This window comes from Thalia democratica, chromosome 6 (assembly GCF_965202585.1).
Source record: "Thalia democratica chromosome 6, ktThaDemo2.hap1.1, whole genome shotgun sequence".
Taxonomy (NCBI): Eukaryota; Metazoa; Chordata; class Thaliacea; order Salpida; family Salpidae; genus Thalia; species Thalia democratica.
In genome coordinates, this window is record NC_139170.1 from 20851842 (window position 1) to 20923930 (window position 72089).

At 28.1% G+C, this 72089-nt stretch overlaps 2 protein-coding genes across 2 annotated transcripts; one reads left to right on the plus strand and one right to left on the minus strand.

Annotated features, from left to right (window-relative positions):
• The first annotated feature begins 9088 nt into the window (after positions 1 to 9088).
• Positions 9089 to 10441, plus strand: LOC145838889 (protein FAM200C-like). The gene has a single exon (XM_082946510.1). It carries the CDS (start codon positions 9089 to 9091, stop codon positions 10439 to 10441), a length of 1353 nt encoding a protein of 450 aa, XP_082802636.1.
• Positions 10442 to 23611: 13170 nt separating this feature from the next.
• On the minus strand, positions 23612 to 33646 carry LOC145839606 (synaptobrevin homolog YKT6-like). Its single transcript, XM_082947230.1, has 6 exons — positions 33526 to 33646; positions 30746 to 30929; positions 30605 to 30663; positions 25824 to 25935; positions 24240 to 24341; positions 23612 to 24112 (listed from the first exon to the last, which is right to left on the minus strand). The coding sequence occupies exons 1-6, from the start codon at positions 33627 to 33629 to the stop codon at positions 24074 to 24076; spliced, it is 600 nt and encodes a 199-aa protein (XP_082803356.1). The 5' UTR covers positions 33630 to 33646; the 3' UTR covers positions 23612 to 24073.
• Between the last annotated feature and the right edge of the window lie 38443 nt (positions 33647 to 72089).

Consider the following 72089-nt stretch of genomic DNA (forward strand, 5'->3'; position numbering starts at 1 on the left):
TGTTTGCAGTTCTTTATAACTAAGGAACATTTGTTTAATTTTACAGATTTAAAGAACTATGAATTTTAATATTTAAAATACACAACTAAGAATTTGAGGAATAGTTTTTAACTAACATAATTCTTAAAACGGGAACGGGTCACTTTTGCACGAAGACACTTTTGCATAAAGGGTCACTTTTGCACGAGGGGACACTTTTGCACGGCGACTCTTTTGCACGAGCGTGACTTTAGCACGAGGTGACACTTTTGCATCTAAAGTCACTTTTGCACGAAGGGTCATTTTTGCTCAAGATTAAAAATACACAACAAATAAAAATTTTGAAAAAATCCAAAAATAATAAGAAAAAAAATTAAAAAGATAAGTCAATAGAATAAAAAAGTTACCGACCGAGGGTAAGGGTTAGTGGTAACAGTGATAGTAAAAAGAAAAAATACAAAAAATAAAAACTAGAAAAAATAAAATTAACTAAACTTATAAAAAAACCAAAAAGGAAAAGAAATAAATAATCCACCGAGGGTAAGGGTTAAGCGTACAGTAACAGAAAAAATATATAAACCTAATAAAAATTATTAATCAAAATAACAAGAAAATAAAGAAAATTATAAAAAATAAAAATAAAAAACAAAAAATAATTAAATTAAATTTTCACCGACCGAAGGTATGGATTAGGAGTAATATTGATACCAAAAAAAATAATTAAAGTTAATAAAACAAAAATTAGAATATTTTTTGCAAAAGTGTTATGTGCAAAAAAGACGCCGTGCAAAGGTGTGCCCTCGTGATAAAGTGACGCTCGTGCAAAAGAGTCGCCGTGCAAAAGTGTCCTCGTGCAAAAGTGTCACCTCGTGCAAAAGTGACACCCACTCTCTTCAAACACAACTCTTCTATACAATAAATAGTAATTGCTCGACTTTAATTGTTTGACAAATTAAGACTTAAATTAAGTAACGATTTTAACTTTATAAACTTTTTTATTTGAAAATGTTTGATTAATTATCAAGTTTAAAGTTAGCAACTATAGCTATTTGCAAACTTTTTTATTATTATTTAATGAGTTTTTTCAATCATTTTTTTCATAATATTTTTTGAAGATAATAATTTTTTTTGGTCAACTTTTTTTCTATAACTATTTAAAGAGTGTATGACTATTTAACATAAGTTTATTGTTATAAAAATATTAAACAATAATAGCTTAGTTGCTAAGTTTGGTCAAGATTAGACACGTCAGAAAGAAAATATTTGATCACATAAAAAAAAAGTGTTTTTAACCTAAAACTTTTGAAATTATCAATGCTTTTAAAAGTCGTTCAGAGTTAAGTTTGTAGTACTAAATGTTTGTTTATAAACCCTTATTAATATCGTAATGCTTTGGTCAAAAGCAATGTATGGTTTGTGTTTTATACAATAACAGTTTGTATGCACATATAGGTATTCTTAAATTAAATATTTCTATTATTACTTACAGATTAATAGTTCTTTCAAAACCTATCACATGCAACAGAATAAAAAAACGAAACTCATCAATTTTTGGGTGGCTCATCAATTTATTGTCTTCAGTAGCTTTTGCCTTTCTTCCGTGCGTACTTACAAAAGCTTACAACAGCGGTTATGACAAAATGCCATCAGTGCCAGTTTGCATATGTACCATGCACCACCACAATGGTTCAATTATAAAGTTTTCAGATGAGCCAATAAGCTTGCTAATGATTGCAGACACTGCTGATTATTGCATTATTTGGGTTGTTGTGTTGCTTTGTTGTATTGGTTAGTAGATTAGATATTAACTTATCAACTGATAGTTTTTGATAATATTTTTCTTTTCATTTATTAAAAAGTATGTCCGTTTTTTAAGTTTAGGAGGTAAAAGCGTTTTATGTCGTTGCAAAAATATATTTATAATTTTTGACAATAATGATGTTTCAAAAACGAAAAAACTTAAAATTAAAAAAACGATAAAAGTTAATTTTCATTATTTAGTTTTTACTTCGCTTAATAAATACCTTAAGAGCCTTTTTTTATTTGACTTGATTCTTAAAACAGTCTGAAGATTTTTTTTAATATGTTGTATTTGTTATAAGGTATATGCTTTATTATGTATTATTATGTAATGCATAATTTTTCAAACCTTTTAAACTTTAGCTTACTTTCTTATGGCGTAAGTAGTAGTTGGAAAGGTATTTAATACATTTTTTAAATAATCTAAATTTGATATTAAAAAATTAAAGTTTGTAATTAAATAATGTAGAATTTTAGACCTACAAGTTTTTGTAAGCAGCTACAATTAGATAATTTATGAAGAGTTTTACAAAAGAAAATTTATATTTTGTTCAATTTGTAAAACTTGTTTCTAGTTGTTACTTCTAAAACCTTTAATTTACAATGCTAGAATAGCAGTAGACTACTGCTAAAAATCCATTTATGGTAACACACGTATATTTATTTTTTTAAATAAAGAAAAAAAACATTTTGGTTATAATTATATTCAACTATAATATACTTAAAAAGAAGTACAAAGATTCATTTTAAACTACAAGTAGGAATTTTGTCTTTAAAGATATCCCTCTCTATAAAGTTATAAACTTTGATAAAAAAAATGTTTTAAATATCAAATAAACTTTTTACTTAAACCAAATTTTCTAACGTACCTTTAAAATATAATCCTAATTATGTAGCTCAACTGCTACTTAAATGAAAATTTATTCTTTTAAACACATAACTTTCTATACATATTAATGATTATCTAATAATTGTAGAAACTAAAACACTAGCTGATTTAGATAGCCAGTGTGCGGTTCTTTTACTTATTTTTTTTTAAGTGTATGTAACCTAGACTACTTAATACTTAACTAAGTTTTAATAAGTTTTAAGGTAGATGTTTATTTTAATAAAGGTAAGACTTTTTATTTACTAAAAATTCGTAAAACTTTGATGTCATTAAATTTAGCTAATTCATACTTTTATAGGGAAATAAGTACATACAAAGTTAAAAAAAAGTACTACAAAACCTAGAATAGGACCTGTTTAAAAATTAAATCAGTAATTCTATGCAAACTTATAATAAATTAGTTTTATAAAATTGTTTTTTAAACGCAATAGTTCTAATTGTGTTAAGTTAAAACAAGTTTTAACATATTTTTTGATATAACTTATCAAATTTTTAAATTGTGAATTATTTTTGGGATCTAATTTTTTTTATAAATGTTTAACATCATTTTTTTTAAAGGAACAAACAAAAACTACATTGTGTTTTTTCCTTACTATCATGAAACTACTTTAATAAACAATTGTGCATCTTTAAGTCAAATCGATTTTACAATTTTCAAAATAGATTGTTTTGGTCGGTTGTAAAAGTAAATTAAACAGATTAAAACCATTTATTAGTGTTGTAACGATTATGCTTCAAGCTTGTTGTACATATTTGTTTATCTATAAATTATTAAACAATTTTTTAAAGCTTGTTTATATTTTTTAATGCTTTAACTTTATAACGCTGATTTATTTGATTAAAGTAAAGGACGTCTTCAACTAAATACTTAAAACCTTTTTGTTTGATTTCAACAATTTAAACAAATTACAATTTTTATTTTGGACAGCCATGATGAATATAGCAAATAAGACAAAGAGATCTACAAGTGCAAACCTTGGAACGTTTTCCACAGTTGTCAAATGGAATGATCAAACAACAACAAGTTCTACGATGCTAAACTGTTCTAATTCCGATGTTGTTTCATACTTTAATAAAAACTCTGTCGATAAAAAAGGTTTTTTAAGTTTAAACTAGTTAAGTGTTTACAAACATTAAATTAAATATATAATGTCTCAAAACATCAATTTTATGGTAGCTTAATAAAACACATAATCTTTATACTTTTTTCAGTTGAATCTGAAGAAAAAATTAACTTTAGTCAAAGTGCTCGTAGGTCACTTCTAGTAAACAGAACAGACTCTTACAGACTTGCTTGTCCAAGAAGAAAACTTTCTCTTTCCATTGAAAACTCAAACTTGGGAGTTCACAGCAGAAAGCGAACAATAAGTGTTTCTAGTTTACAGCGTTTAAAAAGAAACAGTGACACACTTACGCAGATTTATCGCAAATTTTCTTCAACATCTACACTTTACTCCATTTCCTCAGATGGGCAAAGAGCCACAAAAAAAGCAGAGTGCCATAATAAAAATAGCACTAGCGATGGTTGTAGTAAAAAATCACTTTTTGCCGCCAAAAAGACGCAAAAAGTTAATAAGAAAGCTTTGGCGACATTGACATTGACATTCATCTTATACAGTTCTCTCTTTTTGCCAGTTTTTGCCCTACGCTTGATGATTTTCCAAGCAGACGTATTTAAAGTAATTCGAAATTTTCACGAGTCTGTCGAAATCGCTTCGTTTGTTGCCATGATGATGACTTTTTTCATGCATCCGCTACTTAATGTTGCAGCCGACAAAAACTTGAAAACTCAAATTGCTAAGACTCTTAAGATGCTGAAGACGTCAAAATCTGATAAAAATTCACATAAAAACTTTAACGAAAGTCAACGGCGGCGAAAAATAGCCAGTAAGAACTGAATTGACTTCTATAAAAAAACGTAAAATAGTTTATCTATTTGGTCGTAAAATTGTTTTTTATAATTTTTTCAGAATGTTGTAACTTTCTTTAGATTAAACAATTTAAAGTCTTCAGCTTAAGTAGTTTTGACGAGATTAGTTATACTTTATTTTCACAGTTTATTATAACCAAAGCTATGTTTCAGTCCTATATTAAGATATAAGAGATCATCCTTGTTTTGTTTAAGAGTGAAACATAGATTTGATTATAATAAACTGTGAAAATAAAATATGTTGTTTAGAATAATAAAATTTCATTTATATTTAAGTTTTATATTTTAGTTTTGAAATAAAAGTATAAAATTCAGTATTTTTGTAAAATAGTAGTTTTTATTTTTTTATTTTCGTTTTATTTACATTTTTAACTAATAATATCTAATTTACGGTATTTTAATTTCTCTAGTTGCTAGTATACTTTTTTGTTTTCTACAGAATTGACAATGTTTATTTTTAATAAACGAAAGATCTTTTCGAATAGCTTGTAAAAGACTGAGACAGTGATTTTTTGATGGTTCTAACCATTTTTTATTTTTGTAAAATAAACTTAATTTAAACTTTTCATTAAACCTTTCTTTTTAATGATCGTTTATATTTTTAATAACATCTATCTTTTTGAGTTATGTTTATAGAATATAAATTTGCAGCAATTATAACTAAATAGTTTGAATAAAACAGTCGAATATAATTTTTTTTTAGGTTAAAGAAAACACTGTTTAATATTATTACCTTATAATTAACTTAGTTTCAAAAAATAATTGCACAACGTTTTCAAAACGGTTGAACCTTAGATAAATTTTTGAAAAATATCGTGCATCAAACTTATTTAACAAGTTTATTATTTTATGAAATCCTTTTTTTGAAGTCTTTTTTAAATAAATGTTTTATATATTTCAAACAAAAAAAAAATCATTTTAAAAGCTCGCTTTTCTTACATATAAAAATATAATAGTTTTAAAAGTTTTAGATAAGTAACCAAATTTAAAACAAAATGATAAAATTGTATTGTTTGAAAACTTACACGATAGCACAGTCTTGTTTTTTATGGTACTTTAAACTACGTATCACAGTAAATATAGCAATTTTTGTTTAAATCTTTTTATATGTTTTTAAATAATGTTTTAGAGTATAAACAACAGTTATAGTGTTTTTCTAAGTTGATTGTTCTATATTATTTGGATAATGAGAAAAAAATTTATCTTGTGTTAGTTACTCATTCTAATGTGTATTGGTAAAGCAAAAAAATTAAGAGACGTAATTTAAAAAGAGTATTACAGATTTTTTTTTTTGATATTTTTGTAAAAGATTTTTCTACAAGAGCTTTAAAAATATTTTGTAAAAGCTATGTAAAACAAACATAAAAATAAATGTAAAGGGTACTTGGTGTTTTAATCTGAAACATAAACTTCTTTAACTACATATTGTCAAAGCTAATACTTCTGTTTTTTTTTTCATATATACAGACTAGTTTTTCTTTAAGTATATCATGTTTACGGAATCTTTTTGAAAACAACATAAGTAATCTACCTTATTAACATTTATTTACTTATTTATAAGTTAAAATACACAAAAAAAAACTTTTGCTTGGAACAACTATTTCAGCGTCTAAACTCTTCTTCAGCCTAGTGATTTAATCAATAAAAAGAAAACAAATATGCACAGAACAAAATTAGATATTACGTATAGTAGAATATTTTAAATTCGTTATTACTACTACTTATTGGTTGGTTTTTAATGAATAATTTAGATTTATAGTTCTTAGGTCTTGTATACTTTTAGTCATCTTTTAAACTTTAAAGACTTAGCTTATTTGTAAAAAACCGAAAAATTTTTACTTGTTAAAAAGTCCTCTCTTACCACTCACGGACTCCGAAACAAGTATATGTTTTTCTATTTAAACTCAGTTTTTGTAACTTATCTTTTTATTACTTATCATTTTAATAGTGACTTTTAAAGTTAAATAAAGTTATTTTAATCTAAATTAATAAATGAATAAAAATATACTGCGAACAAAATATCAATAAACTTAAAGTAAATAATACTTTTAAAAGTCATGAAATTAAAAAAAAAAAAAGTTAAAATTAACTCAGTTCTCTTTATAATTTTTATTAGTAGCAATATACTAAGTTTGTTTTATGGAAAATACTTAATTTGGCTAAGGAAATTAGTAAGCTGAAGTTTGCAGATATTCATAATCAGATATTCGCATTTTTGAACACTTGTTCGCTATAAACAAGTTTGCGTAAAAAAATAATGGAGCTTACAATACTTATTCAATTTAAACAAAAAACATCTTAAACTATTCTTCTTGCTTTGTAGATATCATAATTTTAGTCTAGGTTAAATAAAAACAGCAAAAAAAATTTTTTTTTTGACGTCAGAATTTAACTAATTTTTTCTTGTTTATTCTATATAAAACAACTAAGTTTCGTAAAAAACTGATGGAGATTACAATTCTTATCAAACTTAGACAAAAAATATCTTAAATGATTTTTGTTGCTTTTAATATATCACATTTTCGGTTTAGATTGAATAAAATCATCAAAAAAAATATTTTTATTGATCTCAAAGTTCAACTAATTTTTTTTTTTTTATTCTATATAAAACAACTAAGTATCGTAAAAATTAAAGGAGCTTACAATTCTTATTCAACTTAGACAAAAAACATCTTAAAAGATTCTTCTTGCTTTGTAGATATCAATTTTTTAGTTTAGATTAAATAAACACTTCAAAAAAAAAATTTTTGTTGACCTCAAAATTTAACTAATTTTTTCTTGTTTATTCTATATAAAACAAAACTTAGTTGTTTTTTATAGAATAAACAAGAATAAATTAGTTGATCTTTGAGATCAATGAAACTTTTTTTTTTGATGTTTTTATAATCTAAATCAAAAATGTGATATCTACAAAGCAAGAATAATCGTTTAAGATGTTTTTTGTCTAAATTGAATAAGAGTTGTAAGCTCTATTAATTTTCTACGAAAGTTAGTTGTTTTTTATAGAATAAACAAGAAAAAATTAGTTAAATTTTGAGGTCAAAAAAAAACATTTTTGATGTTTTTATTCAATCTTAATGAAAAATGTGATACCTACAAAGCAAGAAGAATCGTTTAAGATGGTTTTTGTCTAAATTAAGTAAGAATTGTAAGCTCCATTTATTTTTTTACGAAAACTTGTTTATAGCGAATAAGTGTTCAAAAATGCGAATATCTGGTTTTGAATATCTGCGAAACTTCAGCCTCCCATAGAAATTTCTCTTTTCAATAAAAGTAAACACTTTAACAAAAGGCAGTATATGTTGTAAAGTGTTTCTGTAGAAAAAAAATGCAGTTAAAGAGTTGACACATATAAATTGACACACTTAAATTATTTGATTACGTTAAAGCCTAAAGCAGGGGTTCCCAACCAGGGGTGCTCGCACCCCTTGGGGGTGCGAGACAGCATTCCAGGGGGTGCGAGATGGCTTTTATTTTTTGTATGACAAATAAGGAGATTTTCACTCTTTGATAAAGTTTATAAAGTTAAAAAGTACATTTTGTTATAAAAAAAAGTTGGCGCTCATTTTCTGAATAAATTAATTTTATTAATACGTCATACAGCAAGAGCGGATTTCTAGAAGTAAATTATTTTAACTAATTTCATTTGATAGCTGTTAGTTTAGAATTAACATTTCAGTAAAGCTTTCTTAGAGTGTTACACCTGTGAACTTTAATCATCTTTAAATATTTTATTTTCTTAACTGCCCATTAATTGTTTAAAACAGTTAATGAGCTAGCATCTCTTTTAATTGAAATACTTAGATAACAATTAGTATCTTCAGCAAGTTTTTTATTAGCTGTTAAGAACAGGTTCTTTTAAGTCTATTACATTTATAATGTAATCTTTTATAAAGATTAGTTGTGCAGAAAGTGGTGCTCAAAGATTTAACATCAATAAATTGTAAAGTTTACAGCTACTACTGTATGTTATACCATTTTAGAAAACATGTCTTTAGCTTTACTGAAACCAATCTTTATAGAACAGCAAAAGTATTCAATGCATCAACTTTATTTCTATTCATACCTTTTTTGAACTTAAACCGTTTACCTTTTTCAATCTACTTTTTTCTATTTATGTTGTAAGCATACAAACTTTTTTTGTATTTGCTTTTATACCTATCTTTTGACAATTTAAGACTAAAATCTTTTAAATTTTAAAAGTTTTAACTCAAACCTTTTTTTATTTTGAAACCTCCTAGCTGCAAATAGTTTTGAAAATAATACATTACATAAGCTTAACTTAGAACAGCTTATTTTTATATTTTAAGAAGTACATATATTCATAACAAAATGTATAAAAAGTTAAGTTTAAGCCTAATATTTATTACTTTTCTAGACGAAGTCATAGGCTGAAGTATTGTTTTAGTATAAATTTTATGACAAAAAATGTCATAGTAATCGACTTTTTTATTTTTTTACAGTACAGTTTATTTAATTAGTACTCAATCATGTCTAAGATAAGGAAGTGGAATGAAAGTTATGTTCAGTTTGGTTTTACTTGCACTGAAACAGTTGAAGGCCTGCAAAAACCGCAATGCATGTTATGTAACATTGTATTTTCGAACTCAAATTTGAAGCCATCTAAATTGCAAGAACATTTTAACAAACGACATGGTGGAGCAGATATTTCAGGTCAAGACTTTGAGTCATTAAAATCTAAAAGGATCCGCTATGAATCACGAGGAACACTTCCAAAGTTCGGTTTTGTATCTGCTGGCAAACCTCTTTTATTGGCTTCTTACCATGTGGCGTATAACGTAGCTAAATCCAAAAAGCCTCATACAATTGCTGAAGAGTTGATAAAGCCATGTGTGTTACAAATGACAGAAGATGTTCTTGGAAAAGAAGCTTCAAAAAAGCTTGAGTTAGTGCCGCTATCTAATAATATTATTCAAAGTCGAATTAAAGATTTAAGTTCGGATGTTTTGGATCAAGTCATAGCTGAAATCAAAGCTAGTTCTTTAAAAATCTCTCTCCAGTTGGACGAATCAACCGATGTTGAAAATTGCAGTCAATTGATTGTACTAGTGAGATATGTGCATGATGGTTCGATAAAAGAAGATTTCTTATTTTGTGAAGATTTCAAGAGAACTACAAAAGCAAAAGACATCTTTCAATGTGTCAAGAATTTTTTTGCGAAACATGACTTAGACATGCAAGTTATTGGTTCTGTATGTACTGACGGTGCCCCTGCTATGTTGGGAAATAAATCTGGTTTTTTTGCTTTGTTAAAACAGGATATTCCGCATTTGCTGGGTACTCACTGTTTTCTTCATCGACATGCCTTGGCATCAAAAACATTGCCCTCGAAATCTAAAAATGTCCTTGATATTTGTGTGAGGACAATCAACTGGATAAGAGGTCGTGCTCTTAATCACCGTCTTTTTAAGTCCTTGTGTCAAGACTATGGTAGTGAACATTCAGTTTTACTTTTCCATACGGAGGTCCGCTGGCTATCACGTGGAAGAGCTTTAACGCGCTTTTTTGAATTGAGGAAAGAAGTAAAAGTTTTTCTTAAGGAACGTAACTATGACCAATTCAAAGAAATGGAGTCAAAAGAGTTTATTCAAATACTAGCTTACTTAAGCGACATTTTCAGCCAGTTGAATGACATGAGTGTTTCCATGCAAGGGAGAAATGAAAATGTTATAAAATGTCGTGAAGTAATAAACGCTTTTAAAAAAAAGTTAAATCTCTGGTGTCGACGAGTTGAAAGAGGAAATTTATCAAACTTTCCATTACTCGAAGAAGTGACTGATGAAGACGAGTGTTTCGTTCCAAGTGTGGTGAAGAAATTATGAACCATTTGGAAATACTATCCAAGTCTTTTGACGGATATTTTAAAGTAGGAGAACTGGAAATTTCTGAAGAATGGATAATAAATCCATATTCTTTTAATTTAAATCACATGTCCGACGATGAATCGTTAAAAGATGAACTTATTGAATTATGCATGAACCGTTTTATCAAAATGCAGTTTGAAAGCAAAACTCTTAAGCAATATTGGTGTTGTTCAATGAATATGTTTCCAAAACTTAGTGAAAAAGCACTAAGTACTCTCATTCCATTCGCAACGACTTACTTGTGTGAGTCTGGAATTAGTACTCTTTTGTCTATAAAAACTAAATCAAGAAACCGTTTGAATGCACAGGCAGACATGCGAATTGCCATCAGCAACAAAATGCCACGTTTTCAGAAAGTTTTGTACAATAAACAGGAACAAAAAAGTCATTAACTTTAGATAAGATTTAAAATTGAGTCCTTAATCTTTTCAAAACAATATTGCATAAATAGTATTTTAATAGTTTGTTAAATACCTTGTGAGGATAATGAGGTGTCATTTAGGACTTTTTATTACATATGTAATATTAGTTTAGTTTTTTGTTAATGTTACTTGAAAAAAAAAAGTTTTTTATAAAGATAGATTAGTGTTTTTTTCGTTTAATTAAAAAGTAATTAATTTTTTTAGTTTGTTTAAAAATGAGCAGGTAGAATTACAAGTGATGAACTCACTTGCTTGACCTTCATAAAACGTTTATCGTTGCGAAGGGAAGAGTGAGTTCTGATGTTTTCTACCTTATAAAAAATAGATAAAACTTGTTCGAATATAGTTTGTTGTGTTTTTAAATTTCCAAGTGTTTTATTTTTCTTAATATAGTACCTTATCATAATAATTAAAGTACAAATTATTAATTCATGAAATCAATGAAATTATAATAAAATTATTAATAAATAATTAAGTATATAGTGTTAGGGGTGCGAGATCAAATTAAGAGATTTTAGGGGTGCGGGGCATCAAAAAGGTTGGGAACCACTCGCCTAAAGTTTAAAAAAAAATATATATCATGTGTTCTTTTTCAAATAAACCATTTTTGTTGTATTTTTAAGCGTACTAGTGACGTATATTGTAAAACTAACTGTAAATTATCAAAGCCTTAAAAAATTCAACATTTTTAAAAACACTAATCATAGCTATAAAATATACTTCGCTTAAACTATTTACTCAACTTAAATTTATAAAGTGATTCATACAAGTTATACATATTCTTTTAAGTACATAGCTATAGTAAATATTAGCATTTTAATCTTTATATTCCTTAAAATCGTTTACTTTTGTTTCTGTTGTAACTTTTTAATAAAAACAAGAAAAAAGCACAGTCTATTATTCAATTAAAATCAATTTTTTAACATTCACAGTATGTTATTTCAAACGTTTAATTAATTATACATGTAAATCTAAAACTAATTATAATCGCTAACTGGTTACATTTTTATACTTCCGGTTGTTCTAAGAACAAAATTTATAATTTGTCTTAAACTAGTGATCTACCGAACTCAGTATCCGGATCAGGTCGGATCTTACTTCGTAAAAAAACATGCGGATGGATCACAAACTAAAATTCTAAATTTACGCAGCTAAAATTTTGATAACTAATGAACGAAACTTTGGTGTTAAGTGAGACAATAATCTATCGTGTATTACTTATAATGTACAAAGTTTTAAACTTTTCATATCTAAAATTTAAATATTATGAGTAAACTAAAAAAATGAAACCAGACAACTTTATAGACGTAAAGTTACTGTATAAAATAGTATCACTTTTGTTATGAAATTTCGATTATTCATAAAAATCAGCAATTTCAATATTTTAATGATTTTGTTGAAAGAATATATTAATAACTATACTTTAACCTATTTGTAAGCTGGCTTATTATCTTTAATACAACAAAAGTAATTTTCAGCGATTTGTAGAAACCATAAGCTTAAAAATTTTAAGTTATTTATTTAGGTTAAGTAATAGTGTTAAAGTCTAAAATTGGCTAAACTGCTAATTAAAACTTGGCAGCATGTGGTATTAGTTCTAATGGTATTTCTATTAAGGTTTTTGTTAAACTGGCCAGTTTTTCGTAAATCTTATAAACTCTTATTAAGTTATGTTTTTTTTTAATATTGGATTTTAGTTTCACCAGAAAAAAAGAAATTATTACCATTTTTTTTATACAATTTTTTGTAGAAATTTTATTTTGTTTCTAAAGATGTAGCTGCAAGCCAAATTTTACCTGCAGACTGTATGTTGTCTATTTATTCTATAACAAAGTTTGGATTGAGCTGAAATTAATAAACTTAATTAATTTTTGATATTGAAAACTACTTTTACATTATTTCTTTTTAGTCTTCAGTCTTTTGTATCATAATTTAGTTTAATACCGACAGCAAACAATCATTTTACAACGAATGTGTTAAAGTTGTTCGTAAGAATTAGTTTTAAAGAAGTATAACTTTTTAAGTATAAAAAGGTCTTGTTGAATACTAGCATGTCAAAAACATGTAATCGATATCTGCCCTGCGTTGTGATAATAGTTAATAAGTTTACAAAATAACTAGTTGTAAACACTGACAAGTTTAAATTTATTAAAGCACTATGACGTTTGCTTAACGACGAATTTTTAATACAAAATGCTATTCTTGTTGTAGCAACGGTCAGTTTATTGATGAACTCTGGCTGATGACATCTCATTGAATTGGAACTTTGTGTGGATTGCAGTTGAGTGTTTAAACTTTTGTAAATTTGTTGCTTTAAAAGAAGTACCAAATTATAGATTAAACTTTGTTGCTTATTAAAGAAATTATTGAATTATTCTTTAGCTTTATCAACTTTTTGTATAATTTTACTTGAGTTAATACGTATTTTTTAAATCACATTTGTTATAAAATATTGTTTTAAATAAAAAAGTTATTTTTATTTATCAAAAAAATCTACAAATTTATTAGTAAACGTTATATTGCCTAAAGTACTTTCAAAATCTTCTTCAGTAGACAATTAGAACTGATTAATTCAAAATTTTCTTGCATATAAAAGTTCAAAAAAGGATATTATTACGTAACTATAAACCAAGTTTTAAGGTAAACTATGTTTTAAAAGTCTGTCTTTCAAAAGTTTTTCAAATAGTAAATCTTATTAGTATCTCTAGTTTAAACTCGCAAAAACTAATTGAAAATAAATAAATATGAAAAAAAAAAAAAAAAAAATCAAAGACAAAGAACTAAAAGAAATTACATTGTTAAACTTTGATGTGTTTGATTTAGTGTTTTATAATATTCTAGAATGTAAAATCAAAATAAAAAAATAAAAATAGTAATTAAAATAGTAATCGAGCTTATTGTTGGTTGAAGTTAAAAAATCAAAAATAAATAGAGTAAATAATCATAATAAATAAGTCGATAAAAGTAGTAAGGCGTGTAACCTTAACTTGTTAAGCTATTTAGAAATGTATAATCAAAAAACTTTATAAATATTAAAACATGTTAAATAATAGTAACCTAGTCAATTATCTGTAAAGTGGTAATATAGTTTTGTTTATATTTATTGTTGCTTCGAGTTTATTGATTCATTTACTTTCTAAAAAATCTAAGTCTGAATAATTTTTAGTGGTGTCTACAAAGATAATTGAAAAAGCTTCTTTTAAATCTTTTTTTGATGTTTTGTGTTTTTTGGCGTAATGTATTTTAAGTGCTGCTCTATCACTAACATCATCTGTGGTTGTACTCTTCCAGATGTGTCTGTGAGAGCACCATCTTTGCGAAAAGGACGTGATTGTCTGGCCGACATAGAACTCTTCGCATTCACTACATTTCGCCGCATATATCCCAAAATTTTTGCAATTTAAGTTTTTTTTCAATTTTATCGTTTTTCTGTTTTTTAACTTTACTAAGCTTGTTTTTTTTACCATTGTATCTTTGCAAAGCAAACATTTACCACAAGGGGATGAAATTCCTTCTTCATTATTAACTTCATGAGCTAATTTCTTGTAGTTAGTTAGTAAAGTTGCAATAGTCTGCGGTCGTTTGTATGTTATCATCACGTTTTGATTCAGTTGTTTTTCTCTTTCTGTTAATTTAAGCAAGTTTGGAAAGATTGTCGTCCAAATGCTTATGTTTTTGTTACTTTCCTTCGTTCTTTTTGATGGTGGTCTGAACCGATCTTTCCATTTTTCTGTTTTTTCCAGCATCTCTACAACTATTTTTATTTAAAACGATCGATAAAGGCAAAAAAATCACAAAGAACTTCACACAACCAAGGGAAGATTTGAGACACTTAAAACTAAAATATTCTTACTGTTATAAAATATTGTTAATTAAACTGTGCTGTGTAATTTATAACCGGTTGTTTTTAATTTAAGCTACTATTTAAGTGATTACTATACCATTAGAATGATTAAGACTAAAAAGGGCTTAAGACAAAAAAATAAGTTAACGGGTCTTGCAGATACTGAGCCATCAGTATCTGCTGACTTCAATGGCGACTCTGACTTGATATCGAACTCACAATCTCCCAGCAATATTCAAGCGACCATAAACAGCGCTCATGAAACAGAAGTAAGCGCGCAGACTAGGGAAAATAATGAAATTGTAGATTTTAATGCTTTAGATGAAGTTGACTTAGACGTTGAGGATTTAGCTCACTTATTAGAGCAAGCTAAGGTTTTAGAGAAAAAAAATAAACTAAAAAATGAACTAAAAGCAATTTATAGAAGATTAGATACCAATAAGACCATAAATGACAGCGGCCTCACCCTTAACAATCACACCTCGCACGCTTTAGGCGAAATGACAACACAAACAAGTTTCAAGAAAAAAACTCTTGAAAATTGTAAGCTTTTTCAAAAAATTGATGCCGTACGCGATCCGGCTGTGGAGTTACGTTTTTTTGCAGACCGGTGTACGGCTTATGGTATAACATCTGAAATGGAGAAGTTTGAAATTCTCCAGAGAATTTGGCCCCGTTCAGATATAATTGACTTCGTTGAAACACATGACGAAGACAGAACGTATAGCAGTCTTGTTAACTTTTTACAAGGCAAAGGTAGCAAATTGCCTCGTATATTAGGTGCAAGTTCATCATGGCCAGAGCCAGTTCAATTCCAGGACTTGTTTTTGGCAGCTAAGCAATGGGCAAAGTCTAAAGAGGAAGACAGAATTAAATACTTTATGCACAGACATGCCCCTAATAATTTAAATAACAAAATTAAGGAATGTTTTGGGCTTGAATATAATGAGTTTATTAGGCGCACGGAATTTATATGCGATATTGAAGAACAGAGGGTCTTTGAAAATGCTAAAAACTTTTCATACGAGCCTCAGCGATTTAAGCACAATATAAGATACTCTTACAAACAAAAATGGCATGAGAACATCCAACAAAAAAGGGAACATTTCCGCAGCTATGAACACAGTCGTAGTCAGGGGTATTTCGGGGAAGGGTATAACAAGCACACGAATTACGAACAAAACGCGCTTTGTCACAAACATGCAAAGTTTGGAGATAGGGCAGACTATTGTGCTGCAGTTGCAACTTGCCCTATGTCCCCGTTACGGCAACAACACGATCAAAAAAACGATTTCCCATCTTCAAAACAATGAGAGGACATGAGGATGGGAACAGAGTTCCTCTTAATAAGCCTGTAGAAGCCGTACCAATTCGTCCCTCTGCCAAACCATGGCAGCCTAAAAAGCCATTACCTGAAACAAACTTTCACTCTCAATTGCGTAATGATATCACGACAAAACCAACTGTAAAAACTAATTGGTCGTTTGCTATTTCAAATAAATCGTCTATAAATCCGAAAACCTTGCCTCAAAGTCTATTATTTGCAAAGGACAATGTTACAAACGTTCTTTTCTTAATTGACTCTGGATGTGAAGTTTCTATATTGCCTAAGAATCTAACAAATGGCATAAACCACTACTTTAAGCCGTTCAGTAGAACTATAAAGGGTATTGGCGACAATGAAATCCACCCCATAGGGAGTGCTTGCGTTGACCTTAAGCTAGGTAATTTAAAAACCATTAAACATAATTTTTGGGTTACTCAAGAGTATAGGAGTTATGGCATTTTAGGTATGGACATTTTAATGTCAAACAAACTGATAATATGCCCTTTCACGTTAGAATTGACGCATCAATTGTCTAACAAAACGACTAAACTGTTTAGGGCCGCTGACTTGCCTGCGTCGGTAGTTGTGTCAATTAATACGGGGGAAGTTAAGGATAGTAATAACATAGCTACGTTAGAGATCAAGTGTGAAGCACTACTGTTGAATTACCCAGAGCTTACAAAAACTCCTGATTATACTGCTCCTAGAAAACACAACCACTTTCTAGAAATTATAGTTGACAATTATAAACCGCGAATGATTAAGGCGCGAAGATGTAATTTAACTTGTCAACAAAAGGTAGATAAAAATTATTCAGACCTAATTGCGAGAGGTGCTGTTGTAAAGGAGGATGCCGACATGTGTGCATCACCAATCACGGTAGTGCCCAAAAAAGATGGTGATTTGCGTATTTGTGTTGATTATACAGTTTTGAATGCCCACACACGCCCATTTTCATACCCGCTACCGCGCATAGATACGCTCTCAGAAAGAATTCCGGGAGGTACCCGTTTTTTCAGCACGTTAGATCTTAAAGAAGCTTACTATAGCTTACCTCTTCATCCAAACTCACGAAAATATGCTGCTATCATAACTAATTCCGGGGTATTCGTCCCTAAGGTGACTTCTTTCGGGTTGCGGAATGCGCCAACACGTTTTCAGCAGTTTATGGAAAGTATCTTGTCCTCTTGTGGGGCTTTCACTTTTGTATATTTAGATGATATTCTTGTGTTTTCAGATTCCGCGGACAGTCACATATCACATTTAAAACAGGTTTTAGAAACATTATCGATAAACGGTTTATTTTTAAATAAAGCAAAATGTTCTTTTGCTAGAACTAAGGTAGATTTTTTAGGTCATACAGTAGGTGTTGACGGGGTTGATGTTATGGAATCTAAGGTAGAAGCTATAAAAAAATTACCCTTACCAAACACGCGCAAAGAGTTAAGATGGGTAATTGGTATGATTAATTACTATCATCGATTCATACCAAACTTGGCCGAAGTAATGGCACCGCTTAATGAAATTTCGGGGGGATCTAAGGCAAGCAATAGGGCAATTATTAAACTTACTGATAGCCAAATCAAAGCTTATCATGACACAATAGCTCTGTTAGTTAAAGCAGCAACAATAAGCTATGAAGACCACACAAAACCCCTAGTTCTCTTCACGGACGCTTCCGACAGCCACGTTGGCGCAGTTATGGAACAAGAAGGGAGAAATGGGGGAATGCAACCGCTTGCATTTTTTTCAAAAAAGCTCCCTCCATTTAAGCAAGTACGTTCTACTTTTTATAAGGAACTTCGCGGGGTGTATTTGTCTCTTAAGCACTTTCAAAGCAGAATATTGGGGAGATCCTTAATAATACGTACTGATAGTAAATCAGTAGAAAGGGCCATTAAAAACGAAATGGGTAATCATTCTCCAGCGGAACAACGTTGGATATGCGCAATCAAGGAATTTAATCCAATAGTAAGGCATATAGATGGCCATGATAATGTAGTAGCAGATAGTTTAAGCCGACCCCCACAGTCGGCAATGCATGTTCGTGCGTATAACCAGGATTCTGACTTTGTTTATACGTCTGAGTCAGAGGCTGAAGACAGCGAGTCTGATTACGGTGATTTAGACGGTGAAGAGGAAATTTTAGGTAGTCCGTTAAATGAAGTGATCGGGGAAAATACGACTAGCTTTAATATGATAAATAGGGAAGTTATTGCGGTCTTGCAATGTAATGAACCGGGGCTAGTAGATACCGCACGTAATATGAAGAAAACGGTCGAATATTTACAACCAGAAAATTTAGCGGTAGTGGTAGACGAAAATAATAAGCGAATCATTCTGCCCGAATCTATGCGCCTAACAGCATTTAATGTGGCCCATGAAAGGTTGCACCTGGGAATTGATAAAACAATCGAGTCTATTGCAAAAGACTATTACTGGCCTACATTGATAAAAGATGTGACTCATTGGGTCAAAAGCTGTGTGGTATGTCAAGCGACCAAAGTAACAAGATATTATCGTCCAAAAATTGGTTTTTTTTCCAGACAATACGGAACGATTCCAGTTCGTTCACATAGATCTTGTCGGTCCTTTAAATGAGTCATCTTGTAATAATAAGTATATTTTAACTGCCAAAGACCGAGCCACAGGGTTTCTTGTAACTATGCAGATCACAGATAAGAAAGCTTTGACTGTCAGGAATGCTTTTTTTCAATGCTGGGTTGGTCCATTCGGGGTCCCTCAAGTAGTTGTTTCTGATAACGGTCGTGAATTTGTTAACACCGTGTTAACCGAAGCGTTCGAGCAGTTAGGATTAGATCATCGTTTGGTATCCCCATACAGCCCTCAATCTAACGGTTTCATTGAGAGGCAACATAAGACTATCAATGTTGCACTTCGCGCGTTATCTGATAAGACAAACTGGGCTTTGCATTTGCCTCTGATAACGACAGCTTTAAACAATACCTTCGTTGAAGGTTCAACTTATACCCCAGCTCAATATGCTCTAGGGACGGCCCAGAATCTCTCGGGGAGAGTAATGTTCGACAAAATTGAGGGTACTGACGTTATCACCACACCCAACACTCTAGAAACTAAAGTATTTTTGAATATGATGGCTAAAATTGGTAGGCAATTTAAGCGCCACAATAATAAATCATACTATGAACCAGGGATTTTCGAATGCGAATGGGTTTGGCTTAGGAGACAAAACAAGCGGAAACTTAGCACACTTTACCATGGTCCATATAAAGTGCTTTCTTGTTCAGAGCAAAGTATGATTATTCAAAAGAATTCTGGGTTGGTAAAGGTTTCTATAAGGAACGTGAAAGCGTATGTTCCCAGAGTTACAACTTGTGAGGAAACTAGAACATACAATTTAAGGGAACGAAAAGTCCCCATAAGTTATGCCGAAGCATCTAGCTCAGATGAATTCTAAGCGTTCATTCGGCGTAAGTATCTTTTTTTTTTACTGTTTTTAAGCGTTTATGTATATTTAGGGGTAGTGAATGGAAAACAACTGGTTATAATTTTATTTTCTTTCTATTTATTTCTTTGGTAACTAGTTTATTTAATGATTTATTAGTAGTTGATTTTTTTTAGTTGTTGCAATTAAAATATTATTTTTGGTTAAAATACCTGTATGAATTTAATACAAGTTTTTCTCTCCTTTTTAATTTTTTTTTTCTTTTTTTTTAAATCTTCAAAATTGGTTAAATTTTTTAATTTGGTACTAAAAAAAAAGCTGACATGTCATGGATTCGTGACATTTTTGAAATCACCAGCAGTGTCTAGAGAAGTGTGACGAGTTGCAGGCGGGCAACCTGTTTCAGCTGCAAGAGAAAAGAAGCAGTTTAATGAGTTACGTCAGTAGTTGTTTAGCAAACCAGTATGTGTGATTTTTCTTTCCTGTCTACTCATGACCCTGAGGCTTATCATTGGAGCCTGGCCAAGAATGCCAAAAAAGGGTAAAAAAAAAGGAAAATGTAATCGATATCTGCCCTGCGTTGTGATAATAGTTAATAAGTTTACAAAATAACTAGTTGTAAACACTGACAAGTTTAAATTTATTAAAGCACTATGACGTTTGCTTAACGACGAATTTTTAATACAAAATGCTATTCTTGTTGTAGCAACGGTCAGTTTATTGATGAACTCTGGCTGATGACATCTCATTGAATTGGAACTCTGAGTGGATTGCAGTTGAGTGTTTAAACTTTTGTAAATTTGTTGCTTTAAAAGAAGTACCAAATTATAGATTAAACTTTGTTGCTTATTAAAGAAATTATTGAATTATTCTTTAGCTTTATCAACTTTTTGTATAATTTTACTTGAGTTAATACGTATTTTTTAAATCACATTTGTTATAAAATATTGTTAATTAAACTGTGCTGTGTAATTTATAACCGGTTGTTTTTAATTTAAGCTACTATTTAAGTGATTATTATACCATTAGAATGATTAAGACTAAGAAGGGCTTAAGACAAAAAAATAAGTTAACGGGTCTTGCAGATACTGAGCCATCAGTATCTGCTGACTTCAAACAGACCGTTATTTAACTTTGCTTTTCTTTACCAATGTGACTCATATAACTCGAGAAACTAAAGGAGGCCTCTTTTTTTTAGGCTATAGTACATATAAAGAGAATCTACAAAAAAAATTTTTAGAAGTTTTGAATTTCAGACACGAGACTATTTTTAAAAGTTTTTGTAAGAAAACAGAGAACATTTACTTTTTTTGTAAAAAAATCAATTTAAGAAGACAAAAAAATATTCAAGTTTTTACTTTTCAAAAACCTGTCCCGGACAAGACGTTAAAAAGTATCCGCGGTGTGCGACTCAATAACCAAAAGGTTCTTCGTGCATCTAGGTCCAAATATTTTTAGCGTCTTTTTTTGTCATTCAATAAACTATAAAAATTTAATTATCTTATTATTCGATCACAATCTGTTTTTCGAATAATACATACAAGCTCTCGGAAGTCTCAGTCTATCGAGAGCTTGTGGTCTGATGGCCAAAATTGTATGATCAAAACTTTATGCTAAATTGAGCTTGCATCACGGCACAATAAAGTTAAAACCTTAGCTATAATGGTATCTTCCGAGACTTCTTTTAATTTAAATGCTTTTTTTTTTATGAGTTAGTTTCAAATAGTCTGAAATAAGAAAGTTACTAAAAATTTACACCGCAGTTAAAATCTAAGTAAAAATTTATCTTCAAATATAAAACAAAACTTTGTTCTTTTTAACTAATATTAAGAATTTTGTACAAATTTTTATAAAGAAATGATTTTTTTTAATGAAGCAAATCGTTTGAAATTATGTTTTTACTTAACTGTGTTTTTAAAGTTTTAGATCAAATATCCGAACCCAGCCTGGTATTGCCTTTTTAGATCCAGATCCGCCCGGATCTTAATTTATAAAAAAATATTTGAATCCGATCGGGTCTTAGTTTGGAAAAAATATCCGGATCCGGTCAAATCTAAATTTGAGAAAAAGATCTAAATCCGACATTTGTGGATCCGGTAGATCACTAGCTAAATGTGTTTTTTTAGAATTATTTCGTCTTTGTTCCTTAAAATCCTGAACAAGTATGAAGAGCTGATCGTTTCAAACTAGATACTTAAATTTTTTTACTTTTCTTACTTTCAATCATTTTAAACTCAATATATTTTTAAAAACTTGATTTAAACTTAACTATATATAACTTTTAGTCATTTTAAACTTGATCATTTGATTTTTTCATCGTTATATGCATAACAATCTAATTCGTAAAAGCCAAAAATCATATCGAAAACATTACATCTTGTTTTTTAAATAAATTGTTTTGGGATATTTAATGTACGCAATTCTTAAAATTCGTATCAAAAATTAAACTAGGTAATCAATGGTGACTTAAATATTGTTACTTTATGACCGTTACCAATAACGTCATTGTTTGGTTGGGTTTTGTTATTTAATAAAGCTGCTTTTATAAAAGATTATTAATAACAGTTGTTTAAAGTTTTACAGACGTTCAGATGGAACGCCGGCTTAATTTAATATACTAGTTCTTACTACAAAAGTTATGTTATCAAACTAGTTATTAGTGCACGTGATTTATATATATATACAAGATTAATAAACACATTGTGAAATAAAAGAAATTATACTATAAGTGCTACCAATGACTTCTAAAGAGAGCCCAGGAGGCACATATATTAACTACTAAACATTTTGTTGACATGGATAGAAAAAAAAGTTCTCTATCCACAATCAAAAACAAGAAAGCCCTTCTCGATTGTTCTTCATACGCTTCGCAATCCTATTGTCAAGACGTCGTTGTGTGCGTTCTCTCCGCGTCTCCCCCCTCAATAATCCGACTCGCGTCTGCGAGCCAAGTTTTAAACTCTTTGTCTCAAATTTACTTCACGTTTCTTTTTCTCATTTTCTATGCTCGATACTAATTGTGACATCACATAAAACATTTGAATTCTTTAACTTCAACTCTTTTGATATGATTTAATAAAACGAAACAGTAAATGTAATGAAAGGTTCGTTATAACTTCATAATAAAAAGTAGGACAATAAAAATGTACAACATTTTACACACTTGTACTTCTTTTTCCTATAAACATTAAACCGTAAAATAACTTCCTAAAAACTATTATTGTGCACAATTTAAGATTTTTTTTTTATTTAACAAACAGCTGCAGCCCGAGAATAATGTTATTTTCAAAATTTGGCCTTCGAGCATTAAATTTCTGCCGACCAATAATTTAAATAAGCAACATTTATACAGCTCTGTACTATTTAACTAATGAAGAGATGGGTGATAAGTTGCAAAATGGTATTTATGCTGAAAAGCACATTTCATGCTGTTGACTACCATTTATGCTCTTCATATATAAAATTTATTGAGCAGAGAAAATAAGACATATAAATACGTATATGCTCTCTGTTCTGCATTTTTTTCACTTTTGTATGAACTTCATATGAACTTGCAATGAAAGAGCAAAAATATAATTTCTATTTCATATAAATCATATAATTAAGTCATTGAAAAAATTATTACAAAAATATGAGAAACTTTCATACTGAAACATTAAGCAAAAAATTGTTTAACCCGTACCTAAAAGTTCTAATAAAAATACTTGGAATGGTTATCTCTTTAAGTTTAATCGAAATTTATCCCCAGATCTAAAACTTAATAAAACAAGTTTCTCTTAAAAACACAAAAACATGGTTAATTTATTACTAAATTATCATCTATCAAAAATTTCTAGCTTATGTTGTACAAATAGTAAAAGTATTACTTAATTAATACTATTTCGATATTTATTAAGTTTTAAAATTATTTACTTTTTTGTTCAGAAACTATTTTTTTAAGTATTAATGTACATCAGTTACTATATATTAATATAAAACTTAACTATATAACTAAAATTTATACAATCTTATATTAAATAACTTTATTCAAGCTTAAACATTTTTTCATTAATTTAGCTTCTTAAGACTTGCGTTTACTACTTAACATAACTATATTTTTCAAATTTAAAGTTTATTACTTAAAATTCTGATCATGAAAAAACAAAACTACCACTAATGTCATAGAAGTTTTGCAGTAACCCTATTTGAGTAAAATACTTGTAATTAAGAAAGAGAAACGTAATATTTAAATTGTATGCAACTATTTTTTCTTTAATTGTTTTTAACTAAAAATACTGTTGTAGATTTGCCTATATTCAGAAATTATTAATATAAGAAAGTGATAAAATTTGGCAATATATATAAGTAATGGTCAAACATCAAAAACTTTTTTTTTAAACTATTATCTTTAAATTTCATCATTAAAAAATGGAAATAAGTTATTGAAGAAAAATAAATCTTTAAACACATGGCTCTATAAATACAAAAGATGTTATCATTATTGCTGGGAACATTAAAAAAGTTGTAAGCTTAAAAATCAATTGTTAAAAACAAACATACACAATTAGACACGAAAAACACCAAGTTTGTTTTATTGAATTGTGCAGCACCACGAGTTCATTTTCTTAGCCTAGAAATAATACGTGATTGAAGACTTATGTTATAATATGACATAATTTGGTAACAGTTTATTAAAAAGACACAGCTTATATTTAATTAATTTAACATTTAAGTAAATACAACAACGATTGACTTACTTGTTTATAAAACATTTTAGATTGGTCTGAAAGTTGATCTGATTTAGCAACAAGATCGTCTATTTTTTCACCACGTTGCATCAAAGACTCCATCGTTTCATGCTAAAATTATATTCAGTTTTTATTTTAATTAGCGGAGCTTAATTCAACATTGACGAACTAAACTTATCTTAAAAACTTAAACTATACTAACAAGTCACGTGTTTTCGCATTAAAAAAAGGTTCAACGCCATACGTAGGTACTTAGATACTTGTTGTGAGAAATTTCTGGATTTTCTAGATATTCTGGGGTTTGTATTAAAGAGAGAAAAAAGATCTTAGGTGCAATTTACGGGGGATTAGAAAGTTACATTAGATGCTCTTGGGTCTGTAATGTGTGGGGAGTTCATTTTTATTTTCTGAAAAAGAAGCGTTTATGAAAATGAGTTTGGAAAACCCTTGCTGTAAAGTTTTGTTTTCTAAGAGTTTTAGCAGTGGTGTTATGCAGTTCTTATTTGTATACACCATTTTACAGTTAAATGTAAAAATAGAGTACACAGTAGATATTTGAAAAATATCGGAGGAAGAGATTTCTTATCAATTTCTTCGAAGGGTGTGTTATAGAAAAAACAAATTGGGAAATCCTGATCTAGACTGTTAAAACGTTTCCCCTATCCTTTGTAACACTACGGATTTACTACAGTGCAACTGTAAAATTGTGTTTTATAAAACTTACTTTTTGTAGCAACATTTAAACTGTAGATGTATGGTTGAAGCAGATTTAAAAACAGGAATCAATTCAAACTAAAGATAAATATATCAATCATATATTTATTCTAAATTTAGGCAGTCAATCAAATTAACCGCTGAACAAATTATCAAACTTTGATTTCTATTCAAATTGAATTGTAATTGAAAATTGTATTTGAATAAGAATTGGAGTTTAATAATCCGTTCAGCAACGAGACTGATTAACTGCCTGATTTTGTAATAAATATATTTTTTAACTTTAAAACTTTTACTATTCTAGCAACTATCAATATGCAATATTTATTTCAAAAAATTAATTTATGCCTAATAATATTTCAATTTATTGAAGCTTTAAAATAAAAAAAAGTGGTACCAAAGAACTAAAATATTTTTTAAAGACCGAGGCAAATTTGAATGTTTAATGTCTCTTTTTTTTTTATAGCTGTGCTTCAAGACTTATTCAAGTATTATGAACAACTTAAAAAAGTATTTTAGTTAAATTTCTTATACGTAATAAATATTTTTAGACTATATCAACAGTTATTCTTTTAACCTACTTGTTAAATTTCATATCATTTCCAATAACAGTTAACAGTCATATTTATTTTCCTGTAACTCTACTGAGTTTTAATTTTTTTAAAGCTGTTTTATAGTTAACACGTGTTATTTTTTTTATAAGATTAATTTTTTAATACTTCAATTACAAAATAATAGTAGTTGATACAAAAAATTAAGCAGCATAGCATTTTTGCACAATTCACTTGAAAACTTATTTTCAACACGAATTTAAAAAGAAATTTACAGATAATAAGTTTTTGCAAACTATTTTTAAAAACTACACCTAACAGATCATACCAAAATTATTTTTGTGTCATCTAACTCTGATTGAACTTTACTCATTGCATCAGCTTCCTTTGGGTCTTGATATTTTTGCAACACTCCTTCTAGTTCATCATAATTAATAGTTCTGTATAAAATACTGTATAGTAATATGTAAAAACTAGAATAATACCAAGTCAGGAAAAAACAAACAATATTATCTTAATTTTAAACACTAAAAAAATATCTTACTCAGTTCAAATACAACTTTTTTTTGTTAATAATGGCATATTTGCTATTTTTATTTATTAGTGGAAATTAAAAGCTAAAACAAACATGCCAAAATTTGTTGATATACTTATCTTATACTTTTTATACTTAAAATATTTATTTGGTAAACTAAATTTTGTTTAAAGAGCCGGTCAGTGCTTAAACTTACTAAAAATTTCTAAAAAAATAAACTTGAAAGTCGAGGAAGTTGGGTGATAAATTAAGGGCATAGGGGGGGGGGGGGGGAGGGATAAACACCCTTTTTGGTTTTTGATCTTATTTTATATAGTTTTTACTAAGCTACAAAATGCTTTTTACAGAATTAAAAAAATCAAAATAATATTTGAGATATAGCCGGTCAAAGTCGGAGGCAACAATAGGTTCCTAATGGGAGGCGCAAACTAAAACAGCAAAAATAGACTTTTCACTAAAAATCTATTTTCTCCAACGTTTTTGAGATAATTACCTCAAATTTTTAGGAAATGTTCCTTGATATATTTAAAATATTCTGTCGGGAGGAATTTTTGAAAAATTAAAAAATAAATATTTAATATAAAAATAAACAAAAAAAACATTTTTATTTTTTAATTTTTTTAAATTCTGTTCCGACAGAATTTTTTAAATATTGCAAGGAACAGTTCCTGAAAATTTGAGGTAGTTATCTCAAAAAACGTAGGAGGAGATAGATTTTTAGTGATTTCTAGTTATTTGCCGTTTTAGTTTGCTCCTCCCATAAAAATCCTATTGTTGCCTCTGACTTTGACCGCCTATATGTCAAAAAAAAATTTGAATTTTTTAAATATGTAAAAATAATTTTGTACCTTAGTAAAAACTATATAAATAAGACCAAAAACCAAAAAAGGGTGCTAACCCCCCCCCCTATGCCCTTAAGCAACTAGTTAAACTATTGAGAAAAAAAACAAAAAATTTCTATTCAAATTAAATTGTTAAATTAAGGTAAAAGTTAAGTAACTAATTTAGTAATATATGAGAATATCAGAACTCTAAGAATAAGAGCTAAATATTAGAAGCTATAAGATTCGAAAACTAATTATCTTTTATAAACATGCATATCTACGGTTTAAACATTTCAATATAATTGTTTTATTTTAAGAGTATAAACTATGTAGCTAAAAATAAGCTGAAATCTTTTAAAAAATACAAAAAAAAAGTATTGTCTTAATTATTTATTTAATCAAAATATACTAAATAAGAGCTGTAACTAATTATAACGCACTAAACAGCCTTTTAAAGGTCTAAACCAGGGTTTCCGAAATTGAGCGGTACCGGTCCTTAGAACTACTATTTTCAAGTAAATTACATATTTTTTTTTCATATCTTTTCTCATTTAACAACTACATAGGTCATAGATAAATGGAATCCCTCTCACCATTTCATAACCTGACATATATGCCATTTGGGATCATAAATTGTTTGTAAAAATCTATCATATTATTATAAACTATCACATCATGATACTTCCAATTGTTTTTTGAAAAGTCATTTAGTTAGACTAAAAAATAAAATTATATTAGAGTCAATTTTTCAATAGCATAAAAAAGTTGTTGTTATTAAGGGCATAGGGGGAGGGGGGGATAAACACCCTTTTTGGTTTTTGATCTTATTTTATATAGTTTTTACTTAGCTACAAAATGCTTTTTACAGATTTAAAAATTTCATAATAGTTTTTGAGATATAGCCGCACAAAGTCGGAGGCAACAATAGGTTCCTAATGGGAGGCGCAAACTAAAACAGCAAAAATAGACTTTTTCACTAAAAATCTATCTTCTCTTACGTTTTTTGAGATAACTTCCTCAAACTCTCAGGAAATGTTCCTTGATATATTTAGAAAATTCTTGCAACAGAATTTTCTAAATATATCAAGGAACATTTCCTGAGAGTTTGAGGTAGTTATCTCAAAAAAAGTAGGAGAGATAGATTTTTAGTAACTTCTAGTTATTTGCCGTTTTAGTTTGCGCCTCCCGTAAGGATTCTATTGTTGGCTCCGACTTTGACCGGCTATATCTCAAAAATTATTTTGAAATTTTTAAATCTGTAAAAAGCATCTTGTAGCTTAGTAAAAACTATATAAAATAAGATCAAAAACCAAAAAAGTGATTACCCCCCTATGCCCTTAACTAAGGTATATTTTGTAAGTTACGTTTTGAAATCAATATTTTCTTTTTGAGCTTGCACTACTAAATTAAAAAAAGTAACTTTTGATTATTATGTACTCACATGATAATCAAATATTTTAAGTATATGTAGTGTTGGTAGCTGTCAAATTTGCACGAGGGGACAAAATTGCACGAAGATATTTTTGCACAAAGGGGCACTTTTGCAGGAGTTGAATTCTTTTTCTTTTTTTTTGTTACTGTTACCCCTAACCCTTACCCTCGGTCAGTATTTTTTTTTTATCACTGTTACCCCTAAACCCTAACCCTTGGTTGGTAGCTTTTTTTTTCTGTTTTTTTTTACTGTCATGCAAAATTGACCCTTGGTGCAAAATTGTCTTCCTGCAATTTTATTCCCTCGTGCAATTTTGCGCCCTTGTGCAAATTTATCACGTGCAAAAGTATGTTCAGGCAATTTTGTGTACTCGTGCAATTTAGTACTCTCGTGCAATTAAATAACCTTGTGCAATTTTGTCTTTGTGCAATTTTGACCCGTTTCCAGATAGTGTATATGCAAATTAGTTAATACTATAAGTATTTGATAATCACAATAATTTAAGTATATTGTGCGGCTTAAATAAGTTACTTAGCATTAACTACTAAATGTCCGAAATTCATTATAACAGAGATTATTATAATGTCAGGTTTCAGTTAAGATTTCAGATAGGTAATGTACGGTCAAAATCCAGTCAAATTTCGGCCCGCTAAGTAACTTGAAAAATACCTGTGCAAAACAAATAAAATTTAATTTTTTGATTCTTAATATTTTGAAATATGCTTTCAATTTGGTTTTCAGTTCACAATAGCACTTCCTAGATCACAATAATACTAGATCATTTTATTACAATTTTGCTAGAGTTTTTTTAATTTCTTATATGTTAGTTTTTTAAACAATGCAGCCCGCAAGTACATTTTTTTTTTAGTCCACACGATAAAGGATTTTTTAGTAAATATGACATGTTGACGAAAAAAGTTACTAACCTAAAGGGTTCATTAATTTCAAAACAATTCATATTTCAACAGAATTAGATTACAGAATACATAAGGCTTTCTAATAATTAAGCATTTTAAAACACTTTACCAGGCTTATAATAAAATAACTGCAAACTATTTTCTCAAGCCCTGTAAATTACTTTGAACACAGCCCAAAAGTGCGTGCCTAAGAAGTACCAGTCTAAATTACATTTCAAACACATATTTTTGGCTCAAAAGTGCGTACTCAAGAGGAAAACTACTAAAATCATAGGGGAAAATTTTTTTCAAACTTCTGAAAAGGGGCGATTTCGTAATTGAGTTTGGGAAACCCTGGTCTAAACTAATACAAAAACATTTTTTTACAACATTGAGTTATAAACACTGCTAAAATTTTACTGAAATACAGTCATAGATTCTAGAAACTATAACCTACTACTTTTTTCTCTGAACAGATTTATTCTTTTATTTGTTTCGATCAAAATTAAGTTAACAGTAGACCAAGCAATTATAAGTATAATACTAATGTATATGTATTAAGGCCATAAGGGGTGTCCAACATTTTTTTTTACAAAAATTAACTTTGGCCTTTATATGAAAGCTTTAAGTACAAACTACAAGCCAGTTTTTATAGAATTCAAAAATATCATTTAACTTTTGAGATATTTAATTTTTTGTGAAAATTTGCCTATATAAACGTATAGACCGCAAATTTTTTGGGGTCAATTTTCTCGGAAATATTAAAATTCACTAAAAATCTATCTTCTCCTTCATTTTTCAAGCAATCTTCTTCAAATTTTCAGGAAACGTTCCTTATTATAAAAGGAAAAAAACGTTTCTTTAGAATTTTAGTAATTTAAAAAAATAAAAATTTTATTGCAAAAAATAAAAAAAAAAGTGTTATTTTTTCAAAAAAAAATATATTCTTACAATTTATTTTTAATTTCAGAGTAACGTTTTTTTGTTATTGTATAAAGATTAGACTGAGAAAGTTTAAAGAAAATTGCTTGAAAAATGTAAGAGGAGATAGATTTTAAACGAAATAGTCTTTTTTTGCTGTTTTAGTTTTCCCTTCCCATAGGAAACCTATTATGCGGCCCAACTTTAACTGGTCGAATCTTAAGAAATAATTTGATTTTTTAAAAACAACAAAAAGTATCTTGAAGCTTAGAAAAAACTCTTTAAAATAGGATCAACTTGTAAAAAACATGGTTAACCCCCCTATGGCGTTAATTGTGTGTGAGGAATACAACATGTTTATATTTTTATGTAGATATATTCTATTTGATGCAAGTGCAGGACTAGAACTAAAGTTTACTTAAATTACCCCATATTTAAAAACGCATCTAAGCTAGCTCAAAAATTCAAAACAAAATTAGCTTCTCAAAATTGAACACTTACGTCATGGAAGAGTTTTGCCATTTTTCTTTTGGTACTTTTGACCCAAAGTCTTCAAGAACCTAAAAAGTGTTTTTTTAACTAAGAAGGAAAAAATATATATTTACTTACTATAAAGTACTTACTACAAATAAAAAAACATACTTTGCTTAGAACTGTAAAAGCTACTCTAGATGGGTACTCCTTATCAGACGTAATCACACCTGCTAATCCATCTCCTCTGACATAAACATGACAAACTTGTTCCTCTTGTTTTACAGACTGACGTTGACCAGGTTGTGTTCTTTCTACAGCAACTTTTGTAGCAAACGTTAAGAATTCTCCAATACTAAAAAACATAATATAATAATGTAAAAACTACAGCATCCAATAATTAATGGTATACTCAACATAAAATAAAAGTAGAAAAATTGATAAATGTATTAATATTTTAACATATAATATATAACAAATGTATCCAGCATAACAGTCAAAATAAGAAGTATCATAGGTTCAGTTTTTTTTCAAACAATTAAAACTTAAAGTAGTGTGAGTGTTTGTGTCCTGGATAAGACATTAAACTGTATCTGTGTTATATGACTCAATAATTAAAAGGTTTATTTTGTACATCAGGTCCCTAGACTAAACCTTTTGATCATAATTTTTTTGTCATTCAACAAACAAAAATCAGAACCCCTCAGTTCAAACCCACAATCATTTTCCAACTACGCACAATTCCAACCCAATCAGATCCTAGAACCGCTTACCGACCAAGGGTAAGGGTTAGGGGTAACAGTGATAATAAAAAATAAACTTAAAACAAATTTAAGTATTATAATTTAAATTATAATAAAACACATATAGATGGAAAATTTAAAAAACAATTTAGTGGGAATTGTGTGCAGGTGGGAATTGTTAGTATACCGAACTAAGCAAATATCATTTAATTTTCAGACTAAGCAAGTACTTTGAAAAGTATGGCGGAACTTATTTACAATGAAAAACTTTGTCATATTTACTTTTTCTAAAAAATTAAAAACCTGGTAAGTATCTACTTTCATGTTGAGTTTTAGAGCTAAGTTTTTATTTTTTATTTCACAGCTTCATAGACATATTATTAAAAAATTATAAAACAGAAGATATTAAAAAAAAACTATACCAAAAAGTACTTTCTTAAAATTTAAATTTAATTATTCTATTTATTCAAATTGTTTTTATTTATGATTTTGTCAAGGCTTTATATATTTAATGTTTTTTTTGATAACGCAAATAAAGTACTAGTAATAGTATAAGTATAAAGAGCAAAAATAATGAAGTTTCTAAAATTTAAATTAGTAAAGTTTCTTAATAAATAACAATTTACTAACTTAAAATTTATTATAAGCTAAAGCATGCTACAACATCTTCCAAAACAATTTAATTACTATTTCATGTTGAGAAATCATTTACAAAGTAAGATTATATGCTATCACTTTTATATCTAAAACACTTCTGTTTATTTATTATTACTACCTACTTATTTTATAAAAAGTACTAAAAATAAATGAAGTTAAAAAATGGTTTGTTAACTAAATAGACTTTTAAACTCTATTCAAAATTTGAAGTTTTATAACTAATGACACAGTTGCCAGTCCTTGAAGCAAAAAAGTAAACCTAGGTGACTTAAAACTAGCCTGAGTTTATAAAAACTTTTTAAAATAGTACTAGCCAAAAAGATGAAAATATTTACAGTAAAAACTTATGTAACTCAATTATAAAAATAATAACTTAATAACAACTTAAATAAATAAATATAAAATATCTAAATTCTTAAAAAAAAAGTCTGGGTTTTATAAATAATGTTCAAACTACAGTCAAAATGTCAGTCTGAGTTTTTCAAAAAAAGTGAGCCTGAGTTAATCTGAGTTTTTTTAAAGCCTAAATAAATTTTTTAGCATTTTCAGTTTTCAATTATCTTAACAAAAACCTAACCTCTCTTTTTTATAAATCCTTTTATCTCTTTGGACCAGTGTGCATATAATATATATAAGTGAGCACAAGAAAGTCTTTGAGGTAAAAAATCAACTTGAATAAATGCATAGTTAGTTTGGTTCTATTTTTAGTTTGTAACATAATACATCTTCTCAATTTATAAAACAAAATTGTAATTTAGTAAGAGTATTTGTTTAAGGGCATATTGGGGGTAAATCACTTTTTTCACAAATTGATCTTATTTTATAGAGTTTTAATTAAGCTACAAGATGCTTTTTACAGATTTTGAAAGCTCAAATAACTTTTGAGATATAGCAGGTCAAAGTCGAGACTACAATAGGTTCTATATTGGAGGCGCAAACTTAAACGGCAAAAAAAATACTATTTCACTAAAAATTTATCTCCTATGTTTTTTGAGATAACTACCTCAAATTTCAGGAAATGTTCCTTGCATTATTTAGAAAATTATGTCGGAATACAACTTTTAAAAAATTAAAAATCAAAATTTTATAAAAGGTTGAAAAAAAACTTTTTATTTTATTTTTATTTTTGTTCCAACAGAATTATCTAAATATTGCAAGGAACATTTCCTGACATTTTGAGGTAGTTATCTCGAAAATTGTAGGAGGATATTTCTAGTTATTTCTAGATTTTTAGTGATTTCTAGTTATTTGCCGTTTTAGTTTGCGCCCCCAGTATGAAACCTATTGTAGTCTCCGACTTTGACCGGCTATATCTCAAAAAATATGTTGAGTTTTTAAAATATGTAAAAAAAAGCATCTTGTAGCCTAGTTAAAACTAAATAAAATAAGACTAAATTGTGAAAAGGGTGATTTACCTCTCCTATGCTCTTAAATCATTTAATAATAAAAACTTGCTATAAATAAATATTGAACAGTAAACCAGCTAAAATTTGTCATGGTAAGCTAATCTTGATTCATTGAATAGTAACAAAATTATAATTTAAAACTTACTTTTTTCGGTAAAAAAAATTAAAAGATTGCAAATCAGATGCTGACTTTAAAGGTGTCACAGTACCATCTTTATAGAAAATTGCAATTCCCAAAAGTTTGACCATTTTAAGCAAATTCAAACTAACCTACAAAGTAAAAACAGAATTAAATATAATGATATGTAATTACATGAATGATGAACTATTTGAAAGGATAGAAAACTAAATTAAACCTTAAATATCCAACCTAAAATGAATAATATCTAACCATCTACTTTAAACTAAGTTTTTAGAGCATTAAAGAGCTTTAATTTAATACAGTCTAGAAAATAATTAAACAGCAAAGTGTTATTAGTGTGAATAGTAAACTTTTTTGTTTGTTATCATATTACTTATACATTCTAAACCTATTTTCTAAAACTTAAGTTACATATATTTTTATTCGAAAAATTTATTTTAGTCTGTTATAAAACAACCAAATTTCAGTTATTAAAAACCTTTCAGCTCAAAAACAATTTCTTATAGCATCTTTCTATTATGCTTAAAATTAAAAAATCTTATTTTCCGTTCAACTTCAAAACCTTCCTAAAAACAACAATTTATTATAACATTATTCATTAAAACAGACAACAACTTAACTAACTTAACTAAAAAACAGCAAAAAGCTGTCAAACTAATAAAATAATTTTAGGTCTTTTTCTAGGCAGAAATAAATAATAAACTCTATAGTTTTTATAATTTTTTCAATTTTATCCTTTAGTTTTGTGTAGATTTTTTTAAATAATATCTCCTGAGTTTACTTTGGTTGGAAAACCCTGAATATACCCTTAAAGTTCTTAAACATTGTAAAAAAGCATAAAAATTTTATGAATTGCTGGCAAACATGCTGGCAATATATAATCAGTAAATTAAAGCCTATCACTAGAGATAATTCAATTTTTGGGCGTATGAAAAGTTTAGAAGGTAAGAAACTCATGTAGGGGTGAACAAAGTTCAATCTGAAACTTACACTAGATATTCCAGTATTTGTGGTGAGAACAGGGTTGCCACTCTTTGAGTCAAAAAAACTGTTCTAAGTGACCAAAAACTGCTTTTAGTGACCTTAAACTGCCTTGAGTCATATTGAGTTATCCAAATCCTAATGAAAAAATTTGTCTCTTGTACAAACTACCTCTACCTTATGTTCATTTAACTTCTTTATAATTAAAAAGAAGGTTGTCTGTGTATGCTTCTGCATTAGATGTTTGCTAAACTGATGAGAAATACTAATTTTAAACACTCAACATTTAAAGTTGAAAACTATTGAGATTAAAAAGCAAAATTTGTGAATAATTTTATATAACCATGGTAGTGAACTTTTTTTTGAAAATTTATTGACTTACTTTAATCTTACAACATAATGCACTACCTTGAATGCATATTTATTTACTTAAATGTTTAATTTTTACTAAACAGTTTGATATAAACTAAAATCATGGTAAACATTAATTTCAGATTCAAAACAACAACTACAATGTTATTTCTAAGAATAGTGAAGTACTAGCCACAAGGCTAAAAAAATCTTAAATAAGCAATAAAAAATCTTGAACAAAATTGGTTAAAAAAATAACATAATATTTAAACTGAATCAACTAAATCTCATTTTAGATCAAGAAAAAAAATTATCCTGAGATTTTTATAAAAAATCTAAAACATCCTGAATTATCCTGAGGTTTCTAAAATTTCAAAATATTCTGAGTACTTTGGAGTATATGGCAACCCTGTAAGAAGCATTAAAATAATAAGTCTCAAGTAAGTTTTAAAGCAAATTGAAAACTTACACTAGATATTCTGTAGTTTGATATTAAAAGCATAAAAAGAAGTTTTGTGTTTGGGGTAAAAGTTTTTTTTTCAGTTAAGTTTGCAGAGACTACAATTACTGTGAAAACCACTGGCTTAGCTTAAACTATACAAATTAAGATCAAGCTGAAGTTATTTACCTCCCTAGGGCCTTAAAGTTTTCAACAGGGTGTCCACTAGTTTTTTTTTGAAATTTCTTCTAGGTTTTAATTTTTTCAAGTTTTTAAAAAGTACAAGTTTCCTTGTTTAGTTTTAGTAGAAAATTAAATGTGAGTCTAAAGATGTATTCAAATAATTGAAAAGGTACGAAGCTACTTGAAATGTGTTTTATAAAAAAATAAATTTAAAATGATAAACAATTTTTTGTGTATTTCTTTTCTTATCTATTCTTAAGTTCATTATTTACCTGCAAAGTTGTTTAAAAATCCAGGTTTCCAAGTTTTATAAGCATTATATTAAGGTTTTCATAGGGTATTTTCCTAGTTTTATTTAAGTCCAGGTTTTTCAAGATTTCAAAAAAAAATCCTGCGTTTATCTTATGCACTCAATATTAGTTTTCTTGTTTTGTGACTTAAAAACTTTGTTCTATTTTAATAAATTTAAAGAGCTAATGTACATACAAACATTTGTATCAAATTTATTGGCTTATTAAGACTTCAGTTTCTTTAGGTTTAGAGTTGTCTTTATCAATCAATAAACCATATTTTGTTGCCTTTGTAAAGCTCATATATTTTAACTTACTCAATAGCTAAAAAATTATATGTGTTATAGTAATTATGAGTTCTATTGATACTGCTCAGATCTAAAATTAAATTTAAGTTCAGTTGTTAACAAAAACAACAAACTGCAAAACTAACATAATTAAAAACGTACATAAAATTAAATTATTAAAAGAAAAGTTAACAAAAATTAACTTACTTATGCATAATAACTTGTTGTGATAAGAATGAAAATAAAAACTTTGCTTTAAGAAAAAAAAAATTGAAAACAATCATTTAAAATAAAAATATATTTTTTGGACACACTTATAACAAAAGTAACAATAAGTACAAAACCAAAAACACTAATTAAATAGATCATTAATTTTAATAAAGAAAAAAGACCTTGGTTTGACACTTTTTCTTAAATAAATAACTTGGCAAACTAACTTTTTTTAATGATAAAACAACATCAATCTCAAACTATACCCCTTGCAACCATATACCTTTTGTAGGGAAAAGTGAGTGTTACAATATGAGAAATTTACCTGTACCATTAATATCTAACTTAAAAATATCCAAAATTGAAATGAACTTAAACTTATTTTTTTTAACAATAAAAAAACCTTGGTGACATGCCATTTGGAAAACACTCACAAGGCAAAAATCCCAACACTAACAACCAAAAAGTGTGGGAAAATCATAAAGCTCAAATCCCAAAGCAAGTGTTCACAGCGCTAAAACAAAAAAAATCACATCAACAACCCTACCATGTGATTACTTTCATCAGAGTGAATCATAATCAGTTGTTGAAAAAACACATTAACTAGTATTATAATGAATACATTAACCTTTAATTAATAAACAACTATTTTACTGTAATGTTATTCAGTAAAAAAAAATCAAAAAAATATTTAAATAAATCAAAATATCTGAAACTTGTATAGGCAGAACAAAATAAAGTATAAAGTAAGAAAAAAAAAGTTATTCATAATAAATATATATGTACAGCTAACAAACAAAATATAACAAACCAGAAAACAGCAAATAAACAATCATGCATACCCATTCAAGTTATTTTTCCTTACAAACAGACCAAAACTAATTAACTATAAAATAGAATAAACACACACAAAACTGACACTATTAAATAAAACAGGTGACAAATACCAACTAAAAACAATAAATTAATCTGCATGTAACACAATTTACACATTAAAGCATTTTAGACTTATTTAGTATACTGGCTCAACAAAAACTTTTAGAAACTGTATCTAAATTACAATTTTTTTTAGGTTTTTAAAAGTATTGGAACACTAGACCACAACTTAGGACCCAAATACCTGAAAGAGTTTAAGCCAAGCCCTTTTATTGGTCTTTCAATTACAAACTATAAATTTTTAAATGTCTAGTATTGTGTGTATGAATCATAATTACTGGAGTAAAGAAGTGTGATTAACCTTAAATAAATTATTCAGCATAAACTTACAAAGTTGCAAATTAAACACCTCATTAAATTTCAGAATACCAGTTTTAAACAAACAAGAAATTTGTTGGAGGCAAGCAACAAACATACTAATTATACTTATTTTTTGCATGCTAACAATTGGCTTCAAATGACAACTTACTAGCAGGACCACCCAAATCAGATACACAACACTGGATATGGGAATAGAACAAACTGTAATACACCATTTTTAAAGTACAGTGCTTATTCATTAATCAGGACACATTGGGCAAGATTCTGTAAACATGTCCGTATAACTAAAATTTGGGATAAGTAAAAAAAATAATATTTTTCATATAATAGTATAAGTGCTGCATATATTAAAAAAATTATGCATTGCATTAACTTTAAATTTCAATTTCAAAAAAAGTTTAAATTTTGTTTAAGAGGAAACATAAATTAAATCTAGCATGAAAAACAAAAAATAATGTTAACCTATCTCTTTAAATAAAAATTAAATAAATTAACTAGAAAAAAAAACAGACATAAAGAAAAACAAAAAACTTTGACCAAGTTTAAAGTCAATTTAATGGATACATATCACTCCTAACAAACTAGTTTTTATTGGAAGTTTTACTAAAATAAGAAAGAATAGACATTTTGGTTTATAGTTTTTTCACAACTTTCAGCAGAAAACTCACTGAATTTGATAACTTGTGAAAGTTTTTGAATAAAATTTTGTGTTTACTATATATATTTTTTTTTCAATAATTTTGATCTAAGGCACTTTAAATGTGCCTTCTATTTCATCTTGTCATCTAATACCACACCTTAGTATTTAATATTTTCACTCTGGTCAATCATAAAACCATTTACCTTAACACTGAATTCACTCTTTTTTGCAGTTCTATTAAACAGCAAAAACTTTGTCATTCCCTTGTGTTACTTGCACTTCATAACTACCAAATAAATATTTTATATTAAATTTTAATTTTATATTTAATTTTATTTAATTTTTAGATATTTCATGCATTTTTTGTGATTGCTTTTGTAGAGAGGGCAACAAAATAAGTTTAAATGTAAATTATCATAAATATCAAAATCTAGGGGAGGAGACAGTGTGGAGCGCCTTTTTTTCAATGTATATATACATATATATATAACTACTTTTTGAGTTTTTGTTTTTACTTTTTCATTATTGTTTTAAAGTTAGCTCAAAATATTAGTTACAAGCAAATGGTGCATGCAACTCATGACCAAAAGGTCTTTCTCCACACCAATCCATTGACCTTAGTTGTGAGCTTTCACATTTATTTTCTTTCTATGTTTGTTTCATTCTTTAATATGATCAAAAAAATTGTACAATAAAAATTATAGTTTTGAAATAACAGAAATATATAAATGAACTTTTGATCATCAGAATACCAAAGTAAACAATTAGTTAAAATGAACAATATATTAGTTTTAAGTTTAAAATCAAATTTATAGTTATTTATTACTACACGAAGTCATCTGATATTGTTTATGTTTTCAAACGAAAATGGACTTTTAGTTTTAAGCTAAACCCCTAAGCCTAAGAATTTTTACCCAGAATTTTTAATCTATACCCTTGTCCCTAAACGATGATAACTAAATATATTTAAAGAAAATCAATAAATATATATAATTTAAATCTAGTGTAAAATATGTAAAATATTAGCCAATCAGAAGCACCTTAGATTTTCAGCTGATAGAGTTCAAGTCTTTTCTGTTTTAAAAAAACAAACCTCAATTAAAGTGATATACTTAAAAATCAGTCTGATTAGCATATTTGATAAATCAGTAAAAGTTTATTTTTTCATATAGTTTCTAATTTCAATTATTAAAACTTTATCTTCTGATTAATTTTAAATATGTTTGAGTTAGGATGGTTAGGGATAAGGGTATAAATAAATAAATATCAAAAAGTAAAAGCTTTTAAAAAAATTGCAGACTTACCAAATATGCAAAACACACTGATCTTTAAGGGATCGAGTCCGGTCTTTTTTGCTATTACCTGAGTTTAACCGCAGCTTGATTTAGAAAAAATAAATTTGACTTCGGTTCCAATAAAGTAAATAAAATAATCGATTTTTGTTTTAAACAACACGACTAGGCAGTAAAACATCCAAAAAGTAATATAATTTTACTACTATTCATTGGTTTATATTATATGTTTACAAATATTCACACACATTTTCTCGTTACTTGATAGGTACCAACCAGGACTCAGAAGTCAGAAGCGTGTTTAGACTGGTTTTCTATTTCCTGTGCGACCCTAAAAAAAAACTTAAATAATCGTAATAAAAAAGCGATCAGTTATTGTTTTATTTCAAAATAATCTACTAAAAATGCATGTCTGCATTTTAAATTTTTGATATCAAGTAAAGTTGTTTTATAACTTATAAATAACTACATCAAAAATTACGTAGTTTTTAAAGTTTTTTGTAGAAAAAAAATATATATATAAAAATCTTATAACTACGAAAATTGCACAATTTAATAACAGAAACTTATCATTGAAAATCAACAAATCAAAAAAAAATTTAAAACACTATTTTTGAATGATTTTATAACTCAAAGATTTCATTTTCAATTTTTGAAACTTTTGACCAAACCACGTATTGTTTTTATTTTTACAACATTAGAACAACTGTAATTTACGGTTTAGTTTATTTATAAAGTTGTAAAATAATTGTTCACGTCTGCTATTAGTTTGTTTTCAACTTTTTTTTTTTCGATTTAATTATTTTATTAGCTAAATTATTTTAACTGGAACTGCTTGACTACATAACTTATTAACATATCGTTGAAAAAGTTTTTGTTTTATTAACACAACTTAACTAGAAATTTTGATTAGTACTTTATTTTTATTTTCTTACATTTAAAATAATTCGGTATTCATGTTAACTTCACAATGTAAGGCAATTTTTTTACATTATTAATAAAATTGAATAAGTTGGTTACTTATTTAATTTTTGCATTCTCTTTTACTGGTATTTTCAAATTATTTGAAATATTATGCATAATATTATGAATGAAAAACTTCCTAAACCTTAGTAGAACTGCAGCCAAACCAATACTAGAGCCCACAAACTTATTTGTTAAATCTTTAACATATAACAAAATAGTTGCTTTAGTTAAAAAACTTTAAAAAATAAAGTTAGTATTCAAAATCAAAAACTTAGTAGTTTTGTTTGAAACTTTGTAAATACCTTAATAAATATTAGATCTCAGACTTTTTTAATTTAAAGCAATTATTTAGTTTCTTGTATTAGTTAAACAGAAAATAACAATTATATATTTGAAAAATGTACTTCTTTAAAGTCTTTTTACCGTCTTGTTTCAAGTTTATATTTTCTATTATAAAAAGAAAATAAATGAATCATGAACTTACATTTAAACCATAAGCCCAATGACTAAATGGCTTGTATTACCATAGCAACAGTTTTATAGTTTGGTTTTTTTATTTTTTCAAAATCTTTTTCTCTTTTAATGGATAAATGTAACACTTCCTTTTCCCTCGCTTATATTGTTATTCTTATGAAATTTCCAAGTAGAATAGTTGCCAATTTTCTAGGACAAAACATTACACAATTACTCGAGCATAAAATTAAAATTTACATAGTTTTGTTCGGTATTCAGAACTTTGTTTTATTACAATTCTGAAAACTATGATGTCCATTTAGTTTATATAATTTCTTTGTTTTTACATAAAATAATTTTGATTCTTTTTATAATACGTTTATATACGAAAACTTTGTAGAATATTTTTTTGTTTACTAAGTTTTATTCTTTTTTTTCATGACTTTTTTCTAAAAAAGCTGAAAATTTAACAACAAATTACTTCTTAAAAAACGTTTAGTTTAATTATTTCTTCATTTGTTTTCAATAAAAATTTTCATACATTAATTAAAACAAAAGCAGTTATTTGATTTTTTACTACACTCATAGTTCAGAAAAGCTATAAAAAACCACTTTTAAAAAGGCATTGCTTTAAAATAAAAAACTTAAGTTTCTTTGATTAAGTTTGCTTGAGTTTTCGGGACAGTGCGTTATCTATAAAAGCTAATATTTTTAACTGAAAAATTTTGAATAGATAAAAAAACAATATATAGATATTGCATGCTGGAATCAAATTATTAAAATTAAAAAAGGCTCTTTTATGACCTACTTGATCCAGATCCTTTTATAAATTAATATTTGGCCAGATCCACAACCTGACCTGGATCCAGATTAGAATTGTCAAAATACTGATAGTTGTTATGCAAACTGAGCACTAAAGCAGCCTTTTGTCTGTTTTGAGTTAAAAGGTTTTGAAGTTCAACTACATTCTAATTTTTTTTTTTGTTTATTAACTATAATAGGTGTGGGTTTCTAAAAAAAGAACTGCATGTATATAAAGCAGTCGAGTTCGAGTGTTTTGTCGCTATAAACTCCTTAACACTTTAAAGCCTCCTCCTTGCGCTGAAACAAGCGGTCGGCAAACTGCGGGCCGCATTCAAAATTTTGTGTCGACTAATTTAATATAGTTTTGTTTTCAAAAAATAAAAACAACATTTTAGTCTTATCTTTAAAGGATAATCTATAGCTTTTTTTTTGTTCAAAAAATAGTTTTAGTTATGTTTTTTTAAGTACATTAAAAAGGCTCCTTTTTTGACCTGCAACTAGAACTGTCATTAGAAAGTTTAGTAAAATTTGCCACAACTTTAAAATGATTGTAACATTATTACAAATTCAATATAAATGACAAAATACCTAAAAAATTGTATTTACAAGTTCTAACAAAACGGTCATTGATTTTTGGTAACTGTTTAAAACATGTTGTCAAGTAAAAACAATGGATAATAAGCAATAAAACATTTGTAATTTTTCTTTTTAGTTTAAGTGACTTGCCTACTGTTTACAATTTTTATCTAATGCTGTAAAGGATATTATATGATAATTTTAAGTTTTTTTTTTAAAAAGATAGGAGGAGAGATGTCCGATTTTTGGAAGTGCAAAAAAGTGCAAATTTTCATAAGTTCACTCAAAGCGCAAACCAAAAAGTGCAAAGTTTCATATTTTACTCACAGTGCAAAAATTAAAAAGTACAGTTTTTAGTACCATATAAAAATATAAATACATCACACGACCAAATTCAAATTTTATAAACGTAACAAGTATGACGTTAGGATTCTAGTAACGGTAGGACTTTTTATGGGTAGTTTTAAATATTGGGTACTTTTGATTGCAGCAATTTCTGCTGAATATTCCACCAATGCGTCGCTGATTTGTTTAAAATTTGTAGCGCTAAAAAGAATAAAAAAGTTTTAATTTTTTTAATTATTATGAAACCAGGGACAAAATGATGCGATAACATAAAAAAAGCAGACATATTGTTAATAAAAAATCTAAAACAACTCTAATATTTTAAACTTTGATGTATTAAGTTAACTTGAAAAATAACTAATTTAAGTAATATAACATAAAACAGTTAGTTTTTAATAATTTAATTAGTGTTTTTATAAACCACAAGTATTAATGATTTTTTTAATAATTATATACATATAAAATCCCAAATTTACGTAAATTTTAAAATAAACCATTAAAAGAAACGTACTTTTGGGTAAAAAAATATAAAATAATCAATAGTGATTAAATTTTTATGTTAAAACTCAGAAAAAAAAAGAAAACCTAAAAACGTTATAACTTAATCAGTTTTAATAAAAAAAATGGTATTTAGTACATTTTGTATACAAAATAAACAATAAAACGTCGTTTAAACGTCATATATAGATCAACTTTTGTATGTAAATATCAAAATATTATTAAAAGATGGTTTGATGAGAAGTTTATAGAAAAATTAAGTATTTATAAAATTTAACGTTTTAAATAACAAGATTACACTTTAAAAACATTTTGATTTCTACTTATAACCCTTTAATACATAAATGACAGAATATTAAATATATGTTCAAAACAGGTTTACCAAAGAAATTAAATCAAGGTTCGTACAACCAAAAACTTTATTTCAAATTCTCATTGGTTGATAACCCGTTTAGTAATGAATTTTATTAATTCTTTGTTCTTTAAAACAATATATTTCATTTGTATTTAAGCCGTTTTCATTGAAAACACTCAGAAAAAACAAAATTTTAAATAAAAAATAACATAAAACGCTTACAAAACATCTTGATTCGAGATTTTTATCACATAAAAACAAAAAATAGTAAAAAAAATATTCAAGCAAGTTTTTAATATAAACTTAAAATAGTTTTTTTTTTGGCGAAAATAAACACAAAAGTATAGTTGAAAAAGTTTTCAAATTATTGAAAAACAAAACTCTAAAAATAATTAAGAGTTAGTTTAATAAAGGAGTAAATTTTATGAGATCCATTTAGTTTAGAAAAAAAATGAGTGTAAGGGGTAAGCGTAGGATTCAAAAAAGGTTATTAATTGTAGGTTAGAATTTTAAGCTTATACTTAGGCATAACAGTTTGAATTAGAGTAACTATTACTTTTATTTAATTTAAGTAAGTCAATTATCTTGTGTGTTTTATGTATTAACTTGTTTTGTGTATTACGTATAATTTTTGTTTTGTTGTTTTGAATTATTTTAAATACCAAGTATTATACTTGATTAAATATAATGATTAAATTAATTTAAAAATTAATTTAGTTGTTTTGTTATGTTAACAAAATAGGTACATTGTTAATTATGTTATCATATTTTTATTAAATTAGTATTTATGAATATATTTCAATGCAAAAACTTTTGAAAAATTGTTAAAATTTTTACATTAATAAACGCAAAATGTGCAGCTGTACCACAGGTAACATGGACGAGTGGTTAAGGCCTGCATTTTTGCTCAGAAACACCTGTGTTAGGGTTCAAAGCCCACCACTTCCATATTTTTATTTACTATATAATTATGTAAGTAAGCACGTATAATTATAAAAAATTAAGAAAAAGCCAATTATTATTCATCTATTACATTCAAAGAGTATCGTTAAGAAATACGCATCCGTGTATAATAAGTATAAGTTTAAGAGCATAGGGGGTTAAAACACTTTTTTTAGAATGTGATCTTATTTTATATAGTTTTTACTGAGCCACAAGATGCTATTTACAGATTTTAAAAATTCAAAACAATCTTTGAGATATAGCCGGTCAAAGTCGGAGGCAACAATAGGTTCTTTATGGGAGGCAGAACTAAAATGGCAAATAATTAGAAATCACTAAGAATATATCTTTTACTAGTTTTTTTGAGATAACTACCTCAAATTTTTAGGAAATGTTCCTTGCAATGTTTATAAAAGTCATTTCAAAATAAAAATTTTATAACAAAAAAAAAAAAGTTTTATTCTTTATATATATAATTTTTTAATAATTTTAATAATTCCTTGCACCAGTATTTTTAAATATTACAAGGAACTTTTCTTAAAATTTGTGATAGTAATTTCAAAAATGCTGGAGTTATATCTTTAGTGAATTCTAGTTATTTGCTGTTTTAGTTGTGCCTCCCATATGGAGCCTATTGTTGCCTCCGAATTTGAATGGCTTTTTCTCAAAAGTTATTTTGAATTTTTAAAGTCTGTAAAAAGCAACTTGTAGCTTATTAAAAACTATACAAAACAAGATCACATTACAAAAAAAGTGTTTTAACCCCCCTATGCCCCTAAATTTATTTTTACATTGGGTTACACTTTTTCTTAATGAATAACTGACCTTTAACTAATATTTATTTCAAAAAAAAGTGTAACTCCCCTATGCCCCTAGTTTATTCTTACCTTACACGAATGCATACTTCTTAAAGATACACTTGAATGTAATAGATAAATATTTTGAAAAATTTTTGCGTACCCCACACAGATGCGTACTTCTTAAAGATACCCTTTAAATATAAAACTTGAAAAAATTTAAATATATTTGTTTTAAAAAATTAGTGAGTATCTTACATGGATGTAACCCCCTGGCCTCAACTGTAATTTCCTTATGCTTATTTAATGAAAGAATCATAGTTATATAAATAAACAAAAACATGGAAGTGATTGTCTTTTAACCCCCTATACCCTTAAAAAAGTTCTTGTGGCAAATTAGATGTCTGTTGTTCAAACAATGTTTTAGATCCAAATACAAAGTTATAAAAACATTCAGAGGCCTAAGTTACCCTGTGAACTTTATTTTATACATTTAACCTGAACTTAATTAAAACTAACTATAACTGTAAATATTACAAGCTAATACTTCAAGAAATAATATAAATTAAATCCTAATATATACTTGTTTGCCATCCTTTGAGTCATAAAATCTTCTGTGAGTAACCTTAACCTTCCCGGAGTTTTTTTCAAATCCTTAAATACTTTTAATAAACTATTTAAAAAATTCTCCTGAGGTTTTCTTAAAAATCTTAAAACTGCTTTGAGTTTCCCAGAGTTTAAGAAAATTAAAAACTTCGTAACTTTCCCTGAGATTTTCTATTATTTGAAATTTCTCTGAGCTCATTAGTATGTGGCAATCCTATATATATTTTATTGCATAAAAGCCAATGTGAATTTGATAATTATTTAGTATGATGTTGCACCAATATCTAACTGAAATTATATTGTACTTGATGTATTCTTAACAATAATTTTTGGCTAAAAAACTATATTTATAAGTACATAAATTGAGTTATATATCATAAATTAATAAAACTTAAATATATAGTTGCTTTTATTAAACAATATAAAGCAATTAAATCTTTTCAACTTTTTATATTGATTATGATATTGTAAAACATAATCAATCAATTACTTTAGTTTGTCATAAATAAATTTTATTCTCACTCTTTATTTAAATCTTGTTTAAAACAAAGTATATTTCAGGCTAAACATAGTTAGCATAAAACATTGATTTTTAGCCTAAAATAATGGTTAGAAAGACATTAAATTCAATATAATTTCAGCTTGACATTGGTGCAACTTCATCCTAGGTAATTACTGTGAATTTTTAAACCAAAATAATGAACCCCACCACTCATAATCTTATATTAGCAGTAAAAATAAATAATCTTAAGTTAAATAATTATTTAATAATTTTTTCTCATCCTACAGATGTATTACAGTTAAATTGTATACAAATTTCTAAAACTAGTAAGGTTTAATATTTGAGAACATACTTTTGAATTTTAAACTGAGTCTTTTGCTAACTTGTAACAACTTATGGCACCAAAATAAGAAAAATAGCATCAAAATTTACGGTTGGATAGTTTTATCTCTATGAAAATAGATCAGCCAATCAGCGACACATGTGTAGAATATTCAGCCCCAGCAATTTTTCAAAAAAAAAATTACCCAATATTTTGATGACGTCATTAACTTTACTTTGGGTAGTTTTAAAGCTCAAACTTTGTAAACAAACAAAGTTGCTGTCTAGGCCTATGATAAATTCACTTTGTTTATTTTTATAAATATGAAAATGATTATACCTGAATAAAAATAATAAAGTAGTACAAAACATTTCCCTTTGTTATTAAAGTTATAGAAATATAACTTTTAACTCTGATATTTTTTCTGTAAGTTACAATTTCAAACTCAAAAACAATTAAAGCTATTTTTTTTATTTTTCCTTTATAGTTTATTTTTGATGACCTTAAGTCATAGAAAAAATTAAAACTAGTCATACATAAGTTATGTAATTCAATAAAACCTAGCATTTTTTTAGTTTGAAATCAAGCTAAAAGGGTGGTCATCAAACCTAGATGTTTCTTGGAATCTTTGAACGTTGTATAAAATCCTAGTATAACTTAAAATTCTGATCACTTTTTTTTTCTAGAAAAGTAAATAAGACTTGTAATTAAAAAAATGTGTTAAATTTATAAAAAAATGAAGGAAATTTCAAAAAAAACTTAGTGTAGTTACAGGAAGAGTGTAGATCATTTTTGCTACAACTTGATGTTATTTTACAGATTTTTAAGTAAACTACAAGTAGCCTTATACAGATTTTCAATACTAAAACAAATTTTTGAGATATAACTTGATAGTAGGAGAGTACAGTAGGTTTGTATTGTCATCTTTTATTTTGTTTTCTTTATTTTTTTTAAATATTGGAAGATATATTTCCTTAAAGTTTAAGCAGGGTTGCTAAAACACCTGTAATCCATGAACTTGAAAGTTTAAACAAAAACTGGAAAAACCTTGAGTTTGTGAAATTAGAAAAAAAAAAAAGGAAAAATGTGGTATTTGAAACAAAAATCACCAAAAAATATCTGATTATAAACTATTTCTGCATGTAAAATAATAAAATTTTGATTAGATATGATAAGTCTATCATATATATGAATTTTTATTTGTATCAATAAATTTATTTAACTAAAAACTAGTGATGTACCGGACCCATAATTTCGGGTCCGGCCGGACCCGGATCCGGACTTTGTTTTCAAATTAGAATCCGGCCGGAACCGGATCCGGACTTTTTTTTCAAATTAGAATCCGGCCGGAACCGGACCCGGACTTTTTTTTCAAATTAGAATCCGGCCGGAACCGGATCCGGACTTTTTTTTCAAATTAGAATCCGGCCGGATCCGGATATCAGACAAAAATGGCAATATCCGGCCGGACCCGGACCCGGATTGTGAGTCCGGTACATCACTAGAATAAACTAGCCTGAGTCAGAATGAGGTTTTTAAAAACTGAAAAAAAGAACTTTAATCTAATATTAAGTAGAACAGCTAGCCACAAGGTTTACAAATTTAGGTGTTATTTACAATTAAAAATCTGAAATCAAGTTCTTGAACAAAATACACTAGAAAATTACAAAATATTGAAAACTGGATCAGCTCAAACTCATTCAAAATCTAAAAGAAAACTAGCCTGAGTTTTTATAAAAGACTAAACTAGCCTGAGGCAGTCTAAGATTTATTAAAATTCCCAAAAAATTTCAAACTAGCAGGGTTACCACTGTTTAAGTCAATAAAACTAGCTAGAGTGAGTATAAACAAGCCTGAGTCAGAATGAGGTTTTTAAAAACTGAAAAAATTAATTTGATCTAATAATCAGTAGAACAGCTAGCAAAGGTTGACAATTTGGTAGTAAAGTTGTGGACTGATTGTGGTACACTTAACTTATTAGTACTACCCATCATAATTAAATCCTACCTTATTTAATTAACATCTAACAAATACTAAATTCTAACTGAGACTACTTTCTATAATCAGACACACAGTTTTGAGTGATGAATCTTTTATATAAAACACAACAAGAAATACTAACATATACAAAATTATTAATTACTTTGGTAACACTTTAAAAACTGGAAGCTATTTAAATCTATATCAAAAGACCTAAAACAAAAAACTAAAAATTAAATAAGACTTTTAGTAAACAACAAACTGTAAAATTTTTAATAAACTATTAAACTATAAACCTGGCTTAAATATTTAAACAATTAAACACCTGTTGAAATATTCACTTTTAAAACAAAACACTACTTACAATAAGCATTCACAAAAACGTTCAAGATATTTTGTTGCTTCAAGCTACACACCAAACTAACTAACTGCTTACATATAAACTGCCTGTCATGTTCTGATGTTTTGTTGAATCAGTATTTAGTCTGAAACATTTCGTCATATGATTCTCATTGGCTCGTACATTCAACCGTATTAACTCTAAATATTCTCTGAGCTCAACTTTAAACAATAAATAATGCAAGTATTCATTCCAAAGTTTTCAATTTTACAACATATGTAAAAAGTTGCATTTCATGAAATGCTTATTTCTTAGTTTAAATGTTAACAAATGTAAATTAGTCACGTGTACAAAATGAGCCAATCACGGTAGGTGTTTAATTTTAACTGACGAAAATGACTCTTATTAATTTACACAGGGTTTGTTTTTGAAAAAATACTTTTCAATATGCTCTTTTTTATTAACTAGGTCCGGGTCCGGCCGGATTTCTGTTAGGATCCGGCCGGACCCGGATCCGGACTTTTTTTTCAAATTGGAATCCGGCCGGAACCGGACCCGGACTTTTTTTTCAAATTAGAATCCGGCCGGAACCGGATCCGGACTTTTTTTTCAAATTAGAATCCGGCCGGATCCGGATATCAGACAAAAATGGTAATATCCGGCCGGACCCGGACCCGGATAGTGAGTCCGGTACATCACTACTAAAAACACATTTTAAGTGTTTTTACAGTATCTTTTTAGTGTTATTATACTATTTAAGATAGTTATTTACCTTAAATTTATTAGTTTATGCTATAAATAGATCAATATACTTGTTGCCTTAAAAACTCTGAAAACATGGAAAAAAATTTCAAAAAACCTGTTTGTGGTATTGATCTCAAAAACGTAGGAGGAAAAAGATTTTTATTTGTTTTAGTTTACCCTACCATAAGGAACCTATTGTATTCTCAGACTTAAACAGGATATTTGTCACAAACCTTCTTTGATAAAAAATTTCTGTAAAAAGCAACTCAAAGCTTAGTTGAAATTCAACAAAGTAAGATCAAGTTATACAAAAAAGACTAACCCCACCCTCCCCAAGCCCTAAGTTTTTTTTATATTATTTTTAACTAAATTTCATGTTTTACAAACAGGTATGTTTATAGTGTTAAGTTACTAAAATGGCAAAAGAAGCATTTAATATCATTCAAAAGTGGAAACACTTAGTTGAAGAAAAAGTTTACAGAGATTTAAAAAAAGAAGTTCCTAAGTTTGGTTTAGGCCCACTTGACCCATATTGAGAAAATGTAAATTTTGAATGACCTCATGAAGTTGATGATGTCGCAGTCAAACTACATTTGAGATTAACCACAGACTGCATACCAATCTGAAACTCAGGGGCTGGGGATTGATGTTTAAAGATATTTCCCAGTCCCTGTATGGCGTTGAAGTACATCATAGAGAAATTCGATTAAAAGTATTTGTTTGGATGTTTAAAAATAAAGATGCAGTTGTACAAATAAGAGAAAAGTACATACACTTTACATTTGACTCCGTATTTTCTTTAACAATTCAAGTGGGAACAACACAAACGTGGATGGGAGTTGCCCACATTGCGTGCAGTGCAATGGCACTTAATATACATTTCAATACATTCTACCTATATGTAAATGATCAAGAAAATACTACAGCCAAATTGTTTAACACAATTTTTAATTGTAAAGTTAATGGAAATGAAGTAATTATAGTAATTCAATTGTCTTCCATAACTTTTGATACTAATAAACATTGACAGCAAAACCATTTTGTTAGTTTGATAAGTAAAGTTAAGCAAAACTGTAATTTTAAAATAAGTCAAAGGAGAATTATAATTGTTGACAGCAATGATAAAGACAATGATGATTTTTCAAATGCTAGTGTCAATGTTGATTCAATTTTAAGTGAGAATTAGTTTAAAACAGTTAAGAATAATAAACAAAACAAGCCTCAAACAACTTATTCCAGTGATAGTTCAGATGATTTTGTAAATAATTTTAATACTAAAATTAAAAAGGTGGTAGTTTTCTTATCACAAAACACTTTTTTAAGCCTACTGAAAGAAAAAAAAAAAATCTTGTTGTGTTCAACAATCTTATTTAAAAAATAATATAGATAACAAAGATATTGTCAATAATATAGACGGTATATATGTCAAACCTTATACTGAAATTAAAAGGCATAAGGATATTTTAAATGTTTTAGAAAAGTGTGACAAAGTTTAGATGCTGTACCAAAGATTATAAAAAGTAATATGCAATTTGTATTAAATATGGACAAATATTACTTTCCAGATAGTAAAAAAGCATTCAGATTTTATGATGATTGTGGAGAGTGGGATCTAATTTTCTTACAACACATTGGTTGTGTACCTTGGTACTCAAACAGAGATCTTTTAAATTCTTTAAATAAATAACATTGACCACCCTGATAGAGTTTTTATTTAAAGAATAGATGTTTCTATTAATATGTATATGACACCTAAGCTTTGTGTTGACAGGAAAACTTTTGTAAATTGAATTTACAAGTGCTTGTTCACCATCTGTGACAAAGTTGAAAAATTGAATGTAGGAAAATTATTTAAAATTTTTGACTTTACACAAGAGAAAGAAAACTTATAATCTTCTTCTCTGGCTTGTTTGTGTAGAAAACAAGGACCTAAAAATACTGGATTAGAACTATTATTTCTGAAATTTACTTTTTTGTTTTTGAAAGTAATAGCTGTCAAGAAATACGTTTCTAGATTAAAAGTTCTGTCTACACTTAAAACTGAACTTAGTTGAGCAGAAAATGTGACCATGTAAACAAACTGATCCTCTGTGAAAAGAATGAATGAAGGTAAGTTTTTATGGACGTTAGTAAGTATAGGATCATTAAAAATTTTGAATGACTGAATGAATCCATCACCTATTTTCTTCAAGCAATTCTCTAGATCATTTGCTATATTTTTCTCTTTGAAGTCCTTATGCTTATTATTAATTTTATACTTCACATTTTTAATTGTCTTAGTATTTAAATTTGGATCATAAATTGTATACTTAATTTTTTTACTTTTAAGAAGTTTTTATTGTATACCAAACAATTTAATCGAATCATATTCTTTGAGTTCTTCAAATAGATTTTATAATGGCTCAGCAGTACATGTTTTTGTAAAATAAACCTTTTTTGCAAATACAGCTTTTTGATAAAAAGTAATTTTATACAACAAAATAGCAAAATAGTTTGGCTGCCAATACTTGTTAGTATCAAAAGTTTTGAAGACCGTTGAATTGTTATACTTACTTCATTTCCAAGAGCTTTACAATTAAAAACTGTTTTTAGTAATTTGGCTCTAATATCTTCTAGACCAGGGGTCGGCAGGCAGTTGGTGGTCGCGGGCCAAATTTCAAGTTTTTAAAGTCTTTGCGGGCCGAAGTTTTAGTTTTAGTGACATTTGAATAATCTTATGGTTTTAGTTTTAGTCACACTAGAGAAAAGTTTTACTTTTATTTACCTTATTATTTTAAATGACTTTTAGCTATACATAGAATGCCTATTCAAATTAATTTTCATTAGATTATGATTTAAATTGACTAATATACTTTAATAAAATGTACTAAAATTGTTAATAAAATATGTACTTTCATAAGCACTTAATAAGTTAAACTTAATATTTTTTTAAATTTTACTTACAACCTAACTCTCTATAAAAACCTAACTTGAAAGACAATTTATGGGTTACTTTTATACATTTGTTATATCATCAACATTTTTTCATATTTCTAAGAATATTAACTTCGAAAAAAGTTTTTGCGAGTTAAATAATTTACACTCGTTAAGAAATTTAGTAATTAGTTAACATAATAAAATTAATACCCGTTTGTATTCCAGAAAGCTAAAACAAATGATTTAACATAATTAATTCTCAAATACTTTAATAAAATATTTTATTAGTAATTAGACTTTTACATGGTTGCCACTTAAAAAGCAAAAATGCCTGATATGTATCAAACCAGCTTAAATTTATTAAAACTTGAAAAAGCTAATAAATAGTTGTTAATCAAGCTTAAATAACTAGTTAATATATCATCATTATCAAAAAGTACACAAAGTGTAAGAAAACAAGAAAAAAATGCAATTAGTAAACTACACATCAGTCATAAAAACTATTCTGAGAATTGGAAGACTTCTTTAAAGTGTTTGAAATAAAAGCTTCACACACACCTGAGTTTTTAAGCTATTAAAATAGCCTGTTTGTGTAGCAACCCAGTTAATATAAAGTTCACTACATAAAGAAATAACAAAAGTTATTAACAGTAAATAAATTACATGCCAAAAATATATAACTCAGCTGGAATGGATAATTTAACTTAAACAAGTTTAACAAAAGTATAAAATTTTATTGAGTCATTAACAAAGTAGAATTGTTTTTTTATTAAGCATGATAGCTATTCTTTATTTGCAATAAGAATATTGCATTTAAAAATATTAATTGTAAAATAGAAGACGAGCTACAAGAATAAAAAAAGCGTTATTTAGGAGTTATTGCGAGAAACAATAAAAAAAAATTACCAAAGTCATTTCCGACAAAGCACATTATTATCTTCAGTAACTACAGAATAATCAGAAAAAATTGTTAAGACAAGTAATAAAGTAGCAAAATTTATTACCTAAAATGAGATATCGTTTATAATTGAAAACTTTTATAAAGAATTGATGTTGGCGGTAATGAAAAACTTTTGTTTATTTCTTCAATGACAACATGAAGTCGTGTTTAGGAAATGCATTAAGGTTATAAAGTCGCATAAATCAAATTATAACTGTAATCAAACTGTTAACATGAGAGCAGTGATAGAAAAACTATTGCTCATATGAGAATTTTTATTAGAGATTTGTTTACTTACTTTGACATTTTAGTAGAATTGCTTGGTTTAGTCCCAACGCAAAACACAACAACCGGTGAAATTTTTCAAGTAAAGGTGCAATGGACCAATACGGAGTGTTTAGAAGTACAATTCCTTCTTTTATTTTTAGTATAAAGTTTAATTATATTTTAAAAAAAATGTCTTAAAACATTTATCAATATTAAAAAATACTTTTAGGCTACTATAATATATTTTTTAATAAAAAAACATTTATTTGGTAATTTTTTTTGAGTCAAATCGAAATTTTATTACTTTAAATGTATAAATTGTTTGAAATTCCAGGTTTTTTCAAAAAATCTCAAATTTAAGTTTTTTTTCTAGAATTTTTAACCGTAAATTCACAAATTCAAAGCTTTTCTGGGATTCAACTTTTTTGGCAACACTGATTGTTCATTCTTTAATGTACACAATAATATAAATTTGAATTATATCAGCTGCAAGACTTAAAATTTAACATATATTAAAACTCAAACTAACACTGTGGATTGAGTAAAACATACATCATAAGTTTAATTTGCCACTCTTTCAAGCAAAAAAGCCAACCTGAGTCAACAAAAACATTCCTGATATTTTTGTATACAAAAAGAAATTCTAGCCAAAAACTTAAATAATGGCTTAATTGGCCTGAGATTTGAAGTCTTCAAATAGTGATAGTCTTAGTGTGTGGCAATGTTTAGTTATTTATTTGCTTGAATTTCAACTATTTTGATTAACAATGTACAAACTTTATAAATTTACAATCCCTATATCTAGTTTATATTAAATAGGTAGCTCCAAAAAACAGCAATTGTGTGTATTGATATGCAAGGCATAAAAATTAACTTAGCTTGAAAAAAACAATGTTTGAAAAATGGAATGTATGCCTAACAAAAATTATTTTAACTTATGTCTTATATATTGTTTTAAATGTGTCTATACAAATTTAGATATGACATGTATAAATAAAAATGTTAGAAAAGTATGCATTAACTAAACTTAAACTAACTAAAGTATTAAATAAAAAGTGGTTTAAAATATGAGCATTTTTTTAAGTTAGTGTGCATAGAAAACTTATAAAAAATTAAAATGTATCAAAACAAAAATTAAATAAACCTTATTTCTTATTACTATGTTGTTTCAAATGTTTTCACACTAAAATATAACATTTACAGATAAAAAAATTACAAAAAAAACTGAGGTATAAAAAATATTGAAAACGAATATCTAAGCTATAAAGAAATGACAGTTTAGTTAATTACTGTGCATTATTTTTGTACAAAATGGAAAATATTTGCATTTAGTTTATTTAATAAATAGGTATTATATAACCAACTTATTAAATCCAAGCACTCTTGACACTCTTTTTTCAGATAATTACTTACTGTTGTAAAAACGAAGTAATTATGAAACTGAGAAACATATCCTGTTAGAAGGCTAATCTGCCTTTTTTACATTTTTAAACTAAAGCAGTAACTTCTTGAAATTATTTTAAAATGTTATAGAGAGACTTAAAATCAAACTAATCAAATTAAGTCGAATAACCGAAAAAATTTAACTAGAAATATAATTTTGGTCAGCGGGCCACATTTACATGCTCGCGGGCCACAAAATTTTCTTTCGCGGGCCGCATTCCATTCAAAAAAATAACATGCTCGCGGGCCGCAGATTTACCCTTCGCGGGCCGCAATTGGCCCGCGGGCCGCAGTTTGCCGACCCCTGTTCTAGACCATGGGTCGGCAGGCAGTTGGTGGTCGCGGGCCAAATTTCAAGTTTCCAAAGTCTTCGCGGGCCGCAGTTTTAGTTTTAGTGACATTTCAATAATCTTATGGTTTTAGTTTTAGTCACACTAGAGAAAATTTTTACTTTTATTCACCTTATTATTTAAAATGATTTTTAGCTATTCATAGAATGCCTATTTAAATACTGATTATGATTCACATTGATTAATATACTTTAATAAATATGTACTAATATTGTTAATAAAGTATGTACTTTCATAAGCATTTAATAAGTTAAACTTAATACTTTTTTAATTTTACTTACAACCTAACTCTCTATAAAAACCTAACTTGAAAAACAATTTATGGGTTACTTTTATACATTTGTTATATCATCAACACTTTTTCATGTTTCTAAGAATATTTACTTCAAAAAAAGTTTTTGCGAGTTTAATAATTTACACTCATTAAGAAATTTAGTAATTAGTTAACATAATAAAATTAATACCTGTTTGTATTCCAGAAAGCTAAAACAAACGATTTAACATAATTTATTGTAAAATACTTTAATAATTAAATATTTTATTAGTAATTAGACTTTTACATGGTTTCCACTTAAAAAGCAAAAATGTCTGGGATGCATCAAACCAGCTTAAATTTATTAAAATTTTAAAAAGCTAATAAATAGTTGTTTATCAAGCTTAAATACCTAGTTAAAATATCATCATTATCAAAAAGTACACAAAGTGTAAAAAAACAAAAAAAAAATGCAATTAGTAAACTACACAACAGTCATAAAAACTATTTTGAGAATTGGAAGATTTCTTTAAAGTGTTTGAAATAAAATTTTCACACACACCTGAGTTTTCAAGCTTTTAAAATAGCCTGTTTGTTTAGCAACCCAGTTAATATAAAGTTCACTACATAAAGAAATAACAAAGGTTATTAAGAGTACATAAATTACATGCCAAAAATATATAGGTCAGCTGGAATGAACAATTAAGTTTCTTAAACAAGTTTAACAAAAGTATAAAATTTTATTGAGTCATTAGCAAAGTAGATTTTTTTTTATTAATCATGACAGCAATTCTTTATTTGCAATAAGAATATTGCATTTAAAAATACTTATTGTAAAATATAAGACGAGCTACAAGAATAAAAAAAGAGTTAGTTAGGAGTTATTGCGAAAAACAATAAAAAAAATCACCAAAGTCATTTTCGACTAAGCACATTATTATCTTCAGTAACTACAGAATAATCAGAAAAAATTGTTAAGGCAAGTTATTAAGTAGCAAAATTTGTTACCTAAAATGAGATACCGTTTATAATTGAAAACTAAATAAAGAATTGATGTTGGCGGTAATGAAAAACTTTTGTTTATTTCTTCAATGACAACATGAAGTCGTGTTTAGGAAATGCATTAAGGTTACAAAGTCGCATAAATCCAATTAGGACTTTAATCAAACTGTTAACATGAGAGCACTGATAGAAAAACTTTTGCTCATCTGAGATTTTTTATTAGAGATATTTTTACTAACTTTGACATTTTAGTAGAATTTCTTGGTTTAGTTCAAACGCGAAGCACAACAATCGGTGAAATTTTTCAAGTAAAGGTGCAATGTACCAATACGGAGTTTTTGAAAGTACACTTCCTTTTTTTTTTTTGGTATAAAGTTTAATTAAAGTTCAAAAAAATGTCCTATAACATTTATCAATATTAAAAAATACTGTTAAGCTACTATAATATATTTTCTAGTAAAAAAACATTTATTTAATAATTTTTTTTGAGTCAAATTGAAATTTCATTACTTTTAATGTAAAAATTGTTTGAAATTCCAGGTTTTTTCAAAAATTCTCAAATTCAAGTTTTTTTCTATATATTTTTACCGTAAATTCACCAATTCAAAGCTTTTCCAAGATTCAACTTTTTTGGCAACACTGATTGTTCATTTATTAATGTACACAATAATATAAATAATATTTTGAATTATATCAGCTGCAAGACTTAAAATTTAACATATATTAAATCTCAAACTAACACTGTGGATTGAGCAAAACATACATCATAAGTTTAATTTGCCACTCTTTTAAGCAAAAAAGCCAGCCTGAGTCAACAAAATTATTCCAGATATTTTTGTACACAAAAAGCAATTCTAGCCAAAAACTAAAAAATGGCTTAGTTGGCCTGAGATTTGAAGTCTTTAAATAGTGATGTGTGGCAATGTTTAGTTGTTTATTTGCTTGAATTTGAACTATTTTGATTAACAATGTACAAACTTTATAAATTTACAATCCCTATATCTAGTTTATATTAAATAGGTAACTCAAAAAAAAACAGCAATTGTGTGTATTGATATGCAAAGCATAAAAATTAACTTAGCTTGAAAAAAACAATGTTTGAAAAATGAAATGTATACCTAACAAAAATTATATTAACTTATGTCATATATATTGTTTTAAATGTGTCTGTACAAATTTAGATATGACATGTATAAATAAAAATGCTAGAAAAGTATGCATAAACTAAACTTAAACTAACTAAATTATTAAACAAAAATTGGTTTAAAGTATGAGCATTTTTTGAAGTTGGTGTGCATAGAAAACTTATAAAAAATTAAAATGTGTCAAAACAAAAATCAAATGAACCTTATTTCTTATTACTATGTTATTTTAAATGTTATAATATAACATTAATATAACATTTACAAATAAAAAAGTTATAAAAGAAACTGAGGTATAAAAAATATTGAAAAAGAATATCTAAACTATAAAGAAATAACACTTTAGTTAATTACTGTGCATTACTTTTGTACAAAATGGAAATATTTGCATTTAGTTTATTTAATAAATAGGTATTATATAACCAACTTATTAAATCCAAGCACTCTTGACACTCTTTTTTCAGATAATTACTTACTGCTGTAAAAAAGAAGTAATTATGAAACTGAGAAACATATCCTGTTAGAACCCTAATCTGTCTTTTTTACATTTTTAAACTAAAGCAGTAATTTCTTGAAATTATTTTTAAATGTTATAGAGAGACTTAAAATCAAACTAATCAAATTAAGTCGAATTACCGAAAAAATTTAACTAGAAATATAATTTTGGTCAGCGGGCCACATTTACATGCTCGCGGGCCACAAAAATTTCTATCGCGGGCCGCATTCCATTTAAAAAAATAACATGCTCGCGGGCCGCAGATTTACCCTTCGCGGGCCGCAATTGGCCCGCGGGCCGCAGTTTGCCGACCCCTGTTCTAAACCATTTACATGTGTATAGAATGTATTAATATACATATCAAGTGTCAACTGCGTGCATTGTGGTCAACTCTCATCCACATTTGTGGTGCTCACACTTACATTGTTTAAGTAAATACTGAGTCTATTGTAGAGTGTATGTACTTTTCTCTTATTTGTACAACTGCATCTTTGTTCTTGACAATTCATATGTGTCAAAGTGTACACTTTGTCATGTGTTAAGTGGTCCTAAACAAACTCAGGAACTTAACTTAAATAAAATTCTCTGAACTCTTTTTCATATACTTTTATTGTGATTGAATCAAAGTACTATATTTGCCTTTATAAATTAGTAGTGCACAAGTTGTTTCAGTATTTCGTTTTAGTTTCTTTATTTGTTTGATTTAACTTTGTTTTTGTTAAGTGCTGTTTTAGTTCAATTGTAATAGAAAATTTTTATCTGAGTTAGTCGATTTTTATTTTTGACTATATAATCATGGTAACATACTTAACTGATTATTTAATAAAATCAGAATTGTGTTTTTTATTAGTGATGTACCGGACTCACTATCCGGGTCCGGCCGGATATTGCCATTTTTGTCTGATATCCGGATCCGGCCGGATTCTAATTTGAAAAAAAAGTCCGGATCCGCTTCCGGCCGGATTCTAATTTAGAAAAAAGTCCGGATCCGGTTCCGGCCGGACTCTAATTTGAAAAAAAAAGTCCGGATCCGGGTCCGGCCGGATCCTAACAGAGATCCGGCCGGACCCGGATCTACTTAGTAAAAAAGAGCATACTGAAAAGTATTTTTTTCAAAAACAAACCCTGTGTAAATTAATGAGAGCTATTTTCGTCAGTTAGAATTAAACACCTACCGTGATTGGCTCATTTTGTACACGTGACTAATTTACATTTGTTTACATTTAAACTATGAAATAAACATTTCAGATATGCAACTCTTTACATATGTTGTAAAATTGAAAAATTTTTGAATAAATACTTGCATTATTTATTGTTGAAAGTTGAGCTCAGAGAATATGTAGAGTTAATACGGTTGAATGTACGAGCCAATGATAATCATATGACGAAATGTTTCAAATTAAATACTGATGCAACAAAACATCAGAACATGACAGGCAGTTTATATGTAAGCAGTTAGTTAGTTTGGTGTGCAGCTTGAAGCAAAAAAATATCTTGAACTTTTTTGTGAATGCTTATTGTAAGTAGTGTTTTGTTTTAAAAATGAATATTTCAACTGGTGTTTAATTTTTTAAATATTTAAGCCAGGTTTATAGTTTAATAGTTTATTAAAAATTTTATAGTTTCCTGTTTAATAAAAGTTTTATTTAATTTTTAGTTTTTTGTTTTAAGTCTTTTGATATAGATTTAAATAGCTTTCGGTTTTTAAAGTGTTACCAAAGTAATTAGTAATTTTGTATATGCTAGTATTTCTTGTTGTGTTTTATATAAAAGATTCATCACTCAAAACTGTCGTGTCTGATTATAGAAAGTAGTCTTAGTTAGAATTTAGTATTTGTTAGATATTTATTAAATAAGGTAGGATTTAATTTTGATGGTTAGTACTAATAAGTTAAGTGTACCACTTCAATCAGTCCACAACTTTACTACTATATTGTCAACCTTTGCTAGCTGTTCTACTGATTATTAGATTAAAGTAATTTTTTCAGTTTTTAAAAGCCTCATTCTGACTCAGGCTTGTTTATACTCATTCTAGATAGTTTTAATGACGTAAACAGTTACAACCCTGCTAGTTTGAAAATTTTTGAGAATTTTAGAAAATCTTGGACTGCCTCAGGCTAGTTTAGTTTTTTATAAAAACTCAGGCTAGTTTTCTTTTAGATTTTGAATGGGTTTGAGCTGATCCAGTTTTCAATATTTTGTAATTTTCTAGTGTATTTTGTTCAAGAACTTGATTTCAGATTTTTAATTGTAAATAACACCTAAATTTGTAAACCTTGTGGATAGCTGTTCTACTTATTATTAGATTAAAGTTCTCTTTTTTCAGTTTTTAAAAACCTCATTCTGACTCAGGCTAGTTTATACTAGTGATGTACCGGACTCACTATCCGGGTCCGGCCGGATATTGCCATTTTTGTCTAATGTCCGGATCCGGTTCCAGCCGGATTCTAATTTGAAAAAAAAAGTCCGGATCCGGTTCCGGCCGGACTCTAATTTGAAAAAAAAAAGTTCGGGTCCGGTTCCGGCCGGATTCTAATTTGAAAAAAACGTCCGGATCCGGTACATCACTAGTTTTTATATGATCTATAACTATCAGTGAATTAGTTTTTTCTTTAAATATCAAGCAATATTAATATTAATAACCGAAAATTGCTTATTTTAAACAGGATTACCTAGGACCAGGTACGTGGCTTGGTACGTTTCTGCAAATCTACAGAAACGTATACTTATATGCGAAAAAACTTGCTTTTATTTCAGCTTAATAAGACTCTGCTTTCTTAGCTTAAAGTATTCATTTAAACTTAGTTATGCACTCCTGAGAGATAATTTTGTACTCTTTAGCATTTTTAGTGTCGTAAAAAAAATGAACGAATTAAATATATCCAAATTGTAACATTTAGCGCGTTAAAGCTTTGTTTTGTCAAAAAGCTACAATGCAAAATTGATGCTTTTGGAAGCTGTAGCTTCAAAAATCAAAATCATACAATTTTATGTTACAAAAATTTGCATAACTTAATGTTACTATTGACTACGTTAAATGTTTAATTTTTTAATGTTTTTGAATTAAATTGTGATTTTTTTATACCTGTTCAAAATATAGTTTTAATCGTTTGTTAACAAAAGATCCTAGTGAGGTAACTTCACTGGAATATAAATAAAAACAAATTATACAGTAATCTTCCTTTATTCTACCAACATATGTTTCTATGTGTCAACGAATCAACACACTTCAACTGGGTTCTGTAAAAAAATAACAGTCGGATTTAATATTAAGTATTTTACCTATTAATAACTATTATCTGTAGAAAATATCTTATTTTAATGAAAACATGTATAAACATATTCTATTCTATACTTCTATTCTCTCATTACAGTAATTATTTTTTTACAGAACCCAGTTGAAGTGTGTTAATTCGTTGACACACAGAAACATATGTTGGTAGAATAAAGGAAGATTACTGTATAATTTGATTTTTTTATACTTAATTTTAATAAGTGTTTTTTGGGTTGTATAAGTGGCATGATATAAAGAGTCATAAAGGGTGTGGAGCAAAATAAATTGCCTTGTATACAGTTATCACTCGTACTTTAACATTCCATTTTTGATGTATTAACATAACTGCAGAGTTTCAGATTAAATTCAATAACATTAGAGGTAGTCTAAGTTGCTGTGTTCCCGCTAGGACGTTATCTGCCGTCATGTCAGATGTTTTAATTTTTGTAGATTCGTAACTTTTTTGAGCTAGCTACGTCCCTGCCTAGGACTAATGTTATTTCATTTTTTTTTTGTTATACTAAAAAGTGTATTTTTTAGATTTATAAACCTGTTTTTACTTTTTCTTTATTTTTTAACACATTTAATGGAAGAAATTATTTGGTTTTGTATTAAAAAGTTTTAGTTTAAAAAGTATAATAGATAGATGTTTTCTTTTCTGCCTAAAAAACATTTTTTTTTTCAAAATATGTTTGGGCTATTTTGAATACTTAAGATAACTAGTGAATTTTTTGTGTTTTATACTAAAGCATGAATCTTAAACATTTAGGTAAATATACCCTTTTTTTTAATTGTTGTGTGTGTTAAAAAATTACATAATTTTAAATTATGATTTTTTTTTTAATGCGAAAATGTTTTGTTTCTTTATTTATTTAATATAATTTAAGGAAATATATAGTTTTGTATACAACTAAAGTTAATTCTAAATTTGATTTAAAGTTTATAGTATAATAAAATGTTATATCTATAATTGAATAATTTTACAGTTTTAACTTAAGCTTTAGCTAAAAATGAGAGCAAGTAATAAAATTTGTTATTAATATATTTTAGAACCCTTATTGCTTTTTTAAAGTATTATTTAAATATTTATGATAAACAGCTTACAATAACTCAAAACTTTAATAGGTTTTTGTTTTTAAACAAAATGCGTGTAGTCTCTTTAAATTTAATATAAAACTAAATTGGTTAGTTATGCCTTATTTTAGTTTATCTATACACATCACACTACCGGCTTTAATCATTATATTAACTGGTCAATTATGTTTTAATATGAAAATTATAACATAGAAGAAGTTTTATTGTATCATGTTAAATAAATTTCAAGTTATAATTTCAAAATTACTAGTAATTACAGCTTAATAAGTATTCTTCTGTAATTATAACTTAGTAAATAAGTTTATAAAGTACACATGACTCAAAGAAAATTACACATAAATTAAAAACGACCCACTTTATAATTGTCTTTACATTTCTGAAGTCAGCAGATACTGATGGCTCAGTATCTGCAAGACCCGTGAACTTATTTTTTTGTCTTAAGCCCTTCTTAGTCTTAATCATTCTAATGGTATAGTAATCACTTAAATAGTAGCTTAAATTAAAAACAACCGGTTATGAATTACACAGCACAGTTTAATTAACAATATTTAATAACAAATGTGATTTTTAAAAATACGTATTAACTCAAGTAAAATTATGCAAAAAGTTGATAAAGCTAAAGAATAATTCAATAATTTCTTTAATAAGCAACAAAGTTTAATCTATAATTTGGCACTTCTTTTAAAGTAACAAATTTACAAAAGTTTAAACACTCAACTGCAATCCACTCAAAGTTCCAATTCAATGAGATGTCATCAACCAGAGTTCATCAATAAACTGCACGTTGCTACAACAAGAATAGCATTTTGTATTAAAAATTCGTCGTTAAGCAAACGTCATAGTGCTTTAATAAATTTAAACTTGTCAGTGTTTACAACTAGTTATTTTGTAAACTTATTAACTATTATCACAACGCAGGGCAGATAGCGGTTACATTTTCCTTTCTTTTTACCCTTTTTTGGCATTCTTGGCCAGGCTCCAATGATAAGCCTCAGGGTCATGAGTAGACAGGAAAGAAAAATCACACATACTGGTTTGCTAAACAACTACTGACGTAACTCATTAAACTGCTTCTTTTCTCTTGCAGCTGAAACAGGTTGCCCGCCTGCAACTCGTCACACTTCTCTAGACACTGCTGGTGATTTCAAAAATGTCACGAATCCATGACTTGTCAGTTTTTTTTAGTACCAAATTAAAAATTAACCACTTTTGAAGATATTAAAAAAAAATAGAAAAATTAATTAAAAAAGAGAGAAAAACTTGTATTAAATTTGTAAAGGTATTTTAACCAAAAATAATATTTTAATTGCAACAACTAAAAAAAAAATCAACTACTAATAAATCATTAAATAACTAGTTACCAAAGAAATAAATAGAAAGAAAAGAAAAATATAACCAGTTGTTTTCCATTCACTACCCTTATATACACATAAACGCTCAAAACAGTAAAAAAAAAAGATACTTACGCCGAATGAACGCTTAGAATTCATCCGAGCTAGATGCTTCGGCATAACTTATGGGGACTTTTCGTTCCCTTAAATTGTATGTTCTAGTTTCCTCACAAGTTGTAACTCTGGGAACATACGCTTTCACGTTCCTTATAGAAACCTTTACCAACCCAGAATTCTTTTGAATAATCATACTTTGCTCTGAACAAGAAAGCACTTTATATGGACCATGGTAGAGTGTGCTAAGTTTCCGCTTATTTTGTCTCCTAAGCCAAACACATTCGCATTCGAAAATCCCTGGTTCATAGTATGATTTATTATTGTGGCGCTTAAATTGCCTACCAATTTTAGCCATCATGTTCAAAAATACTTTAGTTTCTAGAGTGTTGGGTGTGGTGATAATGTCAGTACCCTCAATTTTGTCGAACATTACTCTCCCCGAGAGATTCTGGGCCGTCCTGAGAGCATATTGAGCTGGGGTATAAGGTGAACCTTCAACGAAGGTATTGTTTAAAGCTGTCGTTATCAGAGGCAAATGCAAAGCCCAATTTGTCTTATCAGATAACGCGCGAAGTGCAACATTGATAGTCTTATGTTGCCTCTCAATGAAACCGTTAGATTGAGGGCTGTATGGGGATACCAAACGATGATCTATTCCTAACTGCTCGAACGCTTCGGTTAACGCGGTGTTAACAAATTCACGACCGTTATCGGAAACAACTACTTGAGGGACCCCGAATGGACCTACCCAGCATTGAAAAAAAGCATTCCTGACAGTCAAAGCTTTCTTATCTGTGATCGGCATAGTTACAAGAAACCCTGTGGCTCGGTCTTTGGCAGTTAAAATATACTTATTATTACAAGATGACTCATTTAAAGGACCGACAAGATCTATGTGAACGAACTGGAATCGTTCCGTATTGTTTGGAAAAAAACCAATTTTTGGACGATTATATCTTGTTACTTTGGTCGCTTGACATACCACACAGCTTTTGACCCAATGAGTCACATCTTTTATCAATGTAGGCCAGTAATAGTCTTTTGCAATAGACTCGATTGTTTTATCAATACCCAGGTGCAACCTATCATGGGCCACATTAAATGCTGTTAGGCGCATAGATTCGGGCAGAATGATGCGCTTATTATTTTCGTCTACCACTACCGCTAAATTTTCTGGTTGTAAATATTCGACCGTTTTCTTCATATTACGTGCGGTATCTACTAGCCCCGGTTCATTACATTGCAAGACCGCAATAACTTCCCTATTTATCATATTAAAGCTAGTCGTATTTTCCCCAATCACTTCATTTAACGGACTACCTAAAATTTCCTCTTCACCGTCTAAATCACCGTAATCAGACTCGCTGTCTTCAGCCTCTGACTCAGACGTATAAACAAAGTCAGAATCCTGGTTATACGCACGAACATGCATTGTCGACTGTGGGGGTCGGCTTAAACTATCTGCTACTACATTATCATGGCCATCTATATGCCTAACTATTGGATTAAATTCCTTGATTGCGCATATCCAACGTTGTTCCGCTGGAGAATGATTACCCATTTCGTTTTTAATGGCCCTTTCTACTGATTTACTATCAGTACGTATTATTAAGGATCTCCCTAATATTCTGCTTTGAAAGTGCTTAAGAGACAAATACACCCCGCGAAGTTCCTTATAAAAAGTAGAACGTACTTGCTTAAATGGAGGGAGCTTCTTTGAAAAAAACGCAAGCGGTTGCATTCCCCCATTTCTCCCTTCTTGTTCCAGAACTGCGCCAACGTGGCTGTCGGAAGCGTCCGTGAAGAGAACTAGGGGTTTTGTGTGGTCTTCATAGCTTATTGTTGCTGCTTTAACTAACAGAGCTATTGTGTCATGATAAGCTTTGATTTGACCATCAGTAAGTTTAATAATTGCCCTATTGCTTGCCTTAGATCCCCCCGAAATTTCATTAAGCGGTGCCATTACTTCGGCCAAGTTTGTTATGAATCGATGATAGTAATTAATCATACCAATTACCCTTTTTAACTCTTTGCGCGTGTTTGGTAGGGGTAATTTTTTTATAGCTTCTACCTTAGATTCCATAACATCAACCCCGTCAACACCTACTGTATGACCTAAAAAATCTACCTTAGTTCTAGCAAAAGAACATTTTGCTTTATTTAAAAATAAACCGTTTGTCGATAATGTTTCTAAAACCTGTTTTAAATGTGATATGTGACTGTCCGCGGAATCTGAAAACACAAGAATATCATCTAAATATACAAAAGTGAAAGCCCCACAAGAGGACAAGATACTGTCCATAAACTGCTGAAAACGTGTTGGCGCATTCCGCAACCCGAAAGAAGTCACCTTAGGGACGAATACCCCGGAATTAGTTATGATATCAGCATATTTTCGTGAGTTTGGATGAAGAGTTAAGCTATAGTAAGCTTCTTTAAGATCTAACGTGCTGAAAAAACGGGTACCTCCCGGAATTCTTTCCGAGAGCGTATCTATGCGCGGTAGCGGGTATGAAAATGGGCGTGTGTGGGCATTCAAAACTGTATAATCAACACAAATACGCAAATCACCATCTTTTTTGGGCACTACCGTGATTGGTGATGCACACATGTTGGCATCCCCCTTTACAACAGCACCTCTCGCAATTAGGTCTGAATAATTTTTATCTACCTTTTGTTGACAAGTTAAATTACATCTTCGCGCCTTAATCATTCGCGGTTTATAATTGTCAACTATAATTTCTAGAAAGTGGTTGTGTTTTCTTGGAGCAGTATAATCAGGAGTTTTTGTAAGCTCAGGGTAATTCAACAGTAGTGTTTCACACTTGGTCTCTAACGTAGTTATGTTATTACTATCCCTAACTTCCCCCGTATTAATTGACACAACTACCGACGCAGGCAAGTCAGCGGCCCTAAACAGTTTAGTCGTTTTGTTAGACAATTGATGCGTCAATTCTAACGTGAAAGGGCATATTATCAGTTTGTTTGACATTAAAATGTCCATACCTAAAATGCCATAACTCCTATACTCTTGAGTAACCCAAAAGTTATGTTTAATGGTTTTTAAATTACCTAGCTTAAGGTCAACGCAAGCACTCCCTATGGGGTGGATTTCATTGTCGCCAATACCCTTTATAGTTCTACTGAACGGCTTAAAGTAGTGGTTTATGCCATTTGTTAGATTCTTAGGTAATATAGAAACTTCACATCCAGAGTCAATTAAGAAAAGAACGTTTGTAACATTGTCCTTTGCAAATAATAGACTTTGAGGCAAAGTTTTCGGATTTATAGACGATTTATTTGAAATAGCAAACGACCAATTAGTTTTTACAGTTGGTTTTGTCGTGAGATCATTACGCAATTGAGAGTGAGAGTTTGTTTCAGGTGATGGCTTTTTAGGCTGCCATGGTTTGGCAGAGGGACGAATTGGTACGGCTTCTACAGGCTTATTAAGAGGAACTCTGTTCCCATCCTCATGTCCTCTCATTGTTTTGAAGATGGGAAATCGTTTTTTTGATCGTGTTGTTGCCGTAACGGGGACATATGGCAAGTTGCAACTGCAGCACAATAGTCTGCCCTATCTCCAAACTTTGCATGTTTGTGACAAAGCGCGTTTTGTTCGTAATTCGTGCGCTTGTTATACCCTTCCCCGAAATACCCCTGACTACGACTGTGTTCATAGCTGCGGAAATGTTCCCTTTTTTGTGGGATGTTCTCATGCCATTTTTGTTTGTAAGAGTATCTCTTATTGTGCTTAAATCGCTGAGGTTCGTATGAAAAGTTTTTAGCATTTTCAAAGACCCTCTGTTCTTCAATATCGCATATAAACTCCGTGCGCCTAATAAACTCATTATATTCAAGCCCAAAACATTCCTTAATTTTGTTTTTTAAATTATTAGGGGCATGTCTGTGCATAAAGTATTTAATTCTGTCTTCCTCTTTAGACTTTGCCCATTGCTTAGCTGCTAAAAACAAGTCCTGGAATTGAACTGGCTCTGGCCATGATGGGCTTGCACCTAATATACGAGGCAATTTGCTACCTTTGCCTTGTAAAAAGTTAACAAGACTGCTATACGTTCTGTCTTCGTCATGTGTTTTAACGAAGTCAATTATATCTGAACGGGGCCAAATTCTCTGGAGAATTTCAAACTTCTCCATTTCAGATGTTATACCATAAGCCGTATACCGGTCTGCAAAAAAACGTAACTCCACAGCCGGATCGCGTACGGCATCAATTTTTTGAAAAAGCTTACAATTTTCAAGAGTTTTTTTCTTGAAACTTATTTGTGTTGACATTTCGCCTAAAGCGTGCGAGGTGTGATTGTTAAGGGTGAGGCCGCTGTCATTTATGGTCTTATTTGTATCTAATCTCCTATAAATTGCTTTTAGTTCATTTTTTAGTTTATTTTTTTTTCTCTAAAACCTTAGCTTGCTCTAATAAGTGAGCTAAATCCTCAACGTCTAAGTCAACTTCATCTAAAGCATTAAAATCTACAATTTCATTATTTTCCCTAGTCTGCGCGCTTACTTCTGTTTCATGAGCGCTGTTTATGGTCGCTTGAATATTGCTGGTAGATTGTGAGTTCGATATCAAGTCAGAGTCGCCATTGAAGTCAGCAGATACTGATGGCTCAGTATCTGCAAGACCCGTTAACTTATTTTTTGTCTTAAGCCCTTCTTAGTCTTAATCATTCTAATGGTATAGTAATCACTTAAATAGTAGCTTAAATTGAAAAACAACCGGTTATGAATTACACAGCACAGTTTAATTAACAATATTTAACAACAAATGTGATTTTAAAAAATACGTATTAACTCAAGTAAAATTATGCAAAAAGTTGATAAAGCTAAAGAATAATTCAATAATTTCTTTAATAAGCAACAAAGTTTAATCTTTAATTTGGCACTTCTTTTAAAGTAACAAATTTACAAAAGTTTAAACACTCAACTGCAATCCACTCAAAGTTCCAATTCAATGAGATGTCATCAACCAGAGTTCATCAATAAACTGCACGTTGCTACAACAAGAATAGCATTTTGTATTAAAAATTCGTCGTTAAGCAAACGTCATAGTGCTTTAATAAATTTAAACTTGTCAGTGTTTACAACTAGTTATTTTGTAAACTTATTAACTATTATCACAACGCAGGGCAGATAGCGGTTACATTTCATTAAAACTTAGTTAATATTTAAAATAGTTTTTTTTTTAATACATGTGGTTGAATTTGTTTACAATTAAAAATCACTTAGAAAGCGTATTTTTTTTATAAACGTAGACGCTTATTCTTGTGTTTACAAAAATAAAGCTCCAAAAACTAGCAGTACGACTTTTAATGAAGCCATTTATTGTAGAATTTTTAAATGTAAAATTGTTCAATTTACTTTTCAGCGCGACGTATTTTTACAACTTTTTTGTATAATTTTTAAATCAAAACTACCCAAAATATGGTATGACGTCATCAAAACATTAGAGCCTTTTTTTGCAAAATTGCTGCAATTATACTCATGAAAAGTACCCAATATTGTTCGAAAAAAACTACCCATAAAAAGTCCTACCCAATGTAAAACGAAAAAAAATATCTTTATTAACGTCAAAAAAAAAAAAAACAGAAACATTAAGAGTCATGATGTAAATTTTAAATTTACTACAGTCCTTACGTCATACTTATTACGTATACAAAGTTTGAATTTGATTGGGGTAGGTCTTTTTATGGGTATCCTTTTAAAAAATTATACAATTTTATATCGATGTGACGTATTTTTATTATTTTTTTGTACAAAAAAAATAAAAGTCTTTCTACGTATATTTTATCATAAAATTGTTCAATTTCTTAAAACTTAAATTTAATTAAAATGACTTTGAAAACTTGTTTAGACTGCTTTAGCAATTGAATTTTAAAGGATACCCATGACTAAACTAAGCTTGAAAACTTTTTGTGGGTATCCTTTTGAGTTTGATCAAAATATCTTGTTTTACACTTTTATTTTACTTGTATAACTTTAAAAACTTGTTTATACTGTTTTAGGTGTTAAAATTCAAAAGAATACCCACAAAAAGACTATACACAGCTTTAAAACTTTTTATGGTTGTCTTTTTGAATTTGATCATTATATATTGTTTTAAAATTTTATTTTACTTGTATAACTTTTAAAACTTCTTAAAATGTTTTAGATGTTAAAATTCAAAAGGATACCCATAAAAATACTAAACACAGCTTTAAAAATTTTTATTGGTATTCTTTTGAATTTGATCTAAATGTCTTATTATCATCATTGTTAATGCAAATCCTTGTATTTTACTTAAAAACTATTCTTATTAATATATCTCAGAAGCTTTAAATGTAAAAAAGAAAACAACTTTTAATAATAAGAAGAATTCTGTGCTTTCTTCAAGATCTTTTTTTTGCAATTATTTAAACAAACGGAAAAATTCTACAAAAACTAGTAGTAAAAAATTAATTAAATAATTTGATCAAAAACAACTTAATTAATTCCGTTAATAATGTTAATTAATGGCATATTATGTAGATTAAATTAACAAAAATGCCTAATAATAAACTAAGGAAACAAATCAATGAAAATAACTTTACTTTGTTTGCTTGGTAAGTTGTTTTCAAATAAAATTTACATTAAAAATACAGTCAAAGCTCTGAAATTTAATTTTATTTTCTGATTTAACTTAAAATACTTTTTTACTAACAAGTTGTAACAATTTTATATACTTAAAACAAAGTATAATACATTTTAAGAGGCCTAGCCAAAACTTTTTGAACATTGTAATAGCATTTAATACTTAAACAACAAACTTTGAACTTGGCTAACACATAGGTATCTAAACAAATTTTATCATGTAAATCTAAACAACAATATTTTAAATTAAATTTATATAAAAATTTCAAAGGCCTGGCCACAACTTTTAAAATAATAGTAGCATTTATTAAATAAAAACATAGGTGTTTCAACAATGTTTATCATGTAAATCTAAAAAAAGTATTTCAAATTTGACTTCTGTAAAAATTTAAGAGGCCTGACCAAAAATTTTCAAAAATTTAGTAGCATTTATTAGGTAAAAACATAGGTGTTCCAACAATTTTTATCATGTAAATCTAAAAAAAAGCATTGCAAATTCTATTTCTGTAATAATTTCAAAGGCCTGGCCACAACTTTTTAAAATTATAGTAGCATTTATTAAGTGAAAAATAAGCTTTTATACATATAACATTTTGAATTAAGCTAATAAACATATTTTAAACATTTTTACAGCATTTGAAACAATATAATATACAATAAACAAGTTTCTGATAAATATTTTTTATTTAGATTTACTGTGTAAACATTTAGAATTTGTTTAGATTGCTTCTACATTGTTTGCTTTAGTTAGAGAAAAAAAAAATTATTCTAGTGTGTTGATGACGTCATAAAAAATATGAATTGAAAAATTTTGCAAAATTTTGCAAAAATAAACTGCTGCAACTAGGACACCCATAAAAGGATACCAATAAAAAGACCTACCGATTCGATTTAATAAGTAACTTTGCTGTAATCGAACAGAAAAGCACAAACATTTTTTTTGTGACGTAAAAAGTGTTTTTCTTTTCGATTTAAATTTAGTAGGACTTTTTATGGTTACTATTTTATGGGTAGAATTGTTGCAATCAAATCTGCTCATAATTTGATATGTTGTAATTAAAATTATGGGTAGTATTTAGATGTTGCTGTAATTAAATGAAAAATAAAATAGTGTCTAGGCCTTATATAAATATCATGCATAGTTATTGTAG

Bases quoted from the DNA above. Each gene is read 5' to 3' on its own strand.
- LOC145838889 (XM_082946510.1), top strand. From the start codon at position 9,089: ATGTCTAAGATAAGGAAGTGGAATGAAAGTTATGTTCAGTTTGGTTTT.
- LOC145839606 (XM_082947230.1), bottom strand. From the start codon at position 33,629: ATGGTCAAACTTTTGGGAATTGCAATTTTCTATAAAGATGGTACTGTG. The intron at 30,930-33,525 runs GTAAGTTTTAAA...TATGTTTTTTAG, and splicing joins AATTTTTTTTACCGAAAAAA to TATTGGAGAATTCTTAACGT. The intron at 25,936-30,604 runs GTAAGTGTTCAA...TATTTTATACAG, and splicing joins TGGCAAAACTCTTCCATGAC to AACTATTAATTATGATGAAC.